The sequence below is a fragment of the Cornus florida genome, unplaced genomic scaffold (genome assembly GCF_030987335.1).
Source record: "Cornus florida cultivar Cherokee Brave unplaced genomic scaffold, ASM3098733v1 CherokeeBrave_3.0.0_Hap2_Chr04, whole genome shotgun sequence".
In the NCBI taxonomy this organism is placed as follows: domain Eukaryota; kingdom Viridiplantae; phylum Streptophyta; class Magnoliopsida; order Cornales; family Cornaceae; genus Cornus; species Cornus florida.
In genome coordinates, this window is record NW_026775574.1 from 86,835,280 (window position 1) to 86,894,149 (window position 58,870).

General features: G+C 36.3%; 2 pseudogenes; both read left to right on the forward strand.

Moving 5' to 3' along the window:
* Positions 1-31,299: 31,299 nt before the first annotated feature.
* On the forward strand, positions 31,300-31,398 carry LOC132305653 (small nucleolar RNA R71; annotated as a pseudogene).
* Positions 31,399-37,051: 5,653 nt separating this feature from the next.
* On the forward strand, positions 37,052-39,547 carry LOC132305279 (cytochrome P450 736A117-like; annotated as a pseudogene).
* Positions 39,548-58,870: the final 19,323 nt, after the last annotated feature.

Sequence of the window (58,870 nt, forward strand, 5' to 3'; positions counted from 1 at the left end):
TGTGCAATCATATTATAAATGGTAGTATAACGGGTATTTATGCATAGTTTATGCAAGTATATTTTTATATATGAATGAATGATGACTAGAACGAAGGCATGATGTTAAATTTTAATTGAAGGGACACAATTGTATTAAAGTGTGGGTTATGGTCATTATGTATGTGTGTGTGTGTGTGTGTATATATATATATATATACATATATGCGGTTGAGCATGGAATAGTCACTAGTATAGCAGGGCACTTGATGTGATGTATTTTATTGTGTGGGTTATGACCTAAGTAGGCAAGGAGTTTAGTTGTTCTAGGGTTTGCTTGAATGATGGTTCTTATCAAATGAATGGTGGGGGTTCCTAACTCATGGATTGAGCTATTTGACATGTGTCATTTTAGGGCTTCTCATTTCTTTAATGGTATGGTGCTTGGGGCATGACTTTAGAAAGATTGCGTGTCGCATAATGCGGTATCTAGAGGGATGTGTAGGAACTTTATGTATTAGTGTATGGAGTCTTACGATCATGGAGGTCGGGTTTATGAGGTATGGTCGGTTGATGAATGTCTACCAATTATAATCAACCCTTGCAATAGCACAAATCATTGTAAAATAGGGCTATCATAGGGGTAAGTCTAACCACAAGGACTGCAATTTTATGACAACCAAGGCCTTTAAAAATCACTTAGTTTCATGAAAGAGGTGTAAGGTTTTGTTTGGTTTGTCACTTGGCACTTGGAATTAAAATGTGCATAAACAATAAATGCAAGGAATTTAAAGGAGAAAGATTTATGTAAAGAGGGCTAGGTAAGTGAATCCACTACCTACCATATAAACATGCTAGATTATGATTAACTTGGGGAAACAACATATATAAGTGGCCATGATATGTAACAACACAAAATTGTTACATTATCTTCAAGAAATTCATGAAATCAATAGGCAAGAATAATCTATCAAAGTTTTACATGCTTGAACTACCTAAACTAGGGTGTAGCCTTAGATATGCTCACTAAGCTAGAGATTATCAAACCCTCAATCAAATGATAAAAGCACATGAAGTTAAAAACCAAGAATAGTCTATCAAAAGAAGGCCCTAAGCTATGGACTATCAAATTTCTTAAATAACATGCTATTAAAACCATTTCACAATCTCATTTCCATTATCACTATGAAAATGCAAACCATATGATCAGAAGAGAAAACAATCTAAGACAAGATAATAAACTCAAAATAATCATTTATAAACATTAATATCCATTACAACATGTGTATAGCTCTAGATTATGAAACTTGGCCCATACTTATATTTCATTCTCCAAAATAAACCAAAACTAAGACTTGCTTACAAGGAAAGGCTTCATCACCTCCCTAGAAAGGGAGTTAGTTACCCATAAAAACAAAGGAGGAGGGAGAAGAGGTGATCATACCCTCCATTTTTGCACCTAGAAGCCACAATACACACACACCCTTAAGAACTCAATATTTCTCTCTCTAGAACCCCTTACAATATGAGATATGTCTATTACATGGTTCAAGCCTTCTATTTAGCAACCTTAGCCTTCCAACAACTCTAAATTTGTGGCCCAAAATCCCTAAAGAGGTGCATAGCAATCCCTTCAATTAAGGGGATAACATTAGGTAAAATAAAGAAGGCCATACTCTCTTGTTTGTAGAATGGCGGGCGCCCACATGGTGTCATGGTGGCACACGGCGGGGGCCTGCAATGCTTGGTGAGGCCCCGTATTTTTTTAAAGTTTCTGGGTGATTTGGCGGGCGCCTGCAGATGCATAACAGGTGCCCGTAATTCCACCGGCGGGCGCCCGCAAAACAGCAACTTTATCTCCACTTTGCTTCTTGAAATGATCTTTGTTCGGCCCGATGATGCCATCATCGTCCTTAGTGCTTTTTGTAGGGATAACCATGAGTTCAATGGATCACTGGCTTGGCCAAAATGAAGGTCCCCGGCAACTTCATGCTTTGATTCTTCACGAACTCATCAAAGCCTCACTTTTAACTATCTTTAGGGAACCAACCTAAAAGTAAACAAAAACATGCAAATGAAGCTAATATATACAATATGATCATCTAATGGACTTAACTAATGCAAATAAGGGCGCATGAATATGCAATATTCGGCACTTATCACACCCCCAAACTTACATTTTGCTAGTCCCATAGCAAAACCAAAAATGAAGATCTTAACAAAATAACAACATTTGAAATGCTATCAACATACATCAACTATGATGCAAGAAAATACACACACAGATCATTTGCAACTTAGAACAGACAGAATATTGGAAACGGAATCATTTTGCAGACTACTTTGTGTATATGAAGTCTTCACATAACACAATGCCTAAACATATTTCAATTCTCATGCATCAACATCATAGTCTATATAAATACTTTAATTGTCATCTCTTAAATAGAAATCAACTCTAACTTTAATAAAAGTGAACCGGATTCCCAATATGCAGCTTTTACCTTCTTTTTCCAATTTCAAAACACAAGTCTTCAAATCATTGAATTTCCCTTTTAAATGAGGTCTGTAAGGTATGAATACAACTTTTGTTGTTGTTGTTGTTGTTTTTTTTTCTTTTTTTTTTTTTTTTTTTTTTACATACATATTATGGTCGTGCAATGCCGAATTCCCTTAAACTTTCTAACTGTAGCAAGTGTTAGGCCAGCAACTCCCAAACTGGATGGCTTTACGGTGCTAAGTGTAAGGACACTCCAAGGGCTTAATAACACGAGTTGGCAAGGCTACAAACTCCAACGAACCATATTTATTTATTATTTTTTTTTTTTGTGAATGACCGTGCAATGCAAAAGTCCCTTAAGCTTTCTAACTAACCCATGTAGCAAGTGTTAGGCCAGCAACTCCTAAACTGGATAGCTTTAGGGTGCTAAGTGTAAGGACACTCCAAGGGCTTAATAACTCGAGTTAGTAAGGCTACGAACTTAAGCTAGTCATTATCCTTATTCAAATTTTTTTTTTTTAAGATTTAATGCCAAAGATATCCATTTATTAGGGTCATCAATTCAAATCAACTGAGTCATGGTCAAGGTAAATCAGGTTACATGCCTCACAATTAAGTTTCCGTTGTGCATCTGTGAAGTGTGAGGCATAGAAGAGTATGAAATCTAATGAAAATCTAATTGAAGCATTTATACAAACCAATTTAAATCAACATGATCATTTTAGATTTTTCTTTATTTTCAAAACTATCATTTGCCTCTATACACAAAGTGTTAAACACATGCTTCAATTTCCAACAAGTTCCAAGATTACATAATCCTTGCTTCCCAAAAACATTATTTTTTTATCAATTTACATGAACAATTTAACACATGCAAACCAAAATGCATATGAAAATAAAAAATGCATACCAAAATATACCCCCAAACTTGAATGTCACATCATCCTCAATGTGAGAAGACAAAGAAAAACTAATGAAAAATAGAGAGGGTAACAAGAACAATATTATCAACTAGAGGAGGAAACTCCGTGGCGGTGTGACAATATGCCACCATGTGAATTGCAAAAACCACGCCCCCAAACTTGAATCTAAAAACAACCTATCAAGAACACATCTATGCACAACAAGCATCATAAAAATCCAGACAGAGATAAAACTAAACAACTGCAATTTATTTAACCAAAAATCGAGTATCCATGCAAAATAGCATAAAGGTTTGTAATTATAAGTTCAAAATAGGAACTAAACATCAAGCAAAAGAGTACTACTAAAAATGAAAGTAGGAACTGAAAATAAGAAATAATTCCATCATCGCCGTAGAGGATGAGCCACCGGCACCGCCTGGGGGTCAGTCAATCAAAGATTGCAGCATGGCCTGCAATACCTGCTGTCCCTCCCTAGTCTCATTACAAAGGTCCATAAAGGTGCCCTCCATGGTCTCGACTCGCAGTTGAATGGTATCAAAATGGGTGCTGAGAGAGTCGTAGTTGGTACAAGAAATAGCAGGTGGTGGTGGCACAACAAGTGCGGGAGCAGCAGGTGCAGGAGCAACAGGGATAGTGGGACCTCCCAAATCAAATACACCACTAATGTGGGCTTAACGAGAAGTCTTAAGCTAGATGGTGCTTGACTTCCATGCATCAACGTCAAAAAAGAATACCTCAGTGCTCTTATCTTCTCTTTGGGGGACCTTGAACTTCTTATTCTTAAGCAGCTCGGTGACCAAGTACGGAAAAGGAAGTGCCCAAGTGAGGGCATTGTCTAACTATATCACAAAAAGATCATTGTAGACCTTAAGAAGCTGGTCCCAGATGAGCTAACGGACACAAAACCAATGTCCCTTCTCAGCGGCATAAAGGGTGTGCAGAACTTTAAGCTTAAAATGCTTAGGAACGGGAAGGACAATTTTGGCGAGGACGAAGTCCAAGAACCACAGCCGGCATGGGAGGAATGACTTATTCGTGCTTGATTTGCGACTATCGGTATACATGTTACGGTATATTTCCTCAATAATTTCTGACAATTTCAGCTCTTCGGGAGGAGCATCATATAGAGGTTGATCCTCGACATCCAAGGGAGATGCCAATGGACACTCCAAAGCCGTAGCAAAGTCATGAATGGTGAATTCAAAAGGTGCGCCATCAATGGTGGTCTTAATGACCTCTAGCTCCACACATGAATAAAACATGTTGGTGCATAATTGGTGGACTATGCGTGGATAGAAAGAGCTAGCATGTGGTTTGAATAAAGCTTTTAGGCCACCATCCTTCAATTCTTTGACCGCCCACGCCATTTCTGGATTTTCTTCGAACCCATCTTTAATGACAAATCTGGCTTCAATTTCAGTGGGCCACTTGGCCTAATTTGGTGTGGGAGCTTCCTCGGATGGTCCCTCAGAGGAGATTAAAGATGAGGAAAACCAGAATCTGGCGTGCAAGAAAAATAGGAAGAGAGACAAAGGGGATTAGAGATGAGGAAAACCAAAAAATTTTTACTTGGAATTGACAATATATAACTCCCAAACAATCACAAATCCTCCATATATATAATCCCATCCTCCATTGATCAAAAATTGAGAGAAAGAGAGAAAGAAGAGAACTTACCAACAATGGAGGAACCAAAAGCCCTTTCTTGATGCAAAATGGGTGTGATATTGATGAGAGATTGATGAAGATGGAATGGTTGGATGGGATAAGGTTGGAGATGAAAGTGGGCAAGAATGAGGGAGAAAAGGAAGAAGGATAGGGGAAATAGAGAGTGAGTGTCGGCCGGAGAGAGAGGGAGGAAGATAAACAATTTGAATTGGGCCTTGAAATGGCCCTTTTATGAAGGGCCGAAGCATTGGCTGGCACCCGCGTCACAGGGTGGGCAGTCGCAGGGTGTTACTGGCGTGCAGCTGTAAGGCCTTTATGGTGCTCGGTGGGCCCCCGCAAGTATTGGCAGGCCCCCGCAATTTTGGCCAGATTTTGCCTTGGTATTTTGGCCGAACGGAGGCCGGGCAAGGGTCCAAAAATTCTCTAATTAGATACTTAAGCTCCTATCGACCCTAGACACCTTGTATAACCCTCAGAATGGGATTTGGAGCTTATTTACAAAAGTGTAAATTTTGGGGTCCGAATTTCCCGTGATTTTTTTTTGGATTTTTGAGAAAATTACCGAGATTACCTTGAAAATTTTTAAAAATGGTACGGAGGCCTTAAAATGACTAAGTAAGCCTAAAGTGACTTTTGGAGTGCAATTCGAGACAGTTCCAAAAAAGTTCACATGTTGGCTACACTTATGTCACACCCCGCAACCAAGGAAAAGGTTCAAGTACGTGACACTTAGCTAACTTCTGGAAAATTTTTGCTAAGGCAAGTTGGAAGAGGGAAGCTCAGAAGTTGAAAGAATTACTTTCCAGGAGTGCTAAATTTAATGTCAATAGCTAGACAAACCATGATGTCGCATCAGTCCTCGAAAATTGGGTCCATCAATAGGAATTTTTCTACTTTTTTGGATCGGGACTATGCCAACAAAATAAAGCTTAAGTAGCTGGCCATTAACTTTAAAGAGAGATCAATCGGTAGGATCTTGAGGTTCAATTGTACCATAAGGAAATACGGATGAGATAATATATGGACCATCCCACCACAAACGAAGTTTATCGGGAAAAAGTCACAACCTAGAATTGAAAAGCCAAACTTTCTGTTCAGGGGCAAAAGACTTGTTGACAATATACTTGTCATGAAATGCTTTAGTGTTTGCCTAATAGATTTTCGCGTTTTTATACGCATCATTTCGAATTTTCTCAAGCTCATTGAGCTACAATTTGCGAGTAGAACTGGCTTGCTTAAGGTCAAAGTTGAACCGTTTTATCGCCCAAAAAGCGCGGTGTTCTAATTCCACTGGGAGATGACAAGCTTTGCTAAAGATAAGTCGATATGGTGACATGCCGATGGGCATCTTATATGCTGTCGAATAGGCCCAAAGCGCGTTTTTTCTAGAATATGCTTGATCTCACGATTAGATACTTCTACTTGACCACTCGTTTGAGGGTAGTAAGGTGTAGCAACCTTATGTGTGACAGAGTACTTTAAAATGACAGATTTAAGATAGCGGTTATAGAAATGAGAAACTCCGTCACTGATGATGGTCGTAGGTGTACCAAACCGACTGAAGATATTTGATTGAACGAACTTGACCACAACTTTATGATCATTGGTTTTGGTAGCCTTTGCCTCAACCCATTAGACACGTAATCCACCGCTATAAGAATATACTCATAGCCGTAAGAAGATGGAAACAGTCCCATGAAGTCAATTCCCCACACATTAAAAATTTCTATGATTAAGATGGGGGTAAGGGGCATCATGTTTTTCCTTCACATGGATCCAAGCTTTTGGCATCGCTCACATGACTTGCAAAAATTGTAAGCATCTCGAAACAAAGAGGGTCAATAAAATCTGCTTTGAAGGACTTTGTCAGCAGTTTTCTTGGCACTGAAGTGTGCTCCATATGCAAGAGTGTGGCAAAAATTTAGGACACTTAAGTATTCAGTTTCGGGAATGCATCGCCGGATGATTTGGTCTGGGCAAAACTTGAATAATTCTGGATCTTCCCAAAAGAAATTTTTGACTTGGGAGAAGAACCGGTCTTTCTCTTGTTTTGACCATTTGGACGGAATTTTTCCTACCGCAAGGTAGTTGACAATATCCGCAAACCATGGAAGATTTGAATGAGAAATCTGAAATAGTTCCTCATCAGGAAAGGAATCACGAATTGCAACAAATTCAGAAAATTTCTCAATGAGTAGTCGAGAGAGATGGTCAGCAACGACATTGTCTGTCCCTTTTTTATCCTGAATTTCAATGTCAAACTCCTGGAGTAAGAGTATCCATCGAATTAGACGGGGTTTGGTCTCTTTTTTTGGCGAGCAAATACCTTAGAGTGGCATGGTCTGAAAAGACATTGACCTTGGATCTAAGAAGGTAAGAACGGAATTTATCCAAGGCATATACCACAGCTAGTAACTCTTTTTCAGTGGTGGTGTAGTTCAATTGACCATCAAAGAGAGTTTTGCTAGCATAATAAGTAGCATGTGGTAGCTTATCCACACGCTGGCCCAAAACCGCACCCAATGCATAATCGGATGCATCACACATGGACTCAAATGGAAGAGACCAGTTATGCGATTTCATGATTAGGACTGAAGAGAGAAAAGTACCAAGCTTCTTGAAAGCTTCCAAACATACTTCATCAAAATTAAAGGGAATATCCTTGGCGAGAAGATTACACAGAGGCTGGGACATTTTGCTAAAATCTTTGATGAAACAGCGATAAAAGCCGGCATGACCAAGGAAGGAACGGATTTGTTGAACAAAATTTGGAGGAGGAAGGTTAGATATTAATTTGACTTTAGCCTTGTCAACCTCAATTTCCCTTTTAGAAATAACGTGCCCCAAGACAATGCCTTCTTAGACCATGAAATGACTCTTTTCCCAACTTAGAATCAAATTTGTCTCTTTTCATCTTTGAAGCACAAGGGATAAATTGTAGAGACAGGACTCAAAGTAAGATCTAAAGAAGGAAAAATCATCCATGAATACTTCCAAAAACTTTTCAGCCATATCAGAAAATATGGACATCCTGCACCTTTGGAAAGTTGCCGGTGCATTGCATAGCCCAAAGGGCATGCATCTATAGGCAATTGTTCCAAGGGACATGTGAATGTGGTCTTCTCTTAATCTTGAGGATCAATTGCCACTTGGTTATTACTGGAATAACCATTAAGGAAACAGTAGTAGCTTTGGTCGGCAAGCCTTTCTAAGATTTGATCAATAAATGGAAGTGGAAAATGATCCTTCCTAGTGGTAGAGTTGAGTTTCATGTAGTCAATGCACACACGCCACCTGGTGGTGGTACGTTGTGGTATGAGCTCTCACACTGAATTTTTAACAATGGTGAGGCTGGATTTCTTAGGAACAACTTGAGTGGGGCTAACCCATTTGCTATCAGAGATGGGGTAGATGATTTCTGCATCTAGTAGCTTGATCACTTCTTTTATGACCACTTCCTTCATGTTTGGATTCAACCAGCGCTGTACCTCTCTAGAAGGTTTTGCGTCGTCCTCCATATGAATGCGATGCAAACAAATAGAAGGGTCGATTCCTTTCAAATCAGCCACTGCTCAACCAATAGCTTCTTTGTGCTCTTGTAGTACCACTAAGAGGCTGTTTTCTTGGTCCTTTAAAAGGTCTATTGTAATGATGACTGGAATATTTTTATTTGCACCAATAAATGCATACTTAAGGTAGACCGGGAGTAGCTTTAACTCAAGTTGTGGTGGAGATTTCAAGGAAGGGACCGGAGGAGTAGTGGAAAGTTGAGGAAGTGGTTCACTTGGTATTTTCCAAGGAGGAAAGTCCATGATAGCACCAATGTCAAGCAAAGAATTTACTTCTTAGATGGATTGATTGATATCAAAGTTTGCAAAATCAAAGTGAGACATGCAAATTTCAAGAGGATCTTTGTTTAGAATGAAGGGGAGAGATTCTTCAACCACTTCATCTACCACATCAATAAGAAAACAATCATCTTCTTTGGAAGGATGTTGAGTTGCATAGAAAATATGGAGTTTGACTTACATATTTCTAAAGGTGATATCCATCACCCCGGTTCGACAATTTATTGAAGCATTAGCCGTAGTCAAGAAAGGCCTACCGAGGATCATGGAAATATGTTTCTTTGGATCATGGACTGGTTCTATGTCATGAACCATAAAGTCTATCGGGAAGTAGAATTTATCCACTTTGATTATGACATCTTCAAGAATGCCTCGTGGGTGCTAGACCGATTTGTCAGTAAGCTGCAAGACCACGGAGGTTGGCTTAAGATCTCCCAACCCAAGTTGTAAGTAAACTGAATATGGAATCAAGTTCACACTCGCTCCTAAGTCAAGGAGGGCCCTTTCTATCTTGTTGTCACCAACGACACATGAGATTATCGGGGCACCCGGATCCTTATACTTTAGAGAGGTGTTGTGCTAAATTATTGCACTCATTTGTTCAGTTAGCCTTACCTTCTTCGGTAAATGACTTTTGGAAGTGCGCTTTGGAGTGCACAAATCCTTGAGAAATTTGGCATAGGGAGGAATTTGCTTGATAGAATCCAAGAGAGGTAGGTTGATCTTTACTTGCTTAAAGACCTCTCACTTGTCCTGAATTTTACAACTTTTGTTCCCAAAATGTGTCGACTCTTGGAGACGTTGAGGAAACGGAGCCTTAAGCTCATAAAAAGTCTCCACATTTGGGGTCACAAGCTTGGAATTTTTAGTGCTATACTTTGGATTTTCGGAAGTGAAATTTGGATTAGATGAGCTAGGATTTGGATTTTTGGAAAGAAGGATTATTTCATCTTTTCCTCCATCCACCTTGTTGTCTACAATTCAACCACTCTGAAGGGTGGTGATTGCTTGAACTTGTTCATAAGTAGGCCCACTTGGAGGAGGGGCTTCGCCAATCACATGTATCCTTCTAGGATTCCTAAATGGTTGAGCTGGAACTTTTCCCTTATCTCTTTGAAGAAGTTGGTTCATTGAATTAGCTATTTGTCCTACTTAATTCTCAAGTTTAGCTATTGACTGAGTATGTGAATGAACCATTTGGAGAGTGGGCTGCAATGATATCAACAGTTACTTGTTAGATTCTAACATTTGTTTGTTTAGAGATTCCATCATTTGCTTGTTTACAGCAAAAATTTCATCAGTTGGAAATAAAGGAGGTGGAGTAGAGACATTTGGATTATAGGGTGGACTGTAACCCGAAGAGGCCTAAAATTGCCTATTTGGAAATTGAGAAGAGGGCTGATTTTGATGCCCTTAATTTTGAAATGTTGAATTTTGTGGGGCGGGTTGCCTCCACGAAAAATTCGGATGATCTTTCCATCCCGGATTGTAGGTATTGGAATAGGGATTATTTTCGGGCCTGGAAAACATAGCATTTGCTTGCTCTTGGTTGTTACTAGGAAATTGTTCCGGTGTAATCTTCCAAGAGATGGAATGGGCTAGTGCATGATGCACACACCGCACTTACTGAATTTTGAAACAAGGAAGGAGAGAAATGTGGTGCCATTAATTGATAGAATTTGTGAGCTATGGTATCCACTTGAGAAGATTCTTTCCTGAGTGTCTTTGGTTGACATAGATTGGTATTCTTTGCATTGGTTGAGGTTGGAGCCCTACGAGAATTATGTTGCAATGAGTTTTCACTCAAATTCTCGAGTAAGGTCCAAACCTTATCTGCATTTTTAGACATGAACATCCCTCCACATGATGAGTCAACCATGAGTCTATGTGGATCAGTTAAACCATCATAGAAAGCTTGCACCAATTACCATTTTGGAATTAGATGGTGCGGACATTTCCTAATGAGGTCTTGAAGTCTTTCCCAAGTCTCATGGAGTTGTTCCCCATCGATTTGTGAAAAGCTAAGAATGGAACGCCTCATTTAATTGGTTTTACTCACCGGATAGTATTTTTTTAGAAATTCTTGTTGTAATTGTGCCTATGTAGTGATGAAATTTGCAGCAAGGGAGTTCAACTACTATTTTGCCCTATCTTTTAAGGCAAATGGAAAGAAATATAAATGGAGAACATTTTCAGGGAAGCCCTTCAGCTTGATAATAGAACAAATTTTAAGGAACTCATCAAGATGCTTATAGGGGTCTTCATTTTTAAAGCCATGAAAGAATGGAAGTATTTGAATTGTGCTAGATTTGATCTCATATTGGCCTGCCTCGATGTTTGGCATCACTATGCAAGAAGGAGAGGTATAAGTTGTAGGGATGAAATGGTCCTTAAGAGTTATAGGTACAACATTTGGAGTTTTGACCCTATCATTATTGATTCTCTCATTCTCGACATTTCCTTCATTTCCGGCCATTGTATTAAATTCAAGTTCAATTTCTCTTATATTTTCAGATTCCCTAAGGTTTCTTCTAAGAGTCCTTTTAAGTGAATTAATATCAATTAGGGCTTCAAGAGTAGGCAAAGATAATGACCTACGTCCCAACATCAACAACACAACTCACAACAAGTACAACACTTCTTCACCATAACATCCACATACAGTGTTCCCTTTCTCCTTAATTATCAACAAGATAGAAAATAAATGGCCACGACAAGGACCGATGCTTTGTAAAACAGTAAAACATAAATACCCTCGACAAGGGCTTTACAACACTAAGTTAAACATATGCAAGATATTCACAATTTTGAACTAGAACTTACCTGGAGTCCTCTAGACTTACAATATTTTCAGTTTTTTCCTCGGCAAGCCTTAAGTCCCTAGAAACTCACGAGAATACTTAAAACACAATATTACTGAAACAAAACAAGAAAATATCCACAAGACACAATATTCACAATCAAACCAAAGTTAATCTTTGAACCTCAGTTACAAAACCGTTTGCAGTCCCTGGCAATGGCGCCAAAAATTGGTCGGTTGATGAATGTTGACCAATTATAATCAACCCTTGCAATAGCACAAATCATTGTAAAATAGGGCTATCATAGGGGTAAGTCTAACCACAAGGACTGCAATTTTATGACAACCAAATCCTTTAAAAATCACTTAGTTTCATGAAAGAGGTGTAAGGTTTTGTTTGGTTTGTCACTTAGTACGTGGAATTAAAATGTGCATAAACAACAAATGCAAGGAATTTAAAAGAGAAAGATTTATGTAAAGAGGGCTAGGGAAGTGAATCAACTACCTACTATATAAACATGCTAGATTATGATTAACTTGGGGAAACAACATATATAAGTGGCCATGATATGTAATAACACAAAATTGCTACATTATCTTCAAGAAATTCATGAAATCAATAGGCAAGAATAATCTATCAAAGTTTTACATGCTCACTAAGCTAGAGATTATCAAACCCTCAATCAAATGATACAAGCACATGAAGTTAAAAACTAATAATAGTCCATCAAAGGAAGGCCTTAAGCTATGGACTATCAAATTTCTCAAACAACATACCATTAAAACCATTTCACACTCTCATTTCCATTGTCACTATGAAAATGCAAGCCATATGATCATGAGAGAAAACAATCTAAGACAAGATAATAAACTCAAAATGATCATTTATAAACATTAATATCCATTACAACATGTGTATAGCTCTAGATTATGAAACCTGGCCATACATATATTTCATTCCCCAAAATAAACCAAAACTAGGGCATGCTTACAAGGAAGGGCTTTATCACCTCCCTAGAAAGGGAGTTAGTTACCCATAGAAGCAAAGGAGGAAGGAGAAGAGGTGATCTTACCCTCCATTTTCGCACCTAGAAGCCACAATACACACTCACCCTCAAGAACTCAATATTTCTCTCTCTAGAACCCCTTACAATATAAGATATGTCTATTACATGGTTCAAGCCTTCTATTTAGCAACCTTAGCCTTCCACCAACTCTAAATTTGTGGCCTAAAATCCCTAGAGAGGTGCAGGGCAATGACACGATCATCGTCCTTAGCACTTTTTGCAGGGATAACCATGAGTTCAATGGATCATTGGCTTGACCAAAATAAAGGTCCCCGGTAACGGCATGCTTTGATTCTTCACGAACTCATCAAAGCCTCACTTTTAACTATCGTTAGGGAACCAACCTAATAGTAAATAAAAACATGCAAATGAAGCTAATATATACAATATGATCAACTAATGGACTTAACTAATGCAAATAAGGGCACTTAAATGTGCAATATTCGTTGCTTATCAAGGTAAGAATTTCGTACGGGACTTGTGGTTTTAAGATTATGGTGTTTATGATTTAGGTCACAATTTAGTGCAGCAATTTTCTTTGAAGCGGTTTGTGGTCAATGTGATACAGATTGGTGGAGTCTTTCTGGTCTAAGGGTTGTGGATGTATATTTTTTGTACTTTGGTACGATCCAATGAGACATGTTAGCTATGGTTGTCAATGAGACTTGTTTAATCCTGGTCAATATGGATTAACTTGGGTATCGATTAGGATCACACCAATGTTGGGTAACCTATCGGTGGACGTGGGCCTTTTGGTGTTCCCGTGAGGGTGTGTTTTAGAGACTTGTTAGTTAAGAGGTGATTTCCATTTTGGAAACCTACGGAGTTATGTTATGGGTGTTTTGACTCTCGGTTAGCTGATTGTATGGCACGGTTGTCGAGTGATTCTCGAGGTTGGGTACAGTGGTCAGTTTTAGCTAGATAGTGCAAAATTGCACGATGTAGGAGGTTGTGGTTGTTGAGGTGTTCGGTTGTTTACGAGCGAGGTATTAGGTGGCAGGTATCGTGTTACTTTGTGGATAGTATTTTAATTAGAATCATGTAGAAATAAATCAGGCTTGTATTTAAAGCGTACTTGGGGTATCAGGAGTGGTACTCATTGTCTGGGGTCCAAGAGGGTGATAGGTTAATTAGGGTGATTTGGGACAAGGATGATCCCGTAGGCTTAGTAGGTTGCCCCATTTTACTTTTCATCAGGACCAAAAGGGTTCTAAGGAATGGTGAAGAGAAAAGGTAATAGTGTTAATGCTAGGGCTGAGGTCTTTTGACTGAATACGTAGGTTGCCTTGAGGAGTATGACTTGAGTGTTTAGTTGGATACATATGACTGATAGTATTTGACGTTACGAGATAATTGTGTGATGAGCACCATAACCACGATGTTCATTTCCTTCTTAAGAGTTGTTAGTATGGCATTGCTACACAAGGATTCTTATCCCTGTGGCGTAGGACGTGTCGAGAGTAATGTATACTCTCACACTGTGTTGGTATCATCTTATAAATGATACAGGGGAGGTAAACTGGTGGAGGTTGTAGTTTGGTGGAATCGTAGATCCGAGTGGTCATTCGACAAGAATATTAATAGAGGTGTTAAGACGTAATGTTCTGGTGTTGATAAGTAAGACGGCTTAAAGTATGATCCGAATGTTTAGGCTAGCTATAGTTGAGTACGAGATGCGTTATACATCATGCGGGATGGTGGTAGTGTCATCTGATAATGTAGGGATGGAATGGATGTTGAAGCATCGTTTTATGTCATAGAGGTTACGGTTTGGAATGATTGTTTCTAGGTAAATTGAGACGCGGCGTTCGGCAAACAGTGGTCATTCTTAGTGTTAAAGTGTTGCGAGCATTGATGCTCTTGTAAGGTAGTTGTGTTCTGGACTATATTATAGTACTTGGCGTGCAGGTGTTGTACATTAGATTTATTCCGTTTAGTATGGGGTATGCAAGGTTTTAGTATTGGGTTCCCTTATGTTTTTCGATAGGCACTAGTAGTGCGAGATGGTTGAATTGTGGCAAGATTGCCTAGATTTAAGTCCTAAGTTTCATGTGCGTTGTCTTAATTGGTTCATCTCCTTATGTGTAAGGAGTTCAGTTTCAACTTGATTGTGAGTGGATATCTACGGTTGGACGTTTGATGAGTAATGTACAACGGGGTGTCAGGTACACTTAGACCTGGGTTATCAATCTCTTAGGAGAGTGGGGTTTATTACCCTTTCTATTTGTTTTGGTCCTGGCAAAGATATCGTTGGCTGTAAGTTTTGTTCCTCCACTTAGGAGTTGTGTACATCCACTGATGGGCGGACCCACGTATAGTTCTTTCTGTTGTTAATGGTCGCCAGTAATGGTTTTATGTGATTGTTTGACTTACTCCCACGGGGGGAGGTAAAGTCTTTGGTTTCAAGTAGTGTTAATATAGACGGTGGTCGTGACCGGTGAAGTGTGAGGCATGAATTGCCAGGTGGTGATGGTGTGTTCCTAGTGTCTGATGTTAGCAGTGATGGGTAGGGGATGTGTCGTGAGTCCTAAGTTTGAGAATGATTAAAAAATGTGATATGGGTCCTATACTCGAATGTCTTCATAGGTGTTTGATTTGATTGGAAGTCTAATTCGATCTCTAATAGCAAATGCAATCTTTCCGTAGCATCCTTGTTTTATCATATTTGGCTAGAGAAAAATGCTAGAATTTTTTAGGGAGAAAAATGATCCCATAACACGGTGTTGCATAGTCATTCAATATTTCTCTTTGAAGATTCTCTCTTGTTTCTTAATTGATTATCCCCATATCAGGAGAATATTTGAAGACTGGGACCTTAATCATTCATGCCTGACCTTCCCCGAGACCACTTGACTACCATGATTTGGACTTCTCCTTTTTGCTCTTTGTCTATGCTTCCTCTGGATTTGAGCAAATACTATAGTGAGAAAAATGATTTTTACTAGCAATTATAATTGCTATTGTTTTACTGTATATGGTTATTGGTCTTTGGATTTGTTGTCCATTAGGGTTTGTTTGGGCCTTTAATTTCTTAGCCCATCTTTCCTTCTTTCCTTTGGGCTAGGCTTCTATTTGAATCCCACTCCTCTTGTAAATTTTTTTTTTTTCCCTGGTAGTTCCTCTTGTAATTTTTTTTTTTTTTTTTCACATTTCCAAATAATACTTGACTACTTACTCGTGATGTGGTCCAATTACAAATTCACATTTAGTTTGTGATTACAAAATCAAGAAATAAATTTCCTCTTTTAATATATAAATTTGCTTGACCAATGAAAAATAATAATTAATTAAAAAGACATATTTGTCATGTGAAACTAATATTAAACTTGCCAACTCAACTTTGACCACCTGTAACCTTTACTGGAACTTGCATTGTCACTCTTTTTAATTTTTATTTTATCCTATTTTCTATTGATGACTTCATTTCAACTTCTTTATATGCTTATATTAATATATGTATTGGGCAGGTAATAGGTCTAGTCACAAAATTGTCTACATTAGCAAATTAAATTGATAAGTGCTGAAATGTTAGACATTTGAGCCCTTAACTTGCATATTTTATTCTCTTGGTAATAGTTTTATTTGTGATTTTATGTTGTTTTAGTGTTTTTCTCATTTTCAAGCCTTTAATTATAAAGTCAGTTAAAACCATGGGTTTTGTACATTAAAGATGATATCCAAGAGATTAGGGGAAGATCCCATTCATTGGGCTAAGCCATGATGAAGATCCAAGTTCAATTAGATTTGGAGAAGAGCCCAAAAGAAATCACAAGCTGATGAGAATGGAAGCAAGAAGAATTAGAAGAATCGTTCTCTAACTAGGAAATTATTTCTTGATTTGGAAACTGGACCTGTTTTGGTATTTTAGCTGTATCTCCTCTGTGAGAGTTTCAATAGCTTAAATTTTGTGTGCTTGAAAAGAAATTCGAATCTCTACGACTTTGTATTTCACGAAAATTTTGTGAAAAGGAAGTTTACTATGTCAAAATTGGGCTATAAGATAGCACAAACTTTAGAGTCTGAGTTTGGCAGATTTCCTATTACCTATTATGTTTTGAAGTGGTTTCAAGGGCTATAAAAATAAGGTCTTTTACACAACTAGAGAAAGAGAAGAGGGGCATTGATAGTATAGTTTATAGACTTTCTTTAGAGTTAGAGAGGAGTTTTCAAAGACAAGATCAAGCAACAGAAGATGAAGATGGAGGTTTCCACATCCATGTAGTCTTCTTCCTTTTTTATAAGCGGCTAAACTCTTTCTAAGGGATTGATGTGACCCAAATCTTAACTCCAATGGTTTAGTTATTTATTTTATTGGTATTGTTTATTGTATAATTAAGGTCAAAACAATGGTTTTATCTTGATTTTGGGATTTACTGCTTAAATTAAATTATATTTGATATCTTAACTTGTATTAGGAAGAAGGATTTATAATTGATCTCAACCTCTTTATTTTCTGTGATTATAGGGTAGGTTTATCATGCAATGGTGCTTAATGATCATATATTTAGAGGTTTGATAAGTCGTGCTAAGGAAAGATATGTCGTACTACACCCTTAGTTTAATGTAGTTGGGTAGACGATCCATGCAAACCGAAGATGGGTTATGCTTGTACCTAGACATATGAGTTTTTCTTTATAAATTATGTTATGTGCTTGTAGCCATACATCTTTTGATCATACAAAATATCCTAATAATATGTCTAACTGACCATTGGAGGGCAGATTAGTGGTGAAGTCAATACCTTAGGCCATGTTTGGTGTGGGTGAATGGAATCAAATCAGAGGGAATATAATGATTTTCTTTCCATTCTTATGTTTGGTGTGGGCTATTAAAGGTAGAATCATCATTCTCCACCATTCTCAGAGAATGGTTATTCCACCAAAATCATTTATTCTCTTTGCCAATGGAATGGGCATTCCATTCCCACATGGAATAGGATTAACCAAAAAAAAAAAAAAAACCTATTCATCATTCCATTTCTAAACCAAACCCATCTCTATTATTTTCCAACCTATTCATCTCTCACTACCCCTTATCTCACCACCCCTTATCTCACCACCGCCGTCGTCTTCCTCTCTCACTACAGATTTGCCTTCCTCTCTCACTATAGATTCGTTTTCCTCTGTCTTCCTCTCTCACTACCCCTTATCTCACCGCCGCCTCTCTCATTACAGATTCGTCTTCCTCCGTCTTCCTCTCTCACTACCCCTTATCTCACCGCCGTCGCTAGAGACCCTAACACAACCCAACCCAACCCAATAGTTGCCGCCGGAGACAGATCCATCTTCCTCAATCACTACCCCTTATCTCACTGCCGCCGCCAGAGACCACAACACAACACAACCCAACCCAACAGTTGCCGCCGGAGACAGATCCATCTTCCGCAATCACTACCCCTTATCTCACCACCGCCACCGGAGACCCTCTGCCTGCAACTGTAATTAAAAATTAGCATAATTCTATCCACGAGTGTAACGTGGATATATGCTGCCAGATTGACGGTGGCCGTTCCTACACGCCAAAATAATGTAGTGAATATACGATTTAAGAAAAGCTTTTTGGGTCAAGTTTAAATTTATAAAAACCACTACTACTAACATAGCAAAGGTGAGTAGGGATCGTCCTAAGGGATTGGAGGGCTACTAGTAATGGAAACAATGCTTAGGGTTAGTAGATCGAGTGATCAAAGGCAGATTGTTTGGTTGATTATACTAAAATTAAGATTAAACAAGCTCAATATAAAACAAGTAATTAAAGGATAGAGAAAATAAGAGAGAGAGGTCTTGGGACTAAGAGATCACCACTAAGCATCACCTTTCTATACACTCAATTCATAATTAATGAGGGGGAAAACATATGTTGCAACAATAGTGAGTGTGTGTGGTTGTTTCAATAAGCATGGATGACCAATTAAGTATATATTGTCTAAACAACATAATGAATAGCACAATATATCAAAGTAAGCCATTAATCCTTCTTTAAGCTCACAATCCAAACACATCACATAATTAGAGAAATATACTACTTGCATTCATAAGTATGGAACATCAAACAACAAGCATGGATTGTCCTCCCATTTAACAACTAAGGTAACTACATTACATCTAAGTTAATGACATGAAAATTAAACTAATTAAACTAAGAGAGATGAACAATAAGTGGTTGTTTGTCGCACTCCGAACCCAAAATTTATTCAATGTGGCCAAGTTTTTCATTTAGAAATTGCTACTACTACCTTTTACTAAAAATATAGTTAGGGCAAGTAGGGATCGTCACAAGGGATTGAGGGTGGTACTAGGTTGAGGAATCAAAATTAGGGTTAGTAGGTCGAGTGATCAAAATAGTAGTTGGTTGGTTAGATTACACTAGATACAAATTAAACTAAGGTAAACAATAATGCAATAGAGAGAATAAAAGAGAGAGAGATCTTGGGGTTTAAAGATCACCACTAAGCATACTTTTCTACACCTTTAATGAATGATTAATGAGGGAAAAAGCATGTATTGCAACAAAGTGTATGTGTGTGGTTGTCTCAACAAGCATGGATGACAAATTAAGCATATATTGTCTAAATAACATAGTGGATAACACAACATATCATTTTAAGCCATTAGTCTTTTCTTTAAGCTCACAAGCCAAATATATCACAAGGTTAGAAATATATATTACTTGCTTTCATAAGTATGGAACATCAACAACAAGCATGGATTGTCATCCCATTTAACAACTACACTAGAACTAAGCTAATGACATGAAATTAAACTAATTAAACTAAAGGAGAGGTATAATTCATCAAGAAATGAGTATGAACCATCAAATAAACCACAAGAACATAATATTAAGCACTATGTCTTGACAATCTCTAGATCTATAGCATCAATACACATAGACATACATCAAAAATACAAAAAATAGAGACAAACACATGAGCATCTATTCTAGTATACATATTTATATGGATAGAATGAAATGATCAATTGGAAGCATTAAACCACATAAATCATTGAATAAACAAGATCTATATATATAAAAGTTTCAAGACATGAATCACAATACAAATCCCCTCAAAAATACATAAATCAAGAAGTAGAAAGCATGCTTAGGGCTAACTCTAGCCCCAAGAGGATGTCTAGCCACTCATGGATGATGTCCTCCAACCCTCAAGGGTAAGCTCCATGGAAGAAATTTGCTCCTTGGTTGATGAAGGGTCTCCAATGGTGTTTCTAGCCTCCTCCTCCCTTTTGCTTCCTCACTAAGTATTATTTTCTCTAAGAATGTGTATCCAAAGTCTCTAAAGTATCTCCCTTCAAAAAGTGGCTCATATTCCTTATATAGGTAGGTCAAAAATCACCCCAAATGAGCTGGGCTCATACACCAATAATCCTCTAATGATTGGATATAAGATAACTTTTAATGAGCTGGAATTTGGATTTTTCTTGCGATTTGGGAGGTTCGATCGATCAAACTTGAGGTGATATCGATCGAACATAGCTGAGATCAATCGAATTAAAGTTGGATCGATCCTCAATGGCGGCGCCTTTTTGGATAAAAACAAATCTGAGATATTTTGAAGATATTTTTTGGAAAAGGACAAAAGTGGTTGGTAGGGTGGTACAACTGGATAAGATTAATCATTTAGATAAGGATAAGATGGTTTGATCGATCAGAGAATGAAGTTAGATCGATCGAACTTTAAGATCTTTGAATAGGGGAAAACATGGCTCAGATTCCATCTTGAAGTGCTGAGATCGATGAAAGTTAGATCGATCAAACTTTTCTTGAGATTGATCGAAGTTACTGAAATTCCACCATTTATTTCCTTTTACTCTACTTTGCTCCTTTCTTTCATTCATCCCAGAATTGCTTCAATTATGCTCTTATTTGGCTGAGTTAGCTTATTTTGAGGATAAATACCTGAAAATGGAAATAACACGAAATCAATACAAAATGGGAAAATAAGATAGATAAAGGTCCTATAATACCTAAGCTTAAGGGGTTTAAATATACACTTTTTAGCGCTCATCAACAATCCATCAAAAAATGAGTATGAACCATCAAATAAACCACAAGAGCATTCTATTAAGCATTGTGTCTTGACAATCTCTAGATCTATAGCATCAACATACATAGACATGCATTAACAACATAAGAGATAGAGATAAACACATGAACATCTATTCTAGCATACATAGACATATGGATAGAATGAAATGATCAATTGGAATAATTAAACCATATAAATCATTGAATAAATAAGATCTATGTATATAAAGATGTCAAAACATGTATTACAACACAAATCCCCTCAAAAATACATAAATCAAGGTAAACAAAGCATGCTTAGGGCTAACTCTAGCCCCAAGAGAATGTCTAACCACTCATGGATGGTGTCCTCCAATCCTCAAAGGCTATCTCCATGGTAGAAATGCACTTTTTTCTTGAGTTAGATGATAGAAATGTCTAGCCTCCTCTTATATTTTCTTCCTCTCTAAGAATAATAAAAAATTATATCTATCAACTCCTAAAAGTATATGTGTAAAAATGGCTCATAATCCTTATACAGGTAGCTTAAATGTCACACCTAATGGTCTAGGCTCGTACACAAGAGCTCCTCAAATGATTGCACCATGAGACAATTTTTAATGAGCTAGAATCTATTTTTTTCCAGACTTGAGGAAGTTCAATCGATCGAACTGTGTTGGGAATCGAACTTGGCTGAGATCTATCAAACTTTGGCTGGATCAATCCTCCCATGGCGGTGCCTTTTTGGATAAGGACAGATCTGAGATATTTTGGGGAAAGAGACAAAAATGGTAGGTTGGGTGGTACAACAGGATATATGAAATCTTTTCGATCGATCTAAGAATTGTTGGATCGATCAAACTTTGTGGGATCTTTGTATAAGGACAAAAGAGCTTGGATCCATCTTGGAAAGTCTAGATCGATGAACTTTCGATCGATTGGAGTATTCTTGAGATCGATCGAACATGTTGATTTCCACACTTTACTTCATTCTGCTTCCACTTTGCTCCTTTCTTCCATCCAGCTTGAGTTAGCTTCTTTTAAGCTTTTATTTGGCTAAATTAGCTTATTTTGGGGATAAGCACCTAAAAAGGACAATAACACGAAATTAGTCTAAAACGGGAAAGTAAGATAGATAAAGGTTCTAGAATACCTAAGCTTAAGGGGTTTAAATGCGCACTTTTCAGCGTTCATTACACCCCCAAACTTAAATATTGCTAGTTCCTAGCAATGAAATACAAAGTAAAGGAATGAAATGAACAACTATACAAGTATGAATCTAGAAAGCAATAAATGGATAACGCCACTTTCGTAGGGAACACGATTACATTTAGCATATGCAACAAGCCTTTTAAACCCCTAGGTTACCCCTAGTGGACTAGTGAAGTCTTGCGAGGGTTTCCAGAAATGATACCCACAAACATTAAGCTCATTCTTACCAAAGAGGTACCAATATTACAAACAAGCATTGGGAGAAAACTACTTCAAGTATGCAAATTTTCAACCATTTCTAAGCAATCTTCCAAAATCTCAACATCAAGCAAGCAATATGGTCCTCCACACATCAAGAAAATGATAATGCAAATCAAAACAACTCTAGAATCCTTTTGAGTTAACCGGCATCAAATATGTTGCTATCTAAGCTAACTAAAGAAATGATCATATCCTTACCCTTAAACTAGCACACAAATCTAGTACCAATCATCAAGATAAAGAGTGGACCTTTTATTAAAGCTTTATTAAACTAGATGCGCTAATTCTTTCACTCGAATTTTCTTTATTTATTTTTTTTCATAACTATCCTATAGGATCAGAGATGGAAGCATAGTGCAATGTGTTGATCTATTAAGCTTTCTAGCGATCTATGTAGTCGAGCGTTAGGTCAATGACTCCCAAACCGGACGGCTTTAAGGCACTAGGTGTTCAAACACCCCTAAGGATTTACAAGCTCAAATCAACTAGGCTACAAATCAAAATAACCTATATCTAATCATTTCCCACTTCTCACCTTTTGGGAGAAGTCCTCACTTTTTATTGCTTTTGCAACTTTTTTTTTATTATTATTTTTTTTAAGCAAGTTCAATTATTAACCTAGAGTTTGGGCCCTCCACCTTTCGACATGAGAAGTTTAGTGCTTGATGAGGCTAGAATCCCGGTTACTCAATGAAAATGGTTTGTTATCCACTTTTGTCAAAATGAAAACTTTCAATGCACTACTAGCTCAATTGGGATATAACTAAATCAACAATCAGCAAAGCATGTACCCCACAAATGAATGCTAGTGTGTGCTTGTGCTAGTGTAAAATCCTAGTGTGAATCTCAAAACAATCACAAAATTAGGATGATGTGGACCATAAATGTAAGCAAGATATCAATCTTTCGAAAAATTTACTCCTAAATTGCATCCACAAAGCATACAAGGAGTATTGGACTCTCAAGTCAAATAATTCTTAAATTTTAAGCAATATAGTCCTCAAATGATCAAAATCATAGCTAGTTATGGACCAATCATAGACAATCCCTCAAATACACAAGTCATACTTAAAATTTTGAATTGAAAGCAAATACTGTAATTAACACTGTTACCCCTAAACTTAAATGGCACAATGTCCTCAATGTGCAAAGAGAACAAAGGAAAGAGTATACCAGTGTAGCTATGGCAAAAAATGGCTGGGACACAAGTATCCAAAGTGGGTGGAATAACCCCCTCAAACTTGGGATTAACTATGGTCCTGAAAAGATGGCACTTGGATAAAACTCATTAGATAACAAAAGGGATAATAATAGTGCACAGTGGACATGCAAGTGTAAATGGGACAAGAATTGAAGTAAAGAGAGAGAAAAAAGGGTGGTCTCGAAAATTTGGGTAGCACTCTCTCTCACTGAAGTCACTAGGATGCACCTGATGGAGTCAATCACAGACAGATATATTAATACAAAGACATGACATCCAAAATATAGCATGTATAGAAAAATAATGTACATCACAATGTTTGGGCCAACAGACTGGCCTCAAAAATATCATAACAGTAGCAATGTATCACAGATATATGAAATAAAGGTATAGAGATAGAAAGATAAGGAATATCATGCCAAGGAGGTAGGACGGGCAGGGCGCACTCTGCGGATATCTCGGGATATGTCTCGCAGTGCAGTCATGACATCCGTACGCATGGAAGAAATATTAGCTCGGCTAAAGACAATGTCTGCTCGGATGGAGACTACGGCATCTTCCAAAGCCTGGATACGCTCTCCAAAGCCAGGTGTTTGTGCTGGAGCCTCAGGTACCACTAGATCAGGAAAATGATGTGCATCCTGAGCCTACTCCGGGAAATGTAATGGTGACCCCGTTGGAGAATGATGTGGGATCTCCTCTGCTGGAGGCTCCTACTCCAAGTCTATATCCATATGTATGGCAGCCACCGGTGCAACTACTGGATCGTCTGCTGCTGCTGCTATTGTCTCCTCCTCCTCAGCCTCTTCAGCTGCTATCACAGCATCCTCCAAAAGACTCTTGATAAGAGCATTGTAGCTCTTATTCCAATCCTTCTTGCCAGAGTGGCAACCTCCTGCCTTTGGGCGCTCATCTGAACGGAATGGATAGCGCTGATCTTGCAAGATCTGAGTAATAAGGTGGCCAAAAGGAAGGTACTTAGCCCGCTTGGGCTTGGCCTTACTGATGTAGTTAGTGTATAGCTTCATCATGACACTCCAATATAAGGCTAGAATAGAAATGCAGTACCCTATGTAGAAAGCATACAGGACAGTCAAATAATCGCCTCACCTTTGGATCTTGTGGCTAGCCATAAACATATTTCGGTACAAGACCGAATTGAAGAACCACAGATCATCAGGTAAATAGGTCCGAGTAGCAAATGTCTCGCCCTCACTGTAATGGCCTATAAGTACCACAGCCATGTCTGTATAAGAAGGCCTCCTCTCTAGAATAGGATAATCGATCTCAAGATCAGAAGGGTAAACATGTAGGCATCGGCAAGACCTGGCCAGTGTCTCCACTGTAATGCGGATAAGATGGCCATCAACTGTAGTACGCAGCTCCGCCAGATTACTCAGGGCAGGCTGGAGGTTCTGGAAAAACATCCGAACAAGCCTAGGGTAAACTGGGTATGTGACAGGGGCTAGAATGGCTGAAATGCCCCTCCGGTCTATATCCTCGTAGGCTGCCTGGGTCAGAATGTACCAGGAAAAGAAAAAGATGTCGAAAATTGACTCATGTGCCACTATAAGGTGTAAGTATCTCGGCAAAGGTCTGTCTAAGGCCTGGCCTGGCTGTGCATGAGGCAAAGATGGATAAGGCGATGATGTATGCTCAGCCTCATCATGGGATAATGAAGATGCAGAGGCTGAAGATTGTAGTCTAGAGTTAGCTAAGGGGGACTGAGCTGGATTTGCCTCGATATAATCCTCCAACTGCTCCGGCTGCTCAGTCTCAACAGGTGATGAGCGCTAAAAAGTACGCATTTAAACCCCTTAAGCTTAGGTGTTCTAGGACCTTTATCTATTTTATTTTCCCACTTTAGATTGATTTCGTGTTATTTTCATTTTCAGGTACTTATCCCCAAAATAAGCTAACTCAGCCAAATAAGAATAGAAATGAAGCAATTCTGGGATGAATCAAAGAAAGGAGCAAAGTAGAGCAAAAGGTGGAATTTCAGCAACTTCGATCGATCTCAAGAAAAGTTCAATCGATCCAACTTTCATCGATCTCAGCACTCCAAGATAGATCCAGGCCATGATGTCATCTTTAGAGATCCCAAAAGTTCGATCGATCCAACATCTTTCTCTGATCAATCAAACTTTCTTGTCCTTATCCACATGCCAGATCTTATCCAGCTGTACCACCCTACCAACCACTTTTGTCCTTTTCCTAAAAATATCTTCAAAATATCTCAGATTTATTTTTATCCAAAAAGGCACCGAAATTGAGGATCCATCCAACTTCAATTCGATAGATCTCAGCCATGTTCGATCAATCTCTCCTCAAGTTCGATCGATCGAACTCCCCAAATCCCGAGAAAATTCCAAATTTCAACTCATTAAAAGTTGTCTCATATCCAATCATTAGAGGATTATTGGTGTACGAGCCTAGCTCATTTGGGGTGATTTTTGACCTACCTATATAAGGAATATGAGCCACTTTTACACAGAGAGATATACATACACATACTTAAGAGGAGAGAATACTTAGTGAGGAAGAAAAGGAAATGAGGAGGCTAGAGACACCATACACTATTGGAGACTCTTCATCAACCAAGGAATAGATTTCTTCCATGGAGCTTACCCTTGAGGGTTGGAGGACAACATCCATGAGTGGCAAAACATCCTCTTGGGGCTAGAGTTAGCCCTAAGCATGCTTTCTAATTCTTATTTATGTACTTTTTAGGGGATTTGTATTGTGATACATGTTTTGACACTTTCATATATATAGATCTTGTTTATTCAATGATTTATATGGTTTAATGCTTCCAATTGATCATTTCATTCTATCCATATGTCTATGTATGCTAGAATAGATGTTCATGTGTTTGTCTCTATTTCTTATGTTATTAATGTATGTCTATGTCTATTGATGCTATAGATCTAGAGATTGTCAAGACATAGTGCTTGATGGCATGTTCTTGTGGTTTATTTGATGGTTCATACTCATTTCTTGATGGATTGTACCTCTCCCTTAGTTTAATTAGTTTAATTTCATGTCATTAGCTTATTGTAATGTAGTTGTTAAATGGGAGGACAATCCATGCTTGTTGTTGATGTTCCATACTTATGAAAGCAAGTAACATATATCTCTAACTTTGTGATGTGCTTGGTTGTGAGCTTAAAGAAGGGATTAATGGCTTAATTTGATATGTTGTGCTATCCACCATGTTGCTTAGACAATATATGCTTAATTTGTCATCCATGCTTATTGAAGCAATCACACACACATTCTTTGTTGCAATACATGTTTTTCCCCTTATTAATCATTCATTAAAGGTGTAGAAAAGTATGCTTAGTGGTGATCTCTAAACCCCAAGATCTCTCTCTCTTTCATTCTCTTTATTGCATTATTATTTACTTTAGTTCAATTTGCATCTAGTTTAATTCAATCAACTAACCACTATTTTGATCACTCGACCTATTAACCCTAATCTTGATTCCTCAACTTAGTACGACCCTCAATCCCTTGGGACGATCCCTTCCCACTCATACTACATAGTATATGTGTTAAGCGGTTTATAAATTTAAATTATGGTGCCCACTTGACACTAATTTCCAAACTCAAAATGTTGTGCATTATTTTGTGCGCACGCACGGGAAGCCACCAACAAGCTACTCTAAATCCTGGATATGAGATGGTTTTGCCTGATGCTGGGGCTGCTCCTGAACATGAGAGGGCTTGCCTGACCTATCTATCCTGGGCCTGACTCGGCGTGGATGATGCCTACGGGCAACAGTCTTTACCCTAGCCATACCTTGCAAAACAGAAAGAAAAACACTTGCAATATAAGTTAGTACCGGCGTAAAGAAGTGAAACACAGTATATTGAAACATGTATGTCAAATAAGATAGACAACACAGAACATGAATCTACGCAAGTGATGATGGAGCTAAATAAACAGTGACATTAAGTAAATCATGCTAAACAATATAAGTATGAAATGCATCCAATGTGAAAAATACAGGCATTGGGCATGCATGAGATAGCATGGAATCATAAAAGAGAGTGTGTGAAGTATGGGATGCAAATCTGTGAAGCTCGTTTGATCACAAAAATGTGAGATCGATCTCTATGAGATCGATCTGAGATAAGTTCGATCAATTTTTGAATGATCGATCGAAGTTTTCTTCGATCGATCTAATTGGTACGGGAAATTCAAAAAGTCATAGATCTATGACGTGTATGGCACGGGGGCACCCAAGCAAGCAAGCTTGTTGGGCCCTCTCAGTCAATAACACAACAAGATTGGTCACTTATCAACTCAAAATCATATTCGAAAATAAATATATACACAAATCTATAGACAAATATATTCATATATATATACATACTTAAATATTCAAAAATGGAAAGAATTCAAGCATGGCAACTCAGATCTAGCAAGGAAACATCAAAAGTATGTAGATTGAAACTCAAAACCCAAAATTATAACTCAACTTACCAAAATGGACGAGAGAAGTGGTGGTCGAGAGAGAGACGAGTAGATCTGAGATGAGGGCGAGAGATTCAAGGTTCGAAAATGCCGCCGGAGGTCTCGCCGGAGGTAGGAGAGGTAGGGTTTATAGTGGCGAGGGAAGATGAGGGTCTGAGATCGATTTTGAAATCGATCTAATGACCCTAGGGTTTTATTTTAAAAAATTGGTCTTGACAATTTCGATCGATCAGGGAAAATTTCCGATCGATCGAAAATAGATCAATCTGAAAAATGTTGGGATAGATCTCCCCTCACTAAATGACAATTTTTATTATTATTATTATTTGAAATATTTTGAATTTTTGGAAATTAAAAATTAATTTAAAATTAAAAGTATTTTTGAATTTTTGGAAATAAAACAAAAGAAAATTATTTTTGGGATTTTTGAAAATTTTAAAATAAAAATAAAATAAAACAAGTAATTGAGAATAAAAGTGAAAAAGAAAATGAAAATCTTTTAGGAGTTTTTGAAGATAAAATAAAATAAACCAAAAGTATTTTTGTATTTTTGAAAAATTTGAAAACTCTCTCTTTTCTTTTCTTTTCTTTTTTTTTTTTTTTTTGAATTTGAATTTAACATGCAGTCAAAACAAAAGGCAACAAAGGGTACAGATCGATCAAGCGGAGATCGATCGAGAAAATGGTTCGATCGATCGAACAGGTAAAAACCTGCAGACAAGTTTGAACGATGCACAGAGAGGCCTTTTTCATGGATCTCAAAAAATTTCTAAGTGTGGGGTGAAGATCGATCAAAGAAAAAGTTGGATCGATCTAAGAACTTTCAGATCGATCGAAAGAAATTTTCGAACGATACACAGAGAGTTGATTTATGCAAGAAATTTCAGATCGATGGAACAGAGCAATTATTGGATGCAGGGATGGGTGTTCGATCGATCAAACCTCTTTTGAGATCAATCGAACAGGGACAAAATGCCTATTTCCAGAATGAAAGTGCATGCATACTCAATCAAAATACTAGCCATGTGTATGAATTCCAAAATATATCTAGACGACGCAAGAAAGGAAAGATAAAATAGAAATGAGGGAGGAATAGGGTTGTAAACCCTACGAAGCATTTACTAGTCTTTAACGTCTCTAGCAAGATGTTAGGCTCTTTTAGCCCAGATCAAACATCTTGTAATGCATCCCCTCCTTAATAGGGTGATAGGTACTTTGAATTCCACCCAATAAACGGTTCCCTAAAGAACTTGTTGGATTAGGTTCAAAGGAGTTTGTTGGTCCTTTGTCAATGTGATCTTTGGGCTTCCATGCCCTCTCAAAGCAAGTTTTTGAAACATCATTCTTTAGTTTCAAGGTCGAAGATGAACTTCTTGAAGTTTTAGTTTCAAGCAAAGACTCCATTCTTTCACATTCATTGTCTAGACATTTTTCTACAACATTTACTTTTTCATGCTTGTCAAATGAATTTGGGGTCGGATTAAAGATATTCAACTTCACTTTCATATGCCCAAATGAGATTTTCATTACCCCCGTCCTACAATTGATGTTGGCATTAGCGGTTGCCAAGAAAGGACGGCCAAGGATAAGGGGAATTTGGCTCTTGGAATTCGGAACTGGTTCCGTGTCAATGACAACGAAATCGACCGGGAAGAAGAATTTATCAATTTTAATCAAGACATCCTTAATGATACCCCTAGGCTTTTTGATGGATCGGTCGGCAAGTTGTAAAACTACCGACATCGGTTTCAAGTCTCCTAAACCTAATTTGACATATACTAAGTATGGAAGAAGGTTAACACTTGCTCCTAAGTTTAAGATAGCCCAATTGATGACGTGGTCACCAATGACGCAAGAAGTAGTAGGTGAACCGGGGTCCTTGAACTTTGGGAGGGTATTATGTTGCAAAATAGAGCTCACTTGCTCGGTCAAGACCACTTTCTTAGGTGCTTGGCTCTTGTTCTTCCTCTTTTGGGTGCAAAGATTTTTCAAGAACTTGGCATAAGCTGGAATTTGCTTAATTGTATCCAAAAGTGGAAGATTAATCTTCACTTGTCTAAACATTTCAATGATTTCATTTGTCTTGGTCTTTTGTTTATCAAGATAAATGAAGCTCTTGGCTCAAAAGCTTTTTCAAAATATTTCTTTGAAACATCATCAACACAAAAAATTTTAAAATTCTTTTTCAAAGCTTTGTTCAATTCATCCTTCAAATCAATTTTGGACTCACTTTTCAAATCACTTTCTAACACTTTCTCATTTGAATGATCATGCATATGTAATGAATGAGGAATATGATGAGAAACGGGATGGTTGTCAACTTTTGGTTGCACCGGTTCACTCTCTTCATTGGACAGACCTACTTGGTTGTCCACAATCTTCCCACTTCTCAAGGTTGTCACCACATTGACATGCTCAATTGTGGGACCTTCCGATGAGACATAAGTCTCCACAACACATTGTTGCTTTGGTGAGGCATTTAATGGCATTTTCCCTTTTTCTCTAGCATTTAAGGTACTAGCTATTTGCCTGACTTAGGTTTCTAGCTTAATAATGGATTGAGAATGGGAATGAATCAATTGAGTGTTCACCTCTAGAATGCCTAGAGCGGTTAAAACTTTCTCTTCAAAAACGGGACTCCTAGAATTTCCTTGAGAATATAATAGTTGATTAGGGAAATGAGAATTAGAGAATTGGTTTCCATGTGATTGAAATGATGATGATTTAAAACCTTGGGAACCTTGGCTTTGCATTGGAGTCGGAACATACTTTCCTTGAAAACCACCTTGGGGAGGGTTTGAGCCTTCCTCTTGGCTTTTCCAAGAAAAGTTCAGATGGTTCCTCCAACTTGAATTGTAATGAGTGCCATAGGGATTATTCCCTTGATTAATAAATGTAGCATTGACTTGCTCATGGGGCTCACTTTGCACATGTCCATGGGGACAATTGGAAGTAGAATGCAAGACACTTGAACAAGTCATGTAAGATTCATTAGATGCACGATGATGAATATGAGTAGGAGAGGAAGATACTTGATTCGCTGAATTTTGGTTGATCAAAAATTGATCAAACCTTTGAGATAAGGATTTCATCTCTGCGGCTATGACATTGGAGTTGTCAACTTGATATAAGCCGACATTCTTCCTTCCACCTAGGTTTCTACCATTTTTAGAAGATAAGGACCTATGAATTGAATTCTTACATATGCTTTCATACAATTGCCACACATCATTTTCATACTTATCAAGATAAGAACCACCCATAGATGCATCAACCATACCCTTGTGATTATCCGGTAAACTTTCAAATAAATATTAAACTAATTGCCACTTAGGTATGTCATGATGAAGGCACTTTCTAAGCAAATCATTAAACCTTTCACATGCCTCATGAAACATTTCCCCATCCCTTTGAGAAAATTCTTTAATTGAAGTTTTCATGGCATTGGTCTTAGAAACCAGATAGTACTTTTTCAAGAACTCTCGTTGCATTTCCGCCCAAGAGGTTATCGAAAAAGGCCTAAGATTGTTAAACCAATATTTTGCCTTGTTCTTTAGGGTAAAAGGAAAAATTTTGAGTCTTAAAAATTCTTCTAGCATGTTCGTGTATTTCACGGTGAAACACACTTCAAAAAACTCATCCAAATGCTTATAGGGTTTTTCACTTGGAAGTCCATGATAGTTAGGCAGCATTTGAATGGTTTGTGGTTTGATTTCATAGTGATGTGTTCTAAATGGAGGCAATTGAATGCAAGGGGGTACATTATATTCATTAGGCACACAATGGTCTCTTAATGTAATGGGAGGATTCACAATTGGTAGTGCTACACGAATATGTTGATTATCTTGAACCATAGGAGGTTGTGGAGCAAATATTGGTTGAGGCATTCCCAATGGAATTTGGCATTGTTGTTGTGGTAGAATAAATGGTTTAGGTATGCCTAATGGTACTTGAATGTTTTCATGATGCACATTAGGGTAGAGGATGCCTTGTTGGTCTATGTGACCAAGTTCTCCACATGGACGTCATTCAAATTCTCCATTGGTGAAATGGAGTGATGAGAACTACCTCTTCCCCTAGGATTATGAACAACTGATTCAAGATGAAAATTAAGAGGGACAAGAGTAGGATTTAACGACCTATGACTATGCATGCACTAGCAAAGACAAATAACAAGAAATAAGAAAGTAACAAACACTTCACCCCCACAACAAATCGATCAACAAATCTCCACATACAATGATCCCATGCTCCCATGCTTGAACAACATGCAAAAAAAAGTAAATTGCCTCCACGTGGGCTCACGATTTATCTAAGAAATGAAAAACAAGCCTCCACGCGGGCCGACGATTTAACTAGAGCTTGAGTTAGAAAGATCTCACAAAGGGTCCTTAAGCGACTTCAATTCATTTTCAACTTCCAAGCTTTACTATGCTTTGCATTTTTTTTTTTAAATTGTTAGTCCTTTTTGTGCTTAGCTTAGCTCCTTACTTTGAATTCTCCTTTACTCAACTTCCTTCACTCAAATCACCTAGCCAAATAAGAACAAACACAATAAATAACCAAAAATAAAAATAAAGTAAAGACAAGATCAAAAGAGTACTAATTCCTAAATATTTCTAAAACACGGCATTGCCAATTCAATCCCCGGCAACGACGCCAAAATTTGACGGTGGCCGTTCCTATACGCCAAAATAATATAGTGAATGTACGGTTCAAGAAAAGCCTTTTGGGTCAAATTTAAATTTATAAAACCACTACTACCACTACTACTAATGTAGCGAAGGTGAGTAGGGATCGTTCCAAGGGATTGGAAGGCTACTAGTAATGGAAACAATGCTTAGGATTAGTAGGTTGAGTGATCAAAGGTAGATTGTTTAGTTGATTATACTACAATTAAGATTAAACAAGCACAATATAAAACAAGTAATTAAAGGATAGAGAAAAAAAGAGAAAGAGGTCATGAGACTTAGAGATCACCACTAAGCATCACCTTTCTATACACTCAATTCATAATTAATGAGGGGGAAAACATATGTTGCAACAATAGTGAGTGCGTGTGGTTGTTTCAATAAGCATGGATGACCAATTAAGTATATATTGTTTAAACAACACAATGAATAGCACAATATATCAAAGTAAGCCATTAATCATTCTTTAAGCTCACAATCCAAACAGATCACATAATTAGAGAAATGTACTACTTGCATTCATAAGTATGGAACATCAAACAACAAGCATGGATTGTCCTCCCATTTAACAACTAAGGTAACTACACTACATCTAAGCTAATGACATGAAAATTAAACTAATTAAACTAAAGGAGAGGCACAATCCATCAAGAAATAAGTATGAACCATCAAATAAACCACAAGAGCATTATATTAAGCACTATGTCTTGACAATCTCTAGATCTATAGCATTAACACACATAGACATGCATCAACAACACAAGAAATAGAAATAAACACATGAACATCTATTGTAGCATACATAAACATATGGATAGAATGAAATGATCAATTGGAAGAATTAAACCACACAAATCATTGAATAAACAAGATCTATGTATATAAAGATGTCAAAACATGTATTACAACACAAATCCCCTAAAAAATACATAAATCAAGGTAAAGAAAGCATGCTTAGGGCTAACTCTAGCCCCAAGAGGATGTCTAGCCACTCATGGATGGTGTCCTCCAACCCTTAAGGGCTATCTCCATGGTAGAAATGCTCTTTTTCTTGAGTTAGATGGAAGACCTCCCAAGAATGTGTCTCTAGCCTCCTCTTCTCTTTTCTTCCTCTCTAAGAATAATAAAAAATTGTATCTATCAGCTCCTAAAAGCATATGTGTAAAAGTGACTCATAATCCTTACATAGGTGGCTCAAATGTCACACTCAATGGTCTAGGCTTGTACACAAGGGCTCCTCAAATGATTGTACCATGAGACAATTTTTAATGAGCTGGAATCTATTTTTTTTTTGGACTTGAGGAAGTTCGATCGATTGAACTATGTTGAGATCGATCAAACTTGGCTGAGATCTATCAAACTTTGGCTGGATTGATCCTCTCATGGCGGTGCCTTTTTGGATAAGGACAGATCTGAGATATTTTGGGGAAAGAGACAAAAGTGGTAGGTAGGGTGGTACAACAGGATAAGATGGAATCTTTTCGATTGATCTGAGAATTGTTGGATTAATCAAACTTTGTGGGATCTTTGGATAAGGACAAAAGAGCTTGGATCCATCTTGGAGAGTCTAGATCGATGAACTTTCGATTAATCGGAGTATTCTTGAGATCGATCGAACATGCTGATTTCCACACTTTGCTTCATTCTGCTTCCACTTTGCTCCGTTCTTCCATCTAGCTTGAGTGAGCTTCTTTTAAGCTTTTATTTGGTTGAATTAGCTTATTTTAGGGATAAGCACCTAAAAAGGACAATAACACAAAATTAGTCTAAAACGAAAAAATAAGATAGATAAAGGTTCTAGAATACCTAAGCTTAAGGGGTTTAAATGCGCACTATTCAGCGCTCATCACAGATGTTGTGTCAAACTATAAATATTTTTAATTTGGGATTCTATCGCCTCCCCTTTCGATCACCTTCTTCTTAACATGGCATCTTCTTGCCTTCTTGCCTTAATCTTCAACAGCTTTCCCCAAATTGACGTCAATCTTCAACAGCTTGCCCTAAATTGAAGTTAATTTTTTTGCTAAATTTATTTTCTTTTTTCTTTTAAGTTAAATTTCTTTATTCATGATAAAGGGTAATTTGGAGATATCAATATAAATTAATTCCATTTCAATTTTTAAATTGGTTCAACCAAACACGTTAATGATCATCAGCATTCCTTGTTTGCAGCATTCCATATTTGCAACTAAACACTAGAATGGAATGGTCATTCCTATTCCATTCTCATTCCTATTCTATTCTTAACTTCTTCCATTCTCACTCTATTTCATTCTTACACACCACACTTGCCCTTACACTCTCTATCTCTTGATCTCTTCAATTACTTAGTTTAATTTAGATTTAAATAATTAGTTAAATTAAAGTTTAAAACTTCTCTTTCGAATTAAATTAGAAATAATCCTACTATCTTAACGGCATAACTATCGCAATCATCTAGGTTTGACACCCTCAATATAGTCCTATACTGCAAGGATTCGTACTATTGCGAGTGGTTTATCATTGAAGAAAACACACATCAATGTAAGTTCAATGATAAACCACTCGCATTAGTACGAATCCTTACAGGATAGGGCTATATTGAAGGTGTCGAACCTCAAGGACTGGCAGTTATGTTGTTAAGATACTAGGATTATTTCTAATTTTATTCAAAAGAGATTTTTTAAATTTTAATTTAACTAATTATTTAAATCTAACTTAAACTAAGTAATTGGAGAGATCAAGAGATAGAGAGTATAAGGTATTGACTTCACCACTAATCCGCCCTCTAATGGTCGATCAATTAAACATATTATTAGGATATTTTGTATGATCAGAAGATGTATGGTTATAAGCACATAACATAATTTATAAAGAAAACCTCATATGTCTAGGCCAAGCATAACTCATCTTCGGTTAGTATGGATCATTTACCTAACTACATTAAACTATAGTATGACCCATCTTCCCTTAGCATTAGCTATCAAACCCCTAAACATATATATGATCATTAAGCACCAATGTATGATAATCCTACCCTATAATCACAAAAAATAGAGAGGTTGAGATCAATTATAAATCCTTCTTCCTAAGACAAGTAAGATATCAAATATAATTGAATTTAAGCATTAAATCACGAAATCAAGGTACAACCATTGTTTTGCTCTTAATCATGCAATCATCATACAATAAATAATCCCAATAAATTAAATAACTAAACCATTGGAGTTAAAATTAGGGTTACATCAATCCGTTAGAAAGAGTTTAGCCGCTCATGGAGAATGAAGAAGATTTCATGGATGTGGAAACCTCAATCTTTATCTTCTCTTGCTTGATCTTGTCTTTGAAAACTCCTCTCTAACTTTGAAGAAAGTCTCTAAACTATACTATCAATGACCTTCTTCTCTTCCTCTAGTTGTGAAGAAAACCTCATTTTTATAGCCCTTGAAACCACTCCAAAACATAATAAGAAATAAGAAATCTGCCAAAGTCGGACTCTAAAATTTGCGCTGTCTTACCGTCTAGTTTTGACATAGTAAACTTCCTTTTCATGAAATTTTTGTGAAATACAAAGTTGTAGAGCTTCGAGTTTCCTTTCAACCAAGCAGAATATCAAATTAGGTCCAGTTTCCAAATCAAGAAAGAATTTCTTAGTTGGAGAAGTATTCTTCCTTTTCTTCTTGTTTCCATTCTCATCAGCTTGTGACTTCTTCTGGGCTCTTCTCAAAATCTAATTGAACTTGAATCTTCAACATGGCTTAGCCCAATGAATGTAATCCTCCCCTAATCTCTTGAATATCATCTTTAAAGCACAAAACCCATCGTTTTAACTGACTTTATAATTAAGGACCTAAAAATTAGAAAAACGCTGAAACAACATAAAATCACATATAAAACTATTATCGAGAATATAAAATATGTAAGTTAAGGGCTCAAATGTCTAATATTTCAGCACTTATCATAATTGCTGAAAAAATTTAGTATAAAAACGTACTCATTCTACAGGGAATCTTTGGATTAAAAGATTTCTTTAAATTCAATGATTGAGAGATCCGCCAGATTGAGACCGAAAGAACCTCTCTTCAGACTGTCTCCTTTTTTTTTTTTTTTTTTTTTTTATGTCTGTAAATAGATTGTCTCTTTTGATCACCGAGTTTAAACAAATGCTACCTCGCAGATCACGTGCTTAGACATGGCATTTTCTTAATGAAATTTGAACCTTTTGCAAATGTACTACTACATTTATAATATATACGTGTGTGCTATTCGGTAGTAAATTATACTTATTAGAAGAAATATATAGGCTGCCTTGTTCCTCGAGGGGATGCCCATATAGCCCTCTTGCAGTAGAAACTTTACACACACTGACACACACACAATCAAGGTCAAGTTTTCTGTATAATCTACAGCAGAAAAAAATGTTGTTCTTATTTAACAATTTGTATTACTCTCTTCCTCTCTTGTTCTTCTCCTTAGTGTTTCTTTTGAAATGGTTGTCCAATCCAAAAACTAAAAAAGAATTGCCACCTTCTCCATCCAAGCTTCCAATTATTGGAAATCTGCACCAACTTGGATTGCTCCCCCATCGCTCCTTCCAATCATTAGCTCAACAATATGGACCACTCATGCTGCTTCACCTCGGCAGCAAGCCAGTTCTCATCGTCTCCTCTGCTGATGCAGCTCACGAGATCATGGAAACCCATGATCTCATTTTCTCAACCCGACCTAAATCAAGCATTGCCTATAGAATTTTCCATGGTAAGGACGTCGCGTTCAGTCCTTATGGAGAGTACTGGAGGCAAGTCAGAAGCATTTGTGTGCTCCAACTTCTAAATAACAAAAGGGTTCAGTCTTTTTGTAGAGTGAGAGAGGAAGAAATAGCCCTTATGTTGGAGATCAAACAATCTTGTTCTATTTCTTCTTCTTCATCAGTGAATTTGACGGAAATGTTTATTTCACTAACGAATGATGTAGTATGTCGTATAGCCGTGGGAACGAAGTACAGTGGAAATGAAGGTGGTAGGAAGATAAAGGAGCTGTTTGTGGAGTTTATGGAAGTTCTTGGTGTTTTCAATGTGGGGGATTATATCCCATGGCTTGCATGGTTGAATTGTATCAATGGTTTGAATACGAAAGTGGAGAAAGTTGCTAAAGAGCTCGATAAATTTCTGGAGGGTGTAGTAGAGGAACATATGGTTCGCCAACAAGGAGGGAACAATGATGGTGGAGTGTTGAACGTGATGAAGGTCAAGACGATTTCTTAGAAGTTTTACTTAGAATTCAAAGAGAGAACAAGATTGGCTTTCCTCTTCCCATAGGCAGCATTAAAGCTGTCATCTTGGTAAGTCTGATTCGGTCTTCTTTTAAATTATTATTTTTTTCTAGACAAATATTAAAACAAACACGCTCATTATTCACAATATATTGCTGATGAAACAGGATTTTGTTCTTTTTGTTATTTTTAAAGGGTAATACTTGTTTCTTAATGTTTAGTACTGATGTGGCACAAAAATAATGCGACAAGTGCCTACAACAAAAAATAATAAAAATAAAACAAAAGATTTGACACTATTTGAATTAAACGTAATAGGATTCAAATTATTCTGTGTCTCTCTCTTTGTGGAGTAGTTATTGGGTATCTGAGAGTAGTGTTTATTAAGTACTTCCGACAAATCAAAGCATTCTAAATATGGTGTGTTGATTGGCCGGCTATGTACTAACTGCTAGTCCAGGGGCTGAGTATATTTTTTCCTTTTCTCTCATGCTACTCTATCGCAATTCTAATCTGATTCTTTCCACACACCCTCTGAGGATGCTCTAATAAAAAAATAAAAGAGTATCCAAATTAATAACCAAAACTCTCACTGCAGTAGGAATTAACCAACAAATTATTAGAAGTATTTGATGATACCATAAAAGTGTAACTGCTATATTCTCCGATCCCTAAACGAGAGGTTGACTTTCCAACACATTATGGGAGTATATGTTTGATGTCACTTATCCCCCCCAAAAAAAAAAAAAAAAAAAAAAAAAAAAAAAAAAAATGAAGTTATTGATGATAGGCAAAAATAAAGAGGTCTACTTGTCAAAGTGAAGTAATTAAAAGCTGAGTACAAATTATTGTGATCTTAGTTTCTTAAATATATTCACAAGCATTCATGAATTTGAAAATTTTCTTTTAAACAGTAATCCTTGAAGCAATGATCGATATACCATGAGTGAGTAACCTATGCACACTGCCGTGCATCTCAAAATTCTATTTGACCATCTATTTCCATTTCTTACCAAATCTTTTCTTATAGGATATGTTTGCTGCTGGAACTGATACTACATACACGGCTCTAGAATGGGAAATGACTGAACTTTTAAGACATCCCAAAGTCATGAAGAAACTACAGAATGAGGTGCGAGAAATAGCCAAAGGCAAAGACGACATAACCGAGAGTGATCTAGAGAAAATGCCCTACTTGAAAGCCGTGATCAAGGAGTCTATGCGTTTACATACTCCTGTCCCATTGCTAATTCCCCGAGAATCGATTCAAGATGTTAGAGTAATGGGTTACGACATTGCAGCCGGCACACAAGTGTTTATCAATGCTTCAGCAATAGCGAGAGACCCATTTTTTTGGGAAGACCCTCAAGAGTTCCGACCAGAAAGGTTCTTGAATAATTCAAAAGATTTTAAAGGGCAGGATTTCCAATTTATTCCATTTGGAGCTGGCAGGAGGGGTTGCCCAGGAATCCTATTTGCCATGGCTCTCAATGAGCTTGCCTTAGCAAAGCTTGTGCTTAAGTTTGATTTTTCATTGCCTAATGGAACCAGAGACGATGATTTGGACTTGATTGAAGCCCCTGGTATAAGCATCCATAGAAAGTTTCCTCTGCTTGCTGTTGCAACTCCATGTTGTTGCTAGTGTACATACTACGTTAGAGATGAAAATTTGTACTACGCGAACTTTATATGTTGATTAGATTCTCTATCATCATCATAAATTTAATCACCTCTACGTTAGAGTAGAATTTTGGGATTAGATGTTTACTTATGTCAGGGCACATTAGAAGCATAAAGAACATGGAGATCAAACGAAAGACATAACAAAATACAAAATTTACATGGTTGAGTCAAAATTGGGCTACCTTCACACATAAATAGAGATTCACTATAATTATTTTGTTCATAGTTGGTACTCAACACCTTAATTCATGGAATTGCTTGCACTCAAAGAGGATTGATATAGAAATATTACAAAAATATAGAATTTTCAACTCAACCATATACACAAACTGTGATCTTGCCCCCATAATTCATCTCCATGTACTCTACAAAGCTCCCTCACGAGGTCATCCTCCACTTAGGGGCTAGGGCTACATGTCTCTATGTTAAAAAATATATGCTTTAAATGATATTTAATATATAATTAACCTTATACTAATATGTCATGACATAATTAATAATATGTTAAAGCAATAAAATAATAATAATAAATAAGGAACTTGGACCGATACAAGTCTTGGATACTATGTTCTTTAAGACAATTTACGCACCACATGGTGCTGACAGACTCTGTGACACTTGTTTCCCAGGATACAATGATCGACATCCACCTATACCAACACTAGAAACTCACGGATACGGCGACCCTCCTCCGAAAAATATTACCTTATCTTCCGAAAAAAAAAAAACCACCAACGTGTAATGCTCTCTCTGACTCAAAAAATGCATTTATAATATATAAATGCTGAATTGGATGCAATTCGAACCAATTGGTTTGGACCAATCTTAATGTGGTTCGATGCAATTGGATTGGGGTCTAAGTGGCTTGGACCACTTGACCTATGGTTTGAACCCACTTGGGTTGGGTTCAAGTCTATAGAGGAAGAGAGAAGAAAATGAATTAAACAAATTACAAATGGTAGCCCAAGTAGGTATTTATAGAAATAGAAGTATCTTTTCGGATTGGGTGTGTTTTCTTCATCATTGGACACAAACATTCGTATGTGTCTCTTTATTACTGGACACAACTATTTATATGTGTCTCTTCACCACTGGACACAACCACTTATATGTGTCTATTCATCACTGGACACTACTACTGCAATATGTTGCAATGGTTCACATTGAATAGGTTATGTTTGTTAGTTTTGAGTTGTATTTTTTCATCCCACAACCAACCAGTGATCACACATGTTAAGTCAAAGGCATCTGCTAATGATTGATGAAACAATTTTCATTCAAAAGTTCTAACAATCCCCCACATAAATGGAAATTGACTGCTTAAATGCAAAAGATGATAATGCAGACACTAGAGAGAGTATAGTCGAAAAGTTATTGCATCAGGATAGGTAGCTTTTGGCCTTGAATCTTGCCTAGTGCATTACTATCGGATTTACTGACTAACCATTGAACGTGATGTCTTGAACTGTTTAGTCGCTAATGTAAACCAAGACAATAGCAATCACACAGTTCCCTTCCTCACAAAGTTGGTTCTCATTGTTGTGTCATTTTGGCAATGAATAACTCCTGGTATTTAATGAGTGCTCTAGAAAACTTAGCCTTTATAGTTATCATAGAAGCGATCCCACTTCACACTTATATAAGTGACTTCTTATTCAGAGTATCCTACTATACCCCACTTTAATTTTCAAGGTATAAGAGGCGTTAAAAGCGTAGCTTATCCTAATCTGTGATAATCCTTGTCTTATCACAGAAATGGGCAGAAGATTTATATCTTCCCAATGCTTTTGGTGAGTCACTCAGAATTTCTATCTGTTGTCCCTTTGAACCTAGATCTTAGGATCTCGTTGGGTTTTTATTAAGGTGACTCATTAGCTTTTGGCTTTAACTCCATTCCCCTCAATGATCTATACAATTGCTCTCTAGTATAATCCTCAATTTTATATGTGGCCACATAATTGTATACAAAAATATTATACTCTATACAGATTTCCCCGATTGAAAGCAAATGTATACTTTGTGCCCCAAAATTACTTATTAGCAATATCCTTTCTTCTTTTGTGGCATAGGTGTAGACTGATGAGCGCTGAATATTGCATATTCGAGCCCCTAAATACGCATATGTTAAGAGATACTTTTATCCAATTTTAGACTGATTTATGTTTATTCCATGTGTTTTAGGTACTTTCCCAAATAAATGGTTAAAATCGAGCTTTTATGATGAAAAAACTGACATTGAAGAGTATAGAGTCGTTGCCGATCATTTAAAGCAAGCCAAGAGTCAAAAATTGTGATTTTGGAAAAGTTCAACTGTTAAGGTTCGAGCCCTTGTTCCTAAGGCTTTAGCCCCAAACCAACAAAAGCAATAATTCCAACCAAGGCAGCCAAGGCTCAAGCCTAACTCTTAAGGCTCGAGCCCAAATTCAAGGTGTTCGAGCCCTAGCAAGAATGCTTAAACCCAAATTACGTTGAAATATCAAAAGTCACTTTATAGACCTCCAGAGTTGCCAAAGCTCGAGCCTTTGTTCTCCAGGCTTGAGCCCCAATGCATGGTGATCGAGCACTATTAAAGATTCATCCCCAAAATATTCTCTGTGTTGAAGAAAAAGATGCTTCAAAAATTATTTGAGGAAAAATGGCTAAATGTTGAAGTCAAGCTTGAGCCCTACCTCATGAGGCTCGAGCCCAGAGTCACAAGGCTTGAGCCCTTGTTATTTAGTCAAACTTAATTGATGCTAGATTTGTCTTATTGAAGTTCTTTTTCATCCCAGATGGGTCCAGAAACCCTAAAGCCTCTCCAATTCTTATCGGAAGTTATTCATTTTCTATAAAAGGAGACTAAAGGCCACAAAGAAAGGGGTCCTCTTCTAGGTCTTCTTTTTAGTTTCAGATCTCTCAAATTGTGGTGGTTTTTAGGGTTTTAAAGGGAAGTCCCCAAGAGAGAAGTGCAGACCTTGACGATGAAGACTACACCATCACATATGATTTCTAGTGTCGTCATGAGTAGCTAATTCGTGTCTTAGGGCATTGATGTAGCCCGAATTCAAGTATTATGGTTTGATTATTTCAACTTTGGGATTTATATATTTGTATATCTTGATTTCATAATTATGAGCAATTGATTATGGATCAGTTGGTGTTTTAATGAATTAATGGTTTTTTAAGAATTAATACCTTGTCTTACATTTAATTACTCTCAAACTGTTTTCAACCCATTCTTATTAGATGGTATTGGTGAAGGCCTATCAGACATTATAAGGATGGAGATTATGCAATGGTATTCCAACGTTTTTCATGAATGTAACTCTTTCATAATCTATGCCTAGGGAAGACGAGTTATACTGCAACATTAGTTAGAAGTAGGTAGGTAGATAATTCGTGCCAACAGATAATAAGTTATAGTTAGCTAATTAAGTTTAATAAAACATCTTTCTTTAAAACTCGAATTAAATGAATGTTATTGAGTTTAATCCATATGATACATAAATTGTGAATTCCCAAGGTTGGATGGTTAACCATTATATGAGATTCGTGGTGAAGTCAATCCCAAAGTATCTTTATCCCTGATCTTCTCCTTTTTAATATAGTTTATTTAGTTTTTATGTTCATGACAATCAAACAATTAAATCAGCTTCTCCTTAAATCAAAAGAATATTAATTGGACACTTAAATGACTAACAGTCCCTGTGGTTCGACACCCTCTGTAGAGCCCTATCCTACAAGGATTCATGCTATTGCTAGTGGTTACAATTGACACACATTATAAACTTACTTTGAAATGTCCTCTAGGTGAAGTTTATAAAATTTCCTATTTGATTTATTCAAAATTTCTAAATTTGAATTATATTAAGAACATATAACTACACCTTTAATATTAAAGACATATCCACTCTTGGATTTGAAGTCTTTAATATCCCACATCCAGATTGCATCACTGTTACACCTCCAATTTAGTTAAATATCTCGATCTATGCAATATTGGACTCGAGGTGTTTCTCAACTACCCAATTTATTGTTTTTTAGTGATTCTATCCTGAATTAAAAGTGTGCAATTAATCACATGTATTAAGATACCTAGTAATCTCAACCAATGATATACTTTGACTAGTATTGAGATTTACATCTACAAAAGTTAGTTAGGCTTTTGTTATCATAACCAATATTATCTTAATCTCAGTTAATTTATTGAGAATATACTATGTTATCAGATTTTAAATCTTTCATATCAAATATACTAATTAGTATATCATTAAGTTTTTAAGTCATACAATGGCTTATGCATTACATTTATATCATTGTCTCGGTATTAGCTTTAATCAACTTGAGAACTTATAAGCTTGCACATCTAACTCTTAAGATAGACCAATGATCTCCTTTACTTATCTCATTAAATATTTTTCTCACATGAAGCAAGATGCACTACTGTTATAATCAATATTATAAATGTTTTTTGGTCTTATTCAAAATCTCTTAGGATTAAGAGCCCCCACATTTATAAATATTTCTTATTGGATGAGATAACTCGTAGCAAATTTCATCTTTGGACAATATCCCCCTACAACATTGGGAAAATCTTGAAATTTTATTTATGATGGTTTTCTAATTCTTGAAATACCATATACTAAATACTTTACCTCATCCACGTAATATTCGCTTCTCAACAAGCATATATAATAGTCTCTAGTGTATATGTACTCACTTTATCACTTTATCTCTATCTTATTCTTATAATAATTCACATACATTATTGTAAATTAATGCCAGAGATATTAATTAGATGGGGCTTTAATAATATTTACTTTTACATTTCTCATATATATGACTTGAGTTATTTATATTTAGGTTCATGTTAAGTCAGTCATATTAACATATCATAACCTTTCATGTGTCACACATCACATAACTCAATCATTTAAGAAAATAACTCACTTATTATTTAAGCTTTGGATACATTACCACAAAGTGAACACTCACTTCTCATCTATTGTACTAGTTAAAAATGAGTTCTTAGCTATTATTACTAACTTAGATTAAGCATACTTTTCTCATATCTCACTACTAGGTTATAATGAGCACCCACTTTATCTGCTATTACCACTAGCTTGAAGTTAAGTTTGCTTAATTATCAATTCTAGTAGCTCTTGACTTTAATACACACTTATCTAAGCGGTCTACCTTGGTAGTAGAGTAATTTGTTTTGAAGAATATTCTTCAAAAACTACTATTTTATGAGTAATATTATTCCCTCCTGTAGAAGCATATATGATGTATAACTCAAATAGCTTACGGCTAAAATGACCACTTATCACCCTCGTGTTTTTTACTACCAAGTTGAGAGATAGAACCAACTAACGTCTCTAAGGTTCTGTGCACTTCAACGGTCACTTTAGGTTAAAGCTAAACTAACTAGTTTTCAACTCAGTAACATTTTAGCTTTTAGTTAAATTGTATATTATAGGTAACTAACTTAATTTAGCTTGTCTTATTAAACTAACTTAATGTATCCATAATTTTATTCATTAAACTGCTTAGAGTTATCAGAAAGCTCTCTCTTATTCAACTCATTCACAACTATACATGCCTTGGACATTAGTATAGATCTTTTCCCTTGACTATTGGGAGAATTGACATAACTAGACTAGTCAATTTTTATTTATTGTATTATATACACAAACTTGTCATAAACTCATACAAATATAATAATATCACACATTAAATAAACTATATTGTAAAATTAAATTACTATGCATACTAAGTAATAAAATTACACAGTTCAATACTATAATCTTAAATAAAAGTAAACTATATAAATAATATTGAACTCACATAAATAATATAGTTTAGTATTATATCATATGATTAATTATTTCACAAAATTAATTTAAGAAATAATTTAATAATATGATTTAGGAGAAAACTTTGTTTCTTTAGCTTTGTAACTCATTCTCTAATAAATATGCTAGAAAATCAGAAACAAAAGATTTAGATGTTCTAGCCATCTTGCTATGTCTAAGCTTATCCTTATTCATTATCTATAAACTCTTGGTCTATATCCACTTGCTGCATGGAAATATATCATCAAAGAAATAAGCATTCCTAGACTCAATAATAACATTAATGTGAATGTCAGGAATCTTTGATTTATACACAATAAAACGATATGCATTATTGTTATGAGCATAACCTATCAAAGGTTTTATGTAACGATCAACCCTACCACATGATATGATAATGTCTGCTTTAGGCCTGAGCCTGCACAGTTTTGTTCTTGAATTTTATCCCAAAAGGTCTCATACTAATTTAGGATAACACTATCACATAAAAATACTTCACATTTCCCTTACCTAGGCAATGTGGGATTGTGCACCTGCACCTAGCCCAGTATGATAGCCTGTTAGTGCCTCTTGCACCTGTCCACTGCATACCTACCCACAAGCTCGCCATATTTTAGGTCCCACTTTAACTTTCATACAAGTAGGAACTACAACCTTAGCTAAACACCCCCACACTTCTAAGAATTTATAAAAAGGTTTTTGACCTTTCCATAATTCATATGGTGTCACATTAGTTTTCATTAGAGGTATTTTATTGAGAACATAGTTTGCGGAAAGCAAAACTTCCTCCAATAAATTATGAGTTAAACCAAAACTTATCAACATAGCATTCATCATTTCTTCGTGAATGATATCATCTTCTAAACAAATATCAGCACATGATGTTTTGTATTTACCACCTCTATCATTTGTTAACACCTTTGCCAAATTGATTCCCAACCTCATTTTTACAATATTTAAACATTTCTAATGTTTCATCTTTGCTTAATAGTAAATATACACTAACAGTATCATATGTAATCATTGATAAAAGTAACGAAATACTTTTTTTCCACATCTAGTTGCCATATGTTTAAGTTAATATAATATACTAAATAATATCATATTATAAAATTAAAATAATTCAACCAATATTGAATTATATAAATAATTTAATAATCTACTTATATAATATGCTTCAATTTCACATAATATTGAACACATCAATATTTAGCATATTATCATATACTAATGTATATAATATTATTTTATTATATTTCAATTATTAGTATAATCTCTACTTATTTACATCTTAAATAGAAGTATATATATAGTAAAATCTACGCAAGGAATAAATTGTCTTAAGATTGCTGAAAAATATATGATTCAAATGATATTTAAGATATAATTAACCTTACACTAATATGTTATGAAATAATTAATAATATACTAAAAATATTTAATTAAATATTCTACTCGATATTTAAATAAACATGCAAATTAAAGCAATAAAATAATAATAATAATAAATAAATAAATAAATAAAGAATCTGGACTGAGAATAATATTGGATACTATATCCTTAAAACAATTTACGCCCCGCATGGTGTTAACGAACTCTATGGCGATTGTCTCCCAGGATATAAAGATGTACATACACCAGTAGCAGCATTACAAACTCGTGACTATGGTGAACCTCCGCCGTGTAATACTCTTTCTGACTCAAAAAATACATTTATAATATATAAATGCTAAATTTGATGCAATTCGAACCAAATGTTTCGGACCAATCTTAACATGGCTCGATGAAATTGGATTAGGGTCTAAGTGGCTCGGACTACTTGACCTATGGTTTGAACCCACTTATGTTGGGTTCAAGTCTAGAAAGAGAGAGAGAAGAAAATGAGTTGAACAAATTGCAAATGGCAGCCCAAAAGGGTATTTATAAAAAAAGAAGTGCCTTTTCGAATTGGATGTGTCTCTTCATCATTGGACACAACCATTCATATGTTTCTCTTCATCACTGGACACAACCATTCATATGTTTCTCTTCATCACTGGACACAACTATTTATATGTGTCCTTTTATCAGTGGACACAACCATATCTTTTTATCATTGGACACAAGCATTTATATGTGTCTATTCATCACTAGATACAACTACTGTAATAGATTACAATGGTTCACATTGAATAGGTTATATTTATTGGTTTTGAGTTACATCTTTTCATCCCACAACCAACCAGTGATCACACATGTTCAGTCAAAGGTATCTGTTAATTACTAATGAAACAATTTTCATTCAAAAATTCTAATACTCTCAACTCAAAACTATTAACCCTCAACCTAGTTGTAACAACCCTAAACTGAAACCATTTACACAAAAATTGCGGCATGACCTCCCCTAAAAATGGTCCTTCAACAACCCGTCCCAACACACAAAACAAATAATATACTCCAGCATCCCATTCATCCGTTTATTATATCTCAAGATAGTTCCTCTCATGGTGGAACATCCACACACTAATTAATCCAAATTATCATGATTACAGTCCCAAAATACATGGTTAAGATCTAAGGTCCATGTCTTGCAACGTTACATAATACAATTGCGTGGAAATATATACCATGATTCCATTAGTTTCATTTACATCAAACAAAAGATAAGTTCGTGTCCATTTATCAAAGGAAATTCACTTAGTCCCAATTTATATTATTTGAAATTCATTGTCATGATCCAAAGTACATTTCCTTAGTTAACAAAATAGGTACACTTTGCTAGAACTCAAAGTTTTACAAAAATAGAGAGTATACAAAAGTGTAGTCTAGTACAAAAGTAACAAAATGTTCCTCTAGCAACATTCATGGTTGAGGCGGGTTGTCGTCCACCGGTTCTTTTCTAAGACCTGAAAAAAAAGATATATTTGATAGGGTGAGCGTAAAGCTCAGTAGGTAACACTTAAGACACAATTCTTATGTCCTAGTGAATTCAAACAAAACATAGGCCAATAGGAAATGGGGGTCATGCAACGTAGGGAATCAATACAACATACTAGTCAACTCCAAACACAATCAATGCAATTCAATGAAGTTCAATACATGCTAATGCCACTCCCCATTTTCTTTCTCAAAACCATCACATTCCAAATGTTAATGTAACCCCCTTTGGTAACTCCGCGGCGACGAGAGAAGGATTGGCTACCGTCCCTAGGCCTTTGGTGACTCCGCAGCGCCGTTGAGGGGCCCGAATAGCTCAACCATGCTAGGGTACTCTCCCTAGTTCCCTCTAGGCTACATTAACCTCCGGCCCGTTGGTAACTCCGCAGCAACCGGGTTTATCAAAACCATTTCACAAAAACTATTATCTCCCAAATCCCCCATTTTCATTTCAAGACCAATTCTTCCCTTTTCATGCATCCCAATGACATGTGCATGAATGTATAAATGATTAAAATATTATGATAAAGGGAAAATTTGGCACCATCTAAATAAACATACTCTCATACATCATGTCTAGCATTTTAACACAAAGTAGACATAAAAATTCAACATTTTAACATTTAGAAACTTTCCAATACATCAAAACTACACATTTAGGCATTTATCATGTTCAACATCCTCAATTAAATCATCAACACATTTAACACAACAAGGTCATCATCTAAACATGTTATTCACATGATACAAGTTATAATCAAAGTAATGAAATTCTCTAGACATAATTTATACATTATGGAAGCAAGTATTTTCTCAAATTAAGCATATTATCACACAATAGGGTCATAATTCACAATAGAACAAGAAAGGAGTGGATTAAGATGCCCCTACCTCAAAATTGCACCAAAACCCTAGAAAATGGGTCTCAAATTCGAACTACAAGGAGAGCTCAAAGCTGGAAATTGTTGGTACTAGTACGTAGAGCTTGTCGCACTCGTCGTTTTACCTCAAACGGCACCTTATTCCGACAAACAATGAGTGAGATACCTTGATTCAAAGGTTGGTCTCTAAAAGGAATGGAAAATGAAGAAAATTAGAGAGCAGAGAAAGTTCAGCAGGGAGAGAGAGAGAAAATGAGAGAGAAAAAAAAAAAGTCTAGGCTATTATTTTGAGTTTAGTGGTGGGCTCCATTTGAAATTCTTTTCTTTTCACTTTATCTTTATTCCATTGTCTACACCACACACATAAAATTACACCATAATTTAAATGTTACACTCCCATGAAAATTAAGATGCACAGACTACACTTGGACCCAACCACAATCCCGTCGATAAGTGAAAAGACGAAAATACCCTTGTGGTAACAAAATTTCAAAAAAATTCAAACATTCTGAAATTTGGAAACTTCACAATCTACCCTCCTTAAAGAAGAAAGCACAACAGCCACACACTCTCCCAGGACACCTTACAAAACTCCGAGACTATGAATCCAGTGACATTATTGCCTTTGATACCGATGTCAATAGACAATCACGCTCTGCTGCCAAAAAACCCAATGATCACCACCCTATGAGAGCACTCATCACTCACAACATTAATCACCAAACCTACTGAATTCTCTACTTGACTTAAAACCAATATTGGTCATTTCTATACTGTTACACAAGGCTCGAAAGAAAAATGGTCACAAGACCCCCGATAATGACAACATTCTATCTCCGTTCACTCTTTTTAAAGGACAAACCAGGCCCCAATGAGGATCAGACTTAACCTCAGATCAACACATCTCTGCCAAACCAACACCTGTCATTAATCATACGACTATACAACTATATCATCATACAATGACCACCAATCACACTAATCAATAATTATCATACTGATCAACCTTAAGATAACTAAATGATGAATCTCGCAATAATCATATAATCATGAGTCACCAAAACAATAAAATGCATCACCCTGCATTTTGAACACAGATCGTCAAAACAAGATTCTCAAAAATCAATGATTGCACCACTAACCTGCTATCAAACACCCAATACCATTTAACATCTCTCAGCACTCAAGATAAATCGTGAAAGTCCACATTGTTACCATACTCTCACTATCACCAACAAGTCGGAGTAATCATTGACCTTTAACCCGACATCGTGTCAAAGAAGGATTGATTCAGGAGAAATGGTTGGCCAGGCCATTCTCATTATCGATTTGACCTCAACACAGATATCATTCCTGTCCTCAGGTCTAAACCTCAAACACAACCCTATACAATCCACAAAACAACCATGAAACCCACTCTCTAATCAACCTGTCACTCTACATAACCTCGACAACAATATAATCACATACTAGCTCTAAAAACTCTAATCATGCCTCAATTATAACAAGCCAAAGTAACACATCGCCAATATCCCAATCATCAATCAACCTAAAAGTCTTTCAGTCACCTCATATCGTCCACAACACGTAATCAACTTCATAACCTTATTCGATTCGATTCTGACCTCGTCAAAACACCCAATACAATTATTTCGTGCTGAAATCCTCAAGACAAAGTCAACCATTCACATTATTCCTAAATGAAATCCCTTAATCATTCACTAGCTGTATAACACCCAAGCAATACTAATATTTGTCTTCAAGACACTACTAGAATCAATCCCTTCTGAAAACATTCAAATACATGAGTCATACCACATCATTTAATTATCCTCAAGTGCAATTCATGACACGTTCTCTAGTCATCGCCAATAGTACCAATCATCAGAAACATAATCCTCATTCGGCAATCCGTGCCTCACATCTTACTAATTAAACCATTCTCAAAACAAAGATTACAAAACTAAAGGCTATACCTCCCTCCGGGGAAGTAAATCGACCCCATCAATCAAAACCTCAATCGATGACCTTCAATGAAGCAACACCTGCTCACAAATCCGTCCACCCACAAACGCGCACGACCTCTAGACAGAGACAAAACTCATAACAACTAACGTCCTAATCAAGACTAAAACAAAGGAAAAGGGCTAATGAGCCCCGAGCTCACAAGAGACTACCATTCGCACCTAAATGCACTTGATATCCTGTCACACTCTATTCATCAATCGTCCAACCATGGACATCCAGTCTCACTTAAGATGAAACGAACTCCTTATATATAAAGAAAAGGACCAACTAGGAAGCATATACAGAACTACGACCGCAACTCTAGGCGACCTTGCCACAAACAAACCGTCATACACATTTAACATAGAAACCTTGCATACGCTACCCCGCAACACCTATACATGCCAAAACCAACCAGATAAGAGCACCAACGCTCACGTCACACAAACACAAGGAACAAGACTCGTGACGTCAGTCACATCAACCCACGACTCGTTAAAGAAAAAAGTAGTTATCTAGCAACACCGCTCTCACTAGCTCAAAAGACTAAACTGTCCACAATCACCTCAACTGACACATAATCCCTAATCACCTATCTAATAACACACTACAACTAACTCACAATCCTTAATCCGTTCCCGGATCATACCTAAAACCATCATGTTCATCAGCACTAAACATCATACCATGACATCCTAACATCTCCACGTTCGAACCTATCAATCCACCAGACTACTAAGCCACCACTAAACGAATTTTCCTCAAACATCCTCAAGACAATACCATTATAACTAAAAAAAACAACCATTGCTCTCGATACCCCCCATAACGATCGTTATACATCACTAGAAAAGAATCTCCATACGGCAATATCATGCCCACAAATCCTCAAACAAAATGAGCACAAGATCCAGAATGCTCAACACCCACTTGTCTCCTTAGAATCATCAACAATACAATCATTCACAACGCTTAACTAACTACCTAATCCATTCCTTTTAAAGTAGTCGACATGCCTAATCAAGAAAATTTCGTGTCCTAAGTTCAATATCAATGCCACTACCATCACCATCTCCATTACTCGTTAATCCGAACACTCACTAAAAGAAAATACCAATGAAATACTATAAACAATTATAATTACATACCTTCGTCCACAGGAGGTCCCTCTGGTGACTCTCCAAGCTGAACACCAACCTGTGATACTGAAGGTTGAATCAGTTCTTATCCTGAATTACCCCGCCAACTGGAATTCCACTTCTTTTGGGATAATCCTTCTTCCTATGATCAGACTGGCCACACACAAAACAGACTCCAGAACTGGGCCGATCCCAAGGGCACTCTACTCTCAAATGACCTATCTGCTTACACTTATAACAAGCCTTTTTGACCTTACCGGATGTCTCCGGCGGTGAAGCAAAAGTAGCTGGAGAATGAAGAGAATCACCCTTTAGTATTTTTCGTACATGACTCTTGGACAACATCTCCACCTCTTTAACCCGATTCCACAAGTCCCCATCTCCTGATCCGTCTCTAATCCCTGTCATCCCTGACTGTGTCACCGACCTCTGAGCTTCTATAACTACTGCACGCACAAAGTTTGTCATAGCCTCAACCAAATTCTTAATCAAAAGATCCCAATCAACAAGCTCATCATGTTCCTCACCATCATCTGCTTCTCTACGTCTCTTTGGAGGCATGATTCTAAAACAGAAAGAAAAAAGGATCAAACACAACACAATCATACAACCCTGACTCAAAGCTTTAAACACTCAAACATAATAAGGGCATTTAGCCATGAATTAAGAACCCCGTTCTACGGTCGTGCTCTAAGCACCGCACAAAACACGATAAGAAGATTAAAATAATTGCACCTTAAATAACTCCTTCCATGAGCTAAAACCTACGCTATTAGTTTGACAAGAACCAACACCCAAATAACCCTGGAGCAACCGAGCTCCTCACCTTCTAAAGTCAAGACTCACTCGTCCCTCGATGCCATGACAAATACCCCAACATGCTAACAATCACTCTAATGCTTAACCGTATAGCTACATAGGGAAATAGACACATACACGGATGCAAAATAAATGAATCCATGATACTATACGAAATGCCTTTGCATACGCTCGCTGCTTGTCATACTGACACCAAAATCAGAACTGCACACACTGTGCCTATTACTCCTCGTTATCATAATCCTCATACAATCATTATACTTTTCTATTCTTTCACCTTTCATTTACGCGGTTAGATTATCTATTATTCCTTATACATGATCATGCAACATAAATCTCAGCATTTAAACACATCAGCATATAGTAATTAAGCATATTCTCAAACTGTAAACATGTAAGCATGTATTTCACGTAAACAATAAAACATTTAAGCAAGTAAACAAGTAGGCATGCCTCTTAAATTGGTAAACACATAAACATAAGTGCACATTCATCACAAGTCAACTTTCTACTCCGTCTAGGTAAGCCACCACCCGTCGTCCTAAGGTTTTTCGAACCATGGCTCTGATACCATTTCTGTAACGACCCTAAACTGAAACCATTTACACAAAAATTTCGGCATGACCTTCCCTAAAAATGGTCCTTCAATAACCTGTCCCAACACACAAAACAAATAATATACTCCAGTATCCCATTCATTATATCTCAAGATAGTTCCTCTCATGGTGGAACATCCACACACTAATTAATCCAAATTAACATGATTACAGTCCCAAAATACATGGTTAAGATCTAAGGTCCATGTCTTGCAACGTTACGTAATACAATTGCGTGGAAATATATACCATGATTCCATTAGTTTCATTTACATCAAATAAAAGATAAGTTCGTGTCCATTTATCAAAGGAAATTCACTTAGTCCCAATTTACATTATTTGAAATTCATCATCATGATCCAAAGTACATTTCCTTAGTTAACAAAATAGGTACACTTTGCTAGAACTCAAAGTTTTACAAAAATAGAGAGTATACAAAAGTGTAGTCTAGTACAAAAGTAACAAAATGTTCCTCTAGCAACATTCATGGTTGAGGTGGGTTGTCGTCCACCGGTTCTTTTCCAAGACCTGAAAAAAAAGATATATATGATAGGGTGAGCGTAAAGCTCAGTAGGTGACACTTAAGACACAATTCTTGTGTCCTAGTGAATTCAAACAAAGCATAGGCCAATAGGAAATGGGGGTCATGCAACGTAGGGAATCAATACAACATACTAGTCAACTCCAAACACAATCAATGCAATGCAATGAAGTGCAATACATGCTAATGCCACTCCCCATTTTCTTTCTCAAAACCATCACTTTCCAAATGTTAATGTAACCTTCTTTGGTAACTCCGCCGCGACGAAAGAAGGATTGGCTACCGTCCCTAGGCCTTTGGTGACTCCGCAGCGCCGTCGAGGGGCCCGAATAGTTCAACCACGCTAGGGTACTCTCCCTAGTTCCCTCTAGGCTACATTAACCTCCGGCCCGTTGGTAACTCCGCAACGACCAGGTTTATCAAAACCATTTCACAAAAAACTATCATCTCCCAAATCCCCCATTTTCATTTCAAGACCAATTCTTCCCTTTTCATGCATCCCAATGACATGTGCATGAATGTATAAATGATTAAAATATTATGATAAAGGGAAAATTTGGCACCATCTAAATAAACATACTCTCATACATCATGTCTAGCATTTTAACACAAAGTAGACATAAAAATTCAACATTTTAACATTTAGAAACTTTCCAATACATCAAAACTACACATTTAGGCATTTATCATGTTCAACATCCTCAATTAAATCATCAACACATTTAACACAACAAGGTCATCATCTAAACATGTTATTCGCATGATACAAGTTATAATCAAAGTAATGAAATTCTCTAGACATAATTTATACATTATGGAAGCAAGTATTTTCTCAAATTAAGCATATTATCACACAATAGGGTCATAATTCACAATAGAACAAGAAAGGAGTGGATTAAGATGCCCCTACCTCAAAATTGCACCAAAACCCTAGAAAATGGGTCTCAAATTCGAACTACAAGGAGAGCTCAAAGCTGGAAATTGTTGGTACTAGTACGTAGAGCTTGTCGCACTCGTCGTTTTGCCTCAAACGGCACCTTATTCCGACAAACAATGAGTGAGATACCTTGATTCAAAGGTTGGTCTCTAAAAGGAATGGAAAATGAAGAAAATTAGAGAGCAGAGAGAGTTCAGCGGGGAGAGAGAGAGAAAATGAGAGAGAAAAAAAAAAAAAAAGTCTAGGCTATTATTTTGAGTTTAGTGGTGGGCTCCATTTGAAATTCTTTTCTTTTCACTTTATCTTTATTCCATTGTCTACACCACACACATAAAATTACACCATAATTTAAATGTTACACTCCCATGAAAATTAAGATGCACAGACTACACTTGGACCCAACCACAATCCCGTCGATAAGTGAAAAGACGAAAATACCCTTGTGGTAACAAAATTTCAAAAAAATTCAAACATCCTGAAATTTGGAAACTTCACACTAGTTATGTATTTATAGAGTTCAAAATTCAATCCTTGTTAGGCAAGGATTACACTTCCTCGTTACTAAGAATTGTCTAATAAAAAATTGCTTAATACAATACATCTCTGAAATAGGAACATAATTATAATAGGAATTTGAGACACAATCCTAATAATATTCACCTTTTCTCAAATTCGACCAGTCAATTAATCATCGTTTCCTACGACAATTTAGTCGAACAATTCTTGTGGCTTCAATCTTGTGCAACTGATTGCCCCAATTTTATGCTGCTCTGTTAGTCATACCTCCATGGCTCGAATTTAACTACTCAAAGCTACATGTAGCTCATCAGGAAAATCGTATGAAGCAAGTTGATTGATTGACTCCGCTTACAACTAAACTCCATATGAAAACGTTAATAACTCCACACTCTTGTTTGATTTCTCAGTTCTTGTTATGTTCTAGCTGTATGGGAATCTCTTCACTATGCAATTGACATGGGATCCCATTTGGGGACCACACATCCATTTTTCCTTTCTTTTTCTCAATGTAAGTGTGATCCCATATATTATACTTAATTAATGTCACTGTAACCTATGAATTGTTTTCTATATTGATAAAGTGGAAACACAGAAATTCATGTGACTGAATAATTTAACAATTCGTTAACTGTACACTATTTTTAAAAAATGTTTATGAAATTTAACATAGTTCAACATATATATACATATATATATATTGGCACCCTTGTTCCTTGAGAAGATGCCCATGTAGACATGTAGAATGCAGTACAAACTATTATACTCGTGCAATTAAGGTCAAATTTTCTGTACATTCTGCAGCAACAAGAAATGTTGTTCTTATTCCACTCTTTATTTTACTCTTTTCTTCTCTTGTTCTTCTCCTTAAGTCTTTCTTTCGAAATGGTTGTCCAATCCAAAAACCCAAAGAAATGTGCCACCTTCTCCATCAAAGAAATGTCATCGCTATTCGTTAGTGTGATCCACATGGACTTGTCCATTGCACGATACTCAGCCAATTTTAATCCGTGAATAATTCTGATATAGATGACAACCCAACCTACCATCTATAAATATCGTTGGCTTTATACTCGCAGTGTTCAAATTTTCATAACTGACTGACAAAATACATCTTATTTATTTATTTATTTAGTTAATACTGCCACTAATTCATTGCCCATGCTCTTTCATTTCTTCAATGCATCCCACTTTCATCAGAGTTTCTGAACTTTTACAGCGCACCACTTACACCCAACTATTGCACACCACTCGTACTATATGGTACATCGCTGCCGCACTACACATACATTACTATCTCTCTCTCTCTCTCTCTCTCTCTCTCTCTCTACTGCTAACGTGCAATTATTATGTCTCCTAAAATTTTAGCATTATCGCTTTTGAAGAGTTGAGCAGAAATTTATTTATTTATTTATTTATTTATTTTTCGGAATATATATAAGGGAGTCTTATTTTTTATATTTTGCTCAAAACTTTTCAATTTTAAAATATTTTTCTTTCTTCAATGCACCGACGTTCATTAGATGTTCAGATCTTTCACACGTACACTTGCTCCAAACAGCTACACACCACGCATATTATACATATATATATGTATATATATAATGCTATACAGTACAAGTACATACAACACTGTATCTTTATTTACTTGCAACGTACAATTATTGATCTCCTAAAATTTGAGGAAAATAGAAAACTAAGTATGGAAAATGTGCAATGATGCGATGGGTTGAAAAGCGTGAGACTGTATGTCAAATATTTGATTCAATAATTTGAGTAGAAAATATATAAACATGATATCAATTTGTAGGAGACACTCAATATAAAAAAAAAACACATACAACTTTTATATAAAACTCTCAAATTCTGATATATTTTATTTCTCACTATTTGTTTATAAAATATATCAAGAACACGTATTTATAGGCTTCAACACATGACTCTAGAAAGACACAAAATACGATATATTAAATAAGACACTAATTTTAACACAAGTGTTTCATCTCTCAATGAGTTGATTAATGTATTTTACACTTGAGTTAGTTAATGAATTTGGTTTAATTTTTCAACAATGTCTCCTGTAAACTAAATTTGTTTTTCATTCTCAACTTTACAAGATTCTTCTTAAATAAAATTCCACCAAGAGTCTTTTTGTTTGGTGACAGATTAACCAACTCCCATGTGCCATTCTTTGCAATAGCTTTAATTTCTTCATTCATTACTTTCTTCCACTTTTCTTCTTTGTAATTCATAAGGGATTAGATCTCCCCCACAAACATTATTTTGAGCGTTATAGTCATTACATGCATCAAATTTCCAATGCTTTCAAATGCAAAAATCTTCTTCGCAATCTCCTTTAATGTGCAAGTTTTGTATCTTGTCTTCTTCATGCTTCTAGTACTTTTCTTAACCTGACCTTGAAACTGAATTCCAATGTTGTTCTTGAGATTCACTTGAAAATTTCCACACTTCTTCAATTTACTTTTGACTTGCTCATTTAAATCAAAGAACACTTTAATGTTCACCCATGTCATATCACTTAATGGTCTTCTCCTTGAAAACAACTCAAATTAAGAAATATTCTATATGAGAATTCCTCAAATTTCCTTCTAGGATAAGATCACTCAATTGAACATATTCCATGCAACACTTTTTTGTTTCACAAAGAATTTCAAACATTTTATTTTCTTCTTCAAGATTTGACATTTCAATTTCTTCACCAAATTCTCCAAATTCAATTCCTATAACTTCTTCGTTTGTGATCACGTCACTATCTATTTCTTTTATTTCTTCTTCAAATTTCTATTTTTCAAATTCTACCTCTTTGGGTACTTCACTATTAGCATTCGCTAATTTCTTTTTTTTTTTCTCAATTTTTTCTTTCAAAAGTTTTTTTTCATCAGCATCAACTCATTTTGCTTCTATTTTAAACTCCACTTCTAAAATTTTCTTGTCTTCCATCTTTCTACTTTTCTCATCAATTTCTTCTTTTTCTAAATCTTCTTTTTCTTCCATCCCATCAAAATTCTCTTCATTTTCATCTTCGCAAATAATTTTTTTCAAAAAATCCATCTTCATTGTAATTTGGGAACCAA